Source organism: Miscanthus floridulus, chromosome 7 (genome assembly GCF_019320115.1).
Source record: "Miscanthus floridulus cultivar M001 chromosome 7, ASM1932011v1, whole genome shotgun sequence".
Classification (NCBI taxonomy): domain Eukaryota; kingdom Viridiplantae; phylum Streptophyta; class Magnoliopsida; order Poales; family Poaceae; genus Miscanthus; species Miscanthus floridulus.
Genome location: NC_089586.1, coordinates 127,206,783 through 127,277,045, shown reverse-complemented (window position 1 = coordinate 127,277,045; position 70,263 = coordinate 127,206,783). Strand labels below are relative to the sequence as shown.

The 70,263-nt window shown below is 49.6% G+C and overlaps 4 protein-coding genes and 2 pseudogenes across 4 annotated transcripts; 3 read left to right on the top strand and 3 right to left on the bottom strand.

Annotated features, from left to right (window-relative positions):
- Nucleotides 1–10,858: 10,858 nt before the first annotated feature.
- LOC136466238 (RNA polymerase II C-terminal domain phosphatase-like 4) lies at nucleotides 10,859–12,017 on the top strand (annotated as a pseudogene).
- Nucleotides 12,018–13,145: 1,128 nt separating this feature from the next.
- On the bottom strand, nucleotides 13,146–14,183 carry LOC136464696 (protein STRICTOSIDINE SYNTHASE-LIKE 10-like). The gene has a single exon (XM_066463653.1). It carries the CDS (start codon nucleotides 14,181–14,183, stop codon nucleotides 13,146–13,148), a length of 1,038 nt encoding a protein of 345 aa, XP_066319750.1.
- A 375-nt stretch (nucleotides 14,184–14,558) lies between these two features.
- Nucleotides 14,559–16,221, bottom strand: LOC136464694 (protein POLAR LOCALIZATION DURING ASYMMETRIC DIVISION AND REDISTRIBUTION-like). Its single transcript, XM_066463652.1, has 3 exons — nucleotides 15,773–16,221; nucleotides 15,256–15,668; nucleotides 14,559–15,164 (listed from the first exon to the last, which is right to left on the bottom strand). The coding sequence occupies exons 1-3, from the start codon at nucleotides 16,164–16,166 to the stop codon at nucleotides 14,763–14,765; spliced, it is 1,209 nt and encodes a 402-aa protein (XP_066319749.1). The 5' UTR covers nucleotides 16,167–16,221; the 3' UTR covers nucleotides 14,559–14,762.
- A 1,252-nt stretch (nucleotides 16,222–17,473) lies between these two features.
- On the bottom strand, nucleotides 17,474–23,611 carry LOC136466236 (ubiquitin carboxyl-terminal hydrolase 23-like; annotated as a pseudogene).
- Nucleotides 23,612–35,760: 12,149 nt separating this feature from the next.
- Nucleotides 35,761–43,979, top strand: LOC136466235 (formin-like protein 7). Its single transcript, XM_066464649.1, is given in 15 exon segments — nucleotides 35,761–36,920; nucleotides 37,029–37,149; nucleotides 37,252–37,323; nucleotides 37,617–37,715; nucleotides 37,851–37,892; nucleotides 38,490–38,570; nucleotides 38,688–38,738; nucleotides 38,822–38,903; nucleotides 39,461–39,555; nucleotides 40,542–40,613; nucleotides 40,684–40,800; nucleotides 41,089–41,157; nucleotides 41,260–41,326; nucleotides 43,224–43,570; nucleotides 43,673–43,979. Coding segments are annotated over 14 exon segments (2,361 nt in total). The 3' UTR covers nucleotides 43,457–43,570; nucleotides 43,673–43,979.
- Nucleotides 43,980–49,700: 5,721 nt separating this feature from the next.
- On the top strand, nucleotides 49,701–53,450 carry LOC136467905 (leucine aminopeptidase 2, chloroplastic). Its single transcript, XM_066466718.1, has 10 exons — nucleotides 49,701–50,006; nucleotides 50,329–50,746; nucleotides 50,841–51,035; nucleotides 51,127–51,352; nucleotides 51,449–51,575; nucleotides 51,672–51,767; nucleotides 51,905–51,982; nucleotides 52,550–52,610; nucleotides 52,712–52,899; nucleotides 53,107–53,450. The coding sequence occupies exons 1-10, from the start codon at nucleotides 49,746–49,748 to the stop codon at nucleotides 53,236–53,238; spliced, it is 1,782 nt and encodes a 593-aa protein (XP_066322815.1). The 5' UTR covers nucleotides 49,701–49,745; the 3' UTR covers nucleotides 53,239–53,450.
- The last annotated feature ends 16,813 nt before the right edge of the window (nucleotides 53,451–70,263 follow it).

Below are 70,263 nucleotides of genomic sequence, written 5' to 3'. Positions count from 1 at the left end.
CATTAAGATCTACAATTGTTGTTTTGGTCAACTTTCCATTTGAGATAGTTTGGATGGTTCAAATTTGTGATTTTTAAATTTTAACGTTTACAAACTAGTTTTCGGAACCCTAGATTGTCTCAAATTGAAAAGTTTTGAATACCAAATTTGTTCATCTCATCAAGATCTACAATCCTTATATAGGCCATTTTTTTCATTTGAGAAAGTTTGAACAAAATATAGTTCAAATTTCACAAGTGTGTGACATAGTTTCAGAAAGTCTATATGAGATTTAAGAATTTGTGACTAGTGTTTGATAAAACTTTCTCAAATGGGAAAATGAGCTATGTAACAATTGTAGATCTTGCTGAGATGATCAAACTTGGTATTCAGAGTTTTTTTCATCTGAGGTCATTTAGTGTCTCATTTGAGCAAGTTTGACCAAGTCAAATTTGGTCAAATGAAAAAATAACATTTTGACTCTAGTATTATGAACTCTAAATGACTTCAAATTGAAAAGTTTTGAATACCAAGTTTGTTCAACTCATCAAGATCTACAATTGTTGTTTTGGTCAACTTTCCATTTGAGATAGTTTGGATGGTTCAAATTTGTGATTTTTAAAGAGTAAAATACACCGGAGGTCCATTAACTTTTGGTGAAGTGTCATCTAGGTCCATCAACTTTGAAACTGCATTTTTTGGTCCATTAACTTTCGTTTTGTGTCATCTAGGTCCATCAACTTTGACTCTTGCATTTTTGGTCCATGAACTTTTAAAATTGTTCACTGTAGGTCCACGCATGCATGCACGCACGTTGACTTTTTGCGTCGGTGGAGACATGCCTGCACTCGCTGCCATCGCTCGTCTGCCGAGCATGCATGTGTGTTTTTCCACGCATGCATGATAGGGTTAGTGCATTTCGGCCCGGCCATTTTCAAGAGGATTAGGTTACATATACAAGTGTCAACAATCCATGATTTGGACCTGGGTCGCGTGAAATGTTTGCTCAGATCTCACCGCGTCGGAACAACCCAAAGCCCAGCCCAACCAAAAACACGCACACAGTACTAGTATAAAAGCAGGCAATCAGCTGCAGGCAAGATGCCAGATGCGGTAGTGGCCGAAGATTCGAACAAGCTGGGCCAGCCACCCGTTCGCGCGCTATCGCCCGTCCCAGGCCCTCCCTTCCCAGTTTTCCCACCATGCCGCACCACCAAGGCAGAGGCAGCCACCGCCCGAGCGCGCCGGTGCAGGACGGCCCCGTTTCCCGCGCGCCACGTCCACGGTGGTGCCGGACCCGTCCCACTTCTTCGCGCCAGCGCTCCTGGCCGCGCCGCTGCCCACCAACTCCTTCTTCCAGAACTTCGTGCTCAAGGACGGGGACATGCCGGAGTACATCCACCCGTACGCCGTCCGATCCCTCGGCGGCGGCGCGCTCGACGTCTGCTACCCGTCGCGGACCCACTCGACGTCGTCCGTCACCCAGACGTTCGTCGCCGACCTCACCCAGCGCCACGTCGTGTCGGCCTTCGACGACCTCTCCGTCACGCTCGACGTGTCCCCATCCCTCCGCGCGCACCTCGTCCGCGGCTGCCCCTACGTCACCCTCACCACCACCGCCACCGGCCCGATCGACATCTCAGTCGCGTCCGTCCAAGCCTTCGTCGACGTCGGCTCAAGCTCCTGCCACTGCCACCACGGCTCGGGTGTGGGAGTTCCTAGCGGCCACCGTCACGCCGTGGCTGGACGGCAGCTTCCAGGGGAACGGCTTCCTGTACGACGCCACGTGGGGCGGGCTGGTGACGCTGCAGGGGCTCACCGACTCCGGCGCCGACTTCGGGTTCGGCGTCTACAACGACCACCACTACCACCTAGGCTACTTCCTGTACGCCATCGCGGTGCTGGCGAGGCTGGACCCGACCTGGGGCCACAAGTACGCGCCGCAGGCCTACGCCATGGTGGCCGACTTCATGACGGTGTCGCCGCCGTCGCGCGACAACGACAGCTTCTTCACATGGCTGCGGATGTTCGACCTCTGGACGCTGCACTCGTGGGCGGGGGGACCGGTAGCGATCCCCGACGGGCGCAACCAGGAGAGCACCAGCGCTGGAGATGCTGTGGGCGAACAAGCGCGACAGCGTGCTGTGGTTCGCCCCGGCGGAGTGGAGGGAGTGCCGGCTCGGGATCCAGCTGCTGCCCATCAGCGAGGCGCTGTTCCCGGACGTGGCGTCATCAGGGAACTGCTCGAATCTGCCGGGCATGCATGTATTTTTGGTTTTATTTTCAAGAGGCAGCAATCAGCCGAAATACACTAACCCTGTCATGCATGCGTGGAAAACACACATGCATGCCCGGCAGACGAGCGACGGCGGCGAGGCATGTCTCCACCGACGCAAAAAGTCAACGTGCGTGCATGCATGCGTGGACCTGCAGTGAACCATTTTAAAAGTTCATGGACCAAAAATGCAAGAGTCAAAGTTGATGGATCTAGATGACACAAAACGAAAGTTAATGGACCAAAAAATGCAGTTTCAAAGTTGATGGACCTAGATGACACTTCACCAAAAGTTAATGGACCTCCGGTGTATTTTACTCATTTTTAAATTTTGACGCCTATAAACTAGTTTTCCATTTGAGAAAGTTTGGACGGTTTAAATTTTGAAGCACTAAATGATTTCAAACGAAAAAGTTGTAAACAACAAAGTTTCATAACTTTTTGAGATCTACAATTTTTATTTTGATCATTTCTCCATCCAAGGTCGTTTGAATAATATCCGGATAATATCCGTTTTTAAATATCCGGATATATCCGATACTTAACCGGATTATCCGATATCCGCCGGATATCGATGATATTACATCCGTATTTGATATCCGCCTAAGATATCCGTTTTAGTATCCGTATCCGAAAAAAATTACGGATATCCGAGTAACTATCCAGATAAGTATTCATATTTGTTCGGTCGAACGGACGGTCGAATAAATATCCGTACCGTTTTCATCCATAGGTATCTAGTTATTGTGAATCTGAACTATCCGGATAGCGGAAAACTAGGCTAAGTTTCCTTTCTTGTACTGTTAAGCTCATTCACAAGTGAATGTGAAGACTGGAATGCTTTGTTCCGTAATTAAAAAAAATATTGAAATAACCGTCGTCCATGTCCCCAAATAGTGCATAACTAAAGTTGTACTAGTAGCAATATTAGATATGGGATATCTATTGCTCTATCGACTGATTTCAGCGTTGAGCGTAAACTTTGATCCAATTGTGGCAATGTCAGTCAGTCACATTAATCTTAATCAGTAATTTTCAATAAAGGATCTAACAGCCTGCAATTCCGATTGAAACAAGAAAAAAATTGTCCAAAAATACTGTATACCAAGACTACAAAATTACAAAAAAAAACAAAGCACTTTTACTACTACTAGTTTATTTTAGAAGAGTTTATTTTTGAAGTCACTAGTATTCCCTAACCACGGCGACACAAAAAAAAAAAAAAACCACGGCGACATACGGTAGCTCTACCGAGCCCATGTACTTCCCTTTCCACCACCTCCGTTGGCCTCACACCCCAGCTCCACGATCCGCGCCTCGTGCCGCAGCTGGTGCAGCCTCCGCTCCAGCTCGAGGGCCGACATGCCGCCATGGGGCGGCCTCTTGATCCTGTTCCCCCATCAGCGTGCGGTCGTAGTCCTCCTCCTCCTCCTCGTGGTCTTGGCTCCCGCCGCCGCTGTCTGTCTCTCCAGCAAGGAGGGCGCCCTGTTGTCAAGCGGGACAGCTCCGAAAATTCAAGCTCAGCTTCCATCCGGTCCATGTCATGGTGGGCGCCCACCGTCTTCGCTCGCCCCACGGCTCACCGGGGGCGTCGAGCCCGCGTGCTAACCTAACCGTCGGACTGGGACCTTGACGACGCTGGCGCAGTCTGTGCAATTGCCATTGCTACGCACGTTCCCTGGCGTCGAGAAGCAGGCGCTCCATCTGGGCCCTCAGCTCCACCATCCTGCTCAGCCGTCCTCAGCTCCGTCGCGCTCTTGGACAGCAGCATCACCAGGCTGGCGCCCAGGCGCAGGCTCGCAGGCAGCGCGTCCTGCTTCTTCCCTGCACGCCATACATACAGTGGCGGACACATAATTTCAAGTTTTCAACATTGGGTGTACACGTAGAAATGAAAAAGGACTAGAAGAGCAAATTATAAAGCACCAATAATCTTTTAATGCATACAACACCTAGATGTCTTGACTAGTTGACTAATTAAGAAACAGTTACAAATTAAATCGACAAGGAGGCCTATAGAGGAGAGATAATGTCTTCATCTGTAAATGTAGCTAAGCAATCATTCAAGTATTTGAGGGTGGAGAGATATTTTTTTCTAGAGGCATGTGTATCTTCTTTTTATTAAGACAGGAGAAAAAGTTCATACACAACGCGTCGTGCCATAGCACTCACTAACCCTGGGATAAATGATTTACAAACAAGGATAACAACTAAGGATCCAAGAAAACAACTAGCTCCATCTAGCGGTAAGATCCAGCATGTCTAGCTTTGTCGCTCCCGCTTGGATCCAAAGGTGAGCAATCGAGTCAATTTCGTTAAGCAGGGACGGAGGTAACGTCGTGATTGAATAGCCTCGCGTTCTGCTCACTCCAAATGCACCAAGTGATCAATGCAAAAAGCGAGTCAAACCCTTTTCTGAGAGGCCCTGACCAATTGCTTCTCAGAAGACACCATCAGCGTGGAAGCGACTTGTGCTTACCATCAGTTTACCAGGAGCAGAGAGTGCTGCAAACCAAACTTGGGAAGTGAAGGAACAGGAGATGAAAATGTGTTCACTGGTTTCCAGCTCTTGGTCACAGATTAGGCAATTCTGGTGTGATTCCAAGCCATGGCGCATCCTCCTATCGGCGGTCCAGTGACGGCGTTTGAAAGCAAGCCACGGGAAAAGTTTCACCCGCAGAGGGCTCTAGGAGCTCCAGATCAGCTCTTGAACAATGGATTGTAACGAACCTAAGTGCAGGGCCTTGTTTGAGTAAATGGCATTGGATGCCCAGCGCTAGACCATGTGATCAGACTCCCTCTTGCAAGTGAATTTGTTCCAGGGTTTTCAAGAGTCGAAGGTAATCTACGAGTGCATCAACCAAAAGGCCTCCAGTACTGATCCTGACCCACCATCTGTTAAGCAAGGCTACCTCCACTGTCATCATTTTCTTGATCCCTGCAGATTCTTGAACAGGGAAAAACGATTCAATTCCCATTACCTGCAAAGCCTCTGCCAGTCTAATACATTATACATCCCCAAAATGAAGTGGAAAGTTTCCTAGCTTGATAGATTAACTGCGCTGAAAATACATTTGAAGATTTATAGCGAACGAACCAAAATACTGGGGTCACAAGCCACTGAGCTGAATAGATGACTTATGCTAACGGCTCTCCCTTCCGTTGGTCGTGGGCTGACGAGGCCGACGGGGAGCTTCCATCGCCGCGGTCCCTTGGTGCGGGGTCGCCGGGTGCGTTCGTAGGGAGCCCATCCGCTTCCGTCCTTGGTTCTGACCTTGGGGAGCATGTGTCATTCACCGACTCGGAGAGCTATTCCGACTCCGAGCCCCCCTCGCCGCCGCCGCAGGGGAAGGGCAAGGCGGTTGCGGAGTCCAAGGGCCTACGCTGGCGTGCGCGTTGCCGACGCCGTCGTCCGTGGGCTGTGGAGGGATTCCTGGCTGCTGCGCGGCGTTCCCACCCACAGCCCGTCCCGGCTACCTACTCGCCGCGTCGTCGTACCTCCCCGGCCGCGCACCCTGCCCGCACCCTCGCCGGGCCGGATGCGGACGGGTTCTTTGAGGTTCACAGTCGTCGTCGCTGGCGTCGTCGTTTGCCACCGAAGCTGTCGCGGCCAGTGCCCCCGGCTCTGCATGGCCTCTGCTTCAATTGTTTGGCCAACGACCATGTGAAGGCGGTTTGCGTCTACCCGGCGAGATGCTTCAACTGTCGTCGCGAGGGCCACCGTTCCTTTGAGTGCCCGCTCCCTCCGGGGCTCGGCAAGCGCCGTCGCTCGCCGCCGCGAGCTGGGGATGGTCGCCCACGACCAGCTGGTCGACGGCGTGCCGCTTCGGATGATACGGCCACCGCACGGTCAGCTTCCACAGGACGCTCGACGTCAGTCCCAAGGTGCTGTGCTCCCCCGACCCCGCCACCTCTGGATACGGCGGATTCTCCGTTGGCTACGCATGCGACGGCTGCTGAGGGGGCTCCGGAGGACCGCCCGATGCGCCCGTGTCGCTCTGGGTTCGTCGTCGTTCCTCGCTCCGCGAGGTTGTTGTCAGCCGAGGATGCGCTCAGTCTTGCTCTGGTCGCCACCGTGGGTGGCACTAGGCCCGCGGTGTCACCCGCCATGGTCAGCTGCTACCTCTTTGAGCGGTTTGGCTTCAATGTGGACGACGCGGCGGTCAGCCGGCATGATCCGGAAGATTTTGTGGTGCGCTTCGGACGTCGCGAAGACAGGGACCGGGTTCTTGCCGCCCCGGCGATGGGAGCTCGGCTTCCTCTGGTCTGGCGCCCGTGGAGGAGAACCTCCATGGCCGGCGGAGGTTCATTCAGGTACACTGTGCTGGTTGGGATGACGCGTGTGCCCCTACACGTGCGGAGTGCCGAAACGGCGCAGACCATCCTCGGCTCGTCGTGCGCAGAGGTCGAGGTCGTGTGGCCGAGGGGGGTGCCGGCCGACGACGACCGTGAGTTCTTCGTTTCAGCTTGGTGCCTGCACCCTCAGTTCATCCCGGACGAGAAGGTCATCTTCGTTCCGGAACCGCGCATTCCTAATCCCGTGGACGGCGCGCTTGTGGAGCTGCCCGGCTTGCGCTACTTGGTGAGGATCAGGCTGGTCGCTTTCCAGGACTGGAACCTGCCGTCGCCGTCCCTGGCCGCTGTTGATCCGGGTCTCGGTGATGATGACAACAGGTATCACCCGGGCTTCGATGATGGACCGCCACGAAGGTCCCCTACAGATTTCGGCGTTCCAACTGATGACGATGACGGCTCCGGCGACAGTAACTGCAATCGCTTTCACCCAGGCTTGGACTGCTGCCGTGGCGGTACGCCGCCGGGGTACGGCCGAGTCGTCTTCCCCGGTGTGGTCGGCCCATCCGAGTCGCTGGTCGATGGGCCCACGGGAGCCTCTCTGAGGTCGTTGCTGGTGGGCTCGGTACCCTGCCCACTGTGGGGTGGCTGCCTCATGGGTGCTGGGCCCGGGAGCTATGGACGTGGCGCGTCTTCGGTGGGCTCACGCCGCGGGATCCCGGACGTCCCATCGGGGCGTGACACTGCCCCACCTGTAAACGCCGAAAGCTGCGAGACAGGCTTTTCAGACCGCTGCCTGCCGCGCGCTGCACAGGACTTCGCCGCCCCGATGATTGAGGATGGGTTGGGGGCCTTGCCAATCCGTGTGGACCCGATGGAGTGGGAGGCGGAGTTGGGGACCCCTTGCCAGGCGAACCGCCGTTGCCTCGACCTGCGCTCTCCTGATCTAGACCCGCACCGCTCGGCACAGGGGAGCGGCCCGCATGCTTTGAAAACCTGCATCGATGCTAGTCCACGCCTGAGGGGGGAAACGGTCCTTCTGTGGCCCATCCGGGACCTTGGACCGGTGTTCTGCAGTCAGGATACCGGGACGGAAGGTGCGGAACCGACGATTCGGGAGCCCATGAATCTGGAGCTCGGCAGTCTGGGGTCGCCGTTGGGTTCGCCGGTCGCCGCAACAATGGCCGCAGCGCTGGGTACGCCCAACGTCACGGCGCGGGCGGACGCTACGCAAGGAACGACCGCTGCGGCGCGACTGGACGAAATTGTGGCTAGGGTCTGCATCCCCCTTGACTCGCCCATCATCAAGGCGGGGCCGAGGCTGCGGAAGTCACGGACGCCGGCAACTGTGCTATCTATCAGGAGGAGCAGTCGTATTGCGGCCAAGCCGCGGGCGGCCAACGCCACGCTGCAAGCGCAGTCCGTCCTAATGCGGAAGCTCGGACTGGCGGTCAATGTCACGCCGGCGGATAAGGAGGCCTACGAGAAATATTTGGCGATCTTCGCAGAACCGCTGACACCGTCGAAGCTGGAGGCATTACAGATGCTTTTCGCGCCTGATTTTGATCCCGTGGCCATGAATCTCAACTTGGCCGAGTTGGAGGGGGACGCGCTGTAGAGGAGCCTGGGACCTTTGTCAGTCGCGCCCTTTGTTTCTCAATGATATCATACGACTGCGTTGTTTGGAATGTGGGCGGGTTGAATGGCCATGCCCGTCGCAATGTCGTTAGGGACCTAGCAAACACCAAGTTCTTTCACCACATGGGCGAGGGAGATGTGCTCGTCAATGAGGAGGATGTCATGGAATGCTGGATGCGCAGAAGAAAGCTCGTTGTCAAACCGGCGATGGCTGGAGACTGTGGAAGGAGAGGAACTCGTGCACTTTTGATGGAGTTTCTACTGACGCGGCTGGTCTGGCTTGCTCGATCTTGGGTGAGGTCGAGGAGTGGTGTTTGGCAGGATACAAGCTGCTCTTATCCTTCCCGTCGCAAGCATAGTAGTATGTAAATCAAAATCGCTTGCTGCCTGTGGGCCGTTGTGCTTTGGTAATCGTTGGATTACCAGGGCATTTATTTGTAATTTCGAGTAAACTATCTTCTCCTGCTTAATGAAAACCGTGCCTGAGGCACGTTCGAAAAAAAAAAAGCCACTGAGCTGAGTGCCACCAAATGCTAATGCAACCTATAGTTGAAAGAATACCTCAGACCTAACAAATTACAGACGCAATAGCCACCATCCGGGCATCCGGCACTACAGTTTCTGAGAATGAACTAAAAACAATCCGCACTGTAATTCCCCACACGCTTACGAACAGCAAAACAGATATAAAAAAGGCCAGTCACTTCTGAGCAGCAACCAAAACTAGCGACTGGCCAGTTCAAGCGATCACAAGGGCAACGCTGGAGCATGAGGAGCGCACCTCGGGTCGAGGCGGGGGAGCAGTGTGACGGGGCAGCCGGAGAAGGTGTCGATGTCGACGGGGTACCGCATCCACGGCAGGTGAGGCACGCGGTCCACGGGCCCCTCTTCCTCGTCCTTCCTCACCATGGCCACCATCAGCTACTGAACCCACCTCAGGCAACTATGACAAATTCGAGGAGTCGTCGAAGCCGGAGAGGACAGGTGAGAGGCGGGGCAGGGAGGTGGCTGCGAGTCTGCGACGGCGACGAGTCGTTTGCTGGAGCTGCGAACTGGTGGCGGCGTTGCGGCAAACTAGGGCGCCGAACGGATAGTAGTGGGCCGCTGGGCTGCTTTGAATTGGGTCTCAACCGTTCCAACGCCTCCACGCGCGATGGCATGGAAGATTGGCAGTTACAAAACCAGGCACGGCCGGCCTCAAGTTCCCCCAACCCTGCACCCATTTCATTTGCCGCCGCCCAGCGCTGACCGACCACCGAGCTCACGATCGCTGGCCTGCAGGCGGTCCGGCTCGTTATCTACCGCAGGTTTCATGTCCAACGAAGCTACAATATATAAGCTTATGGGCCTTTCTAACCCAAAACATTCGTCTTGTTTGTTTGGCTGATAAGATATGACTGAAAGTACTGTTGACTGATTTATTATAAAAAAAATATTGTTCGTTGGCCGAAAAATACGACTTATAAGTTAAGCGAACAGGACGACTAGCATGATAGGTGAGGGTTCTCCCGTTTTATATATTGTGCTCCTCCACCATCGCTACACGATGTAGGACTAAACACCAATAATCTCTCCCGATAGGTGGGGGTTCTCACGTCTTATATGTTATGCTCCTCCACCATTACTACACGATATAGGACTAAACCCCAACAATCTCTCCCGATAGTCCCAACAATCTTCCCCGTAGTCACACATCGGGGTACCCCTATATGTGACGTTCGAGATCTTTTATCGGGTTTAGCTTTTTCTTTCGACCATGGGCTTTTGATATAACTTGTTGGAACCGGTGGTGACCACTGAGTTCACGATCTTGGGGCTGGCTTGCAGCCGGCCCGGCTCGTTACCGCGAGCCTGCGCTTCCACAAGTCACAGGTCCAGTGGAGCTACAATATATAAGGCTATGGGCATTTTTAATCCAAAAGACTAGCTTGATAGGTAGGGGTTCTCCCGCCTTATATGTTGTGCTCTCCTAACATCGCTACACGATGTGGGACTAAACCTCAATAATCTCTCCCGTAGTCACACATCAGGGTACCCCGCCATATATGTGACGTTCGAGATCTTTTATCGGGTATCGCTTTTTCTTTCGACCATGGGCTTTTGATACCACTTTGTTGGAACCGTTGATGATCACCGAGTTCACGATTTTAAAGCTGGCTTGCAGCCGACCCGGCTTACCATGAGCCTGTGCTCCCACAGGTCACAGGTCCAGCGAAGCTACAACACATAAGGTCATGGGCCTTCCCAACCCAAAAGATTAATCTGATAGGTGGAGGCTTCTCCCGTCGAGTGGTAACGAGCCGGACCGGCCGCAAACTAGCTTCAAAATCGTGAACTCAGTGGTCACCACCACTTCCAACGAGTGATATCAGAACCCAAGGTCAGAAAAAGCTAAAAATCCAATAAAAAATCTCGAGCGTCATATCATGACGAGGGCATCCCGATGTATGACTAAGGGAAAAAATTGTTAGAGTTTAGTCCCACATCGTGTAGTGATGGTAGGAGAGCACAAAAAATATAAAGCGGAAGAAGCCCCCACCTATCAGGCTAGTCTTTTGAGTTAGGAAGGCCCATGGCCGTATATGTTACAGCTCCGCTGGACCTAAAGCTTATGAAAACGCAGGCTCGTGGTAACGAACCGGACCGATTGCAAGCCAGCTCTAAAATCACGAACCGGACCTGGCGACCCTCTTCCGCGAGAGGAAGCTGATCCTCGTCCTGGACCTGGACGGCACGCTGCTCAACTCGACGAGGCTCGACAGCTTCTCCGCGGGCGAACGATGGTTCGGGTTCACGCCCGACACCGGCGACAAGGTCCACATGGACCTCTTCCGGCTGGACTCCGACAACGAGGCTTGACGGCTTCTCCGCGGGCGAACTATGGTTCGGGTTCACGCCCGACACCGGCGACAAGGTCCACATGAACATGGGCGTCTTCCGGCTGGACTCCGACAACCTTGGCATGCTCACCAAGCTGCGGCCGTTCGTTCGAGACTTCCTGGAGCAGGCGAGCTCCATGTTCAAAATGCACGTGTACACCCTGGGGAATCAGGTCTGCGCGAAGGCGGCCATCGACCTGCTGGACCCGAACGGCGTCTTCTTCGGCGGCAGAGTCGTGTCAAGGGACGAGTCGACCCAGGGGGGCACGAAGAGCCTCGACGTCATCCCAGGCGCCGACCCCGTCGCGGCGGTGACCCTGGACGCGCTCGACGACACGGACGTTCCCTGGCCGGGGCACCAGGACAACCTCATCCTCACGAACAGCTACCGCTACTTCGCCTCCACCTGCCGCAAGTCCCGCCTCGACATCCCCTCCCTGGCGGAGCTGGGCCGCGACGAGAAGGGGGAGCACGGCTGCTCGCTGGCCGTGGCGCTGGGCGTCCTTGAGCGCGTCCACCATGCCTTCTTCGACGGCCCCCGCGCGGACTTGATCACGGAGTTGCGGGGCCAGGTGCTGCGCGGGTGCACGGTTGCGTTCAGCTATCTGGAGCAACGTGTGGAGGACTCCCCCGACGACACCCGCTTGTGGACGTTGGCCGAGCGGCTCGGCGCCATGTGCAGGAAAGACGTCGACCAGACGGTCACCCATGTCGTTGCGGAGGATCCGGGGACCCAGAAGGCGCAGTGGGCGCGGTAGCACGGCAAGTTTCTCGTCAACCCGGAGTGGATCAAGGCGGCGAGTTTCCGGTGGTGCCGGCAAGACGCGCAAGAGTTCCCAGTGACCGCCCGGCGCGTCGTGCGCGAGCCGATCGAACTGGCAGCGGCAGTGGGATTGTGTTACTTGAGGAAGAGGTTCCTCCAGGAGCGGCTGGAACGAAACCACGAGCAGTGAATGCCTCAAACCGTTGGGGTTTGCCTACGTACTAACCTGATTGCTGAGAATTGTTGCAGGGGCTAATCTTTGTTGATTCACTCCTGCCAATCTTTGTTGTTGGAAAAATTCATAGTAGCGACTGTCTCGGTTCAGTACCTTCAGCTGAACGTCATTCTGTTCATTTACTGTCAGGTGTTCGATTGCAACATCGAGTTTGAACTATGAAATCATCTTGAAGCTGTTAACGATGCAGTGCACTTTCTATCTCTGTTAGAATACATATATTTTGATGATGTTTTAGTACATGTACAGCACACGTGTGGCAATAGTGACTGTCTGGGTTTCAGCTTTCTCAGCGGAACTTCTGTTCAGTTACTTTCAGTTTCAGGTGTTCGATAGAAACATGAAACTACGTACGAAATCATCGTTACTAATGATATCTCTCTACTAGAATGCATGCATTTGGAGGACGTTAGTACATCACATGAGACATGCCTACGTATTAGTACACTGTTAACCCCTGCGTTAATATGGCTTGATGTACTGCAGTTAAATTCTGAGAGGACGATTGTGTGTATTCGTAGGCTTTGGACACTCATATGATACAGAGAGCCGCCGTCCAGGGTTCAAATATTGCTCTATCGACTGAGAGAGAGAGAGAGAGAGAGAGATTTGGTATATACTCCATCTTGTTCCCTTCTTCCATCTTCTCACTCAGATTACTCATTTGTTTCCTTCTTCCATTTGTTGCATAGACACATCTTGATATATACTCCATCTTGTTCCCTTAGATTACAAATGAGTATAAAGACAAACCAAAATCAAGTGATGGTTGCCCTTAGATTACTCATTTGTTGCAGACACTTCTCTTCAAATAACCATCGCGTATGCTCCAAATAACGCATATTAAGGTTGTACTAGTAATATAAATCTGGGATATCTATTACTCCATCAACTGATTTTACACTTAAGCATACATTTTTTTTATCCAACTCTGAAAATGCCAGTAACATTTCATCTTAATTCATAATTGTCAACAAAAAGGGCACATATAACAGCCTGACTAAAACTAAAAAAAAAACGGTGCCCTTAAAACATAGCAAGACATAAAATTCCAAATAAAAACGTAACTGCAAATCGAAGTTACTATTCCCTAACAACGGCAACATAGGGTAGTTCTACGGAGCCCATGTACAGCTTGCCGCCTTCTCTCTCCACCACCTCCGTCGGCCTCACGCTCTTGGGCCCTCTCATCACCTGGAGCACCTGCCCGTCGGCCCCGACCCTGACCGCGAGCAGGTGGCTGTCCGGACCAAAGGGCAGCTCCATCTTCTCCCGGTGCAGCGCCACCCAAAACCCTCCTCTGCCATCGGCCCTCACATTGTCAGGGTAGCCCGGCAAGTCGGCGAGGTTCTCAGACGTGCCCGCCTTGGGACCCTGGATCCAGTACCTGAGCAGCTTGCAAGGCCCTGTGAGCGCGACCACGAGGTGTGTCCTGTCAGCGCTAATGGCGAGGCCATTGGGGTACGTGATGCCGGCCTGCAGCACGGTGACATGGCCCGTCTTGGCGTCGTACTTCATAAGGCGGCCGGACGAGTCTCCGGTGGCCGTCACCCTCTCGTGCTGCGACCGCGGGTAGTTCATGCTGCTGTCCGTGAAGAACACGTCCCCGGTGACCTGGTCGACGTCGACCCCATTGGTGAAGCGGAGCGGCACGCCGTCGACCTCCGCGGCCAGCACCGTCGCCTCGCCACCGCCCGGGCCCACGCGCATCAGCCCCTTGTACGCGTCGGCGATGTAAAGGTTGCCAGAATCGTGGTGGAACCGCAGGCCCAGCGGGCGGCCGCACCTGCTCTCCGTGAGCTCCGCCGGCCGAGCTCTGGACGCGGTGCAGGCCTCGGCGTCGTAGCCCGGGCTGTACGCGTACGTCGACCAGCCGCGCGCGAACCCGTTCCACTTGAGGACGCGCCCGTCGGAAACGCCGCTGTAAGGGCCGGCGCCCGCGCCGTCGAAGGCCACGCTCTCCGGGCCGCGCAGCATCGATCCACGAAGTGGCAGGTGCTTGCTCCGGCTGCCATCGATGGTGCTCGTTTCGGAAATGGGGCGAGCCGCGCACGGCAGGAGCAGCAGCAGGACGGCGAGGCACAAGATCGCCAATGTCCAAGCAAGCTTGTGGATCGCCATGATTTCTTCTGTTTACACGGGCGCAGCGGCAGACCTTGCGTTGGTTCGCTGAAGGCTTTGCGAACGATGGCTCTGGTTTTGTGGACAGAAGCGCAGGGTGCCGCCTCCTTTTATGTGGCCTGGGCTGGAGTAGCTTCTTTACGAATCGAATCGTGCAATGGACTCGGACGCGGTGGTCTTGTACGTTCGGATTATCGGACTCGGCTTGATGGCCGCAGTGCTGTGTTCCGTAATTCCGTTTGCCTTGGGCTGTGTACATGTTCCAGACGGAAGAACGGAGGGTGACCTCCAACTATCGGACTCGGTTTATAAACCTGGCCAGTATTCAACAAGAAATTCATGTGCCCTTGCGGTCATTATTTTGTCTTTGTACCAATTCGTGGCCTCCAGTCACTGGAAATTGATCGGTCGATCCGTACAGTTTGAAACTAACCAAACATTCATGAAGAAAGTTTCATCTCGATCCGTGTGCATGCGTTGTGATCAGCAGGATGAGCAGCAGCAGATCGATCGATCCGTGGGCACGGGCACGGGCGTGCGGAGGTGGTGGGTTCTCTTCTCCTTGGTCTTGTTGGACTCCTACCTGAGCCTCGACTCGTCGGCGAAGCGGGTGGCGAGCTTGGCGGTGTCGCGCCACCGGCACGCCTCGCGCTCCGTCTCCCGCAGCTTCTGCCGCGCGCGCTCCAGCGCCGACTCCAGCTCCGCGATCCGCGCCTCGTGCCGCGACTGCAGCAGCTGGTGCAGTCTCCGCTCCAGCTCGCGTGCCGACACGCCGCCGTGGGGCGGGCTCTTGATACCGTTCCCCTCATCTGCGTCGCGCTCGTCGTCCTCGTCCTCGTCCACCTCTTCTTCGTCGTCGTCGCGGTCTTGGCTCTCGTCGCCACCGCCGCCGTTGTCTGTCTCCCCGTCGTCGTTGTCGGAGTCGGAGCAGATCGTCGAGCGGCTCCCCGAGGAGGCGCTGCTCTTCGGGGCCTCCTGCAGCTGCGAGGATCATCAGTCACTCAATCAGAACAGAGCACAAGGTCATGAGCGATCGAAGCACAGTTTTAACTTTTAACCGCGCGCTACCAACCTCGAGCTGATCATCACGCCGTCGGAGACGAGGACTGTCGTCCTCGACGTCCGAAGCTCGCTGCAACTGCAAGAGCGACAGCTCCGCCTCAAGCTCAGCTTTCATCCGGTCCATGTCACGGCGCCCACCGTCTTCGCTCGCCCGACGGCTCGCCGGGGCGGCCGTGCCCGCGCGCGAACCATCGCCTCCAGAGCGGGCGACGGGGCCCTTGACGACGCTGGCGCAGTCGGTGGTGCGGTCAACGGAGGCGCTGGGTCGGCCGTTGCAGCTCCGCACGTCCGCCCTGGCGTCGAGGAGCAGGCGCTCCATCTGGGCGCGCAGCTCCGCCATCCTGCCCAGCTCCGCCGCGCTCTTGGACAGCAGTAGCACCAGGCTGGCGCCCAGGCCCAGGCTCGCCGGCAGCGCGTCCTTCCCTGCACGCCATACATACACACACAAGCGTCGTCATCGTCACCACTTGGCCATGCAATGCACGGGGGTACACCGTGGACACAGGCGCCCACGCGCGCGCACGTACCAAGAGAACTCCGAGGGGACCCGGGCTCGCGACGCGCCGGCTGGGCTGGCACCACCGCCGTGGGCGCGGCCACTTCCGCCGGCTTGTCCTCCTCCTCATGCTTTGCTGCTTCGGCGGTTCCAGCGGTGGTGACGGCGACGGCGTCCTCCTTGGCCGCCGCGGCGCTGGCGCTGGCGCAGTAGCGCGGGAGGAGGCGGAGCCGGCATCCAAACCCGCCGCCGCCGCGGCCCCTGTGGAGGATGCGCGACAGCAGAGACCGCGGCGAGGAGCACCCACGGTGGCGATCGCCGGCCGCGGAGGCCCTGGTGAGGAGCGTCCCGACGGTGGGAGGCGACGAGGCCGACTGGCGCGGTGGCACCGGCTCCGGCGCCGTGGTGATCCCATCCGCTGCCATCGGGTATGGAGTGGCTTGCTCGAGCAGCAGCTGAGGCGGCTCAACGTCGATCAGGATCTATCTGTGGAGGATTCGATGCGTTCGGGAATGGAATGGATCGAGGCGTGCGGCGGGTGTGTGTTTATAGAGGGCGGCAATCATGGGGAATGGGGGGAGGGGGGGATTATTCGCGCGTGGAATTCGAACAGTCGGAGAGGCATTTGCGGTCGTGTAAATGGGGCGATGGATGGTAGGTTCTCCGTATAATTGCGCGCGTAGACTAGAGCAGTGGGACTGTGGGAGCATCGGTATTTATTTACGGCGCTACCACGGGGCATTTACATATTTACTATTATTACGAATGACATCTTATACTGTTTCACTGATACACGAGTCACTAACATGATGCTTTTTATATCACTCACATCATAATGATGATAATATATGTAAATAATCCCCCTACCAACCGATGTCGCCGGCTCGCCGCCGGGGTCCTTCGAATTCCTGATCCCGTTGGCTCCGACAGTGTGGTCTGACTGTCTGAGGGACCGGCGTCGCCGTGCATGCGTGCTGGACGATGGCGTTCAGGGGTTCGAATTGCCGGTTTGGCATACACTATATGCTGTAAAACGGGTAGACTGTATAAAATTTTCTCTCTCCCCTTGTCTAAAATCTAAATAGCACAGTTCAACGCTGCAAAAGCCAGACTGGAGTCTGGAGTGAAGGTGCGAGTCAGAGGATGGGATCAGGGAGGGAATGATGGCGGGGACGGAGGCCCCAGACCAAGCAGGAGTGGTGGTGGTTGGGTGCGCGCGCTCTCGCTCCAACGGTCAGAGGGAACGCGTGAGCCACCTTAAATTGGTCGTCCCTCCCCTCTGGGAGTCCAATCGATCCCGCTTGGCGGGAGTGCTCATCTCAACCGGATCTTGCTGGTCGTTGCGTTGTGTAATTGTCACTCAAAATGTGACCATTTTCAACTGCACAGCACGTCCCCCATCACTTCAAGGCTTCAACATATGTAAGGATACACCCAGCAGTGGTTTAATAAAAAGTTCAACTAACCTCGCCCATCCAAATGTATACTGTTTTAAAATTTTCCAATTCATTTGCCTTGTATCTGAATGCTATATATAGCTGTTTGCCTGCGGGCCAAATCGATGCGAATGTATCAACACAAGAGCGAAAAAGCTCTCGGTAGCATATACTATAGATGATTAGAGGAACCGGAACATAACAAACAAGTTTTCACTGCGTTTCTCCACTACAAAAGGCAGGAAATAATCAACGTCCATTGATCTGCCTAAGCTCTTCGATGGCACACACAAGAAAATAGAAGAAACAAAGAAAGAGGAAACCTCATTGCAAAAATGATGGATACAACAACGATCCGCTTCTTTGGTCATATCCTGAGAGGCTGGTGTCCAGACCTTGGCGACGCCGTGGTGGCGTGGCCGGCCGAGGCTTGGTTGGGTGTGCTCCAGCGGCGCTGGCTGGCGGCGGCCTGGCGATGGCACGCCCGCGGTGCCATGGTGGTGCGGCTGGTGGTGCCAGGTCGGGATGGAGGCTGCAGATCCTCTGCCTCCAAGGACGGATCCGGCGGTCCTTGGGCCGGATAAGCTCCGCTGGAGATCGTCGGTGGTGGCGATGCGCGGCGGGAGGTCATCGTCGGCGCGGCAGCGGCGGGAGACCATGGGCGACATGGCGGAGACGGTGTGGGTGACACCGATGGTTGCGTGGAGGCCGGCGCGGGTGGCAGTAGCAGACAGCGTGCACGGCATGGAGGCTCGCGGATGGCGAGTGCCGCACGGAAGCGGCGAGGAGGCGGAAGCGGTGGACAGCTGGCGACGGCGGAGATGTTGTGCTGGAAGAAGCCGGTGGTGGCCAAGTCATGGATTCGAGGTGCAAGTGTTAGCTATGGCGGAAGGCGGCAGAGGGCATTCACGCAGTGATTCGGGGCTTGGCTTCTATGTGGGCGTTGTTGGACGACGGTTTCGGGACCGGGTGCCATGAGTGTCCGCGAAGTTGGCGAGGAGGCCGGCGCGGGAGTTGGGCCAGTAGATGTGCAATGTCTGATGATCTGTGTGATGTCTGATGGCAGCTAGAGGCCCTGCTTGACTGTTCTGCCATCTTGATGAAGCGGCTTGGTTGCTAAATGCTACAATGAGGGCAAATCTTGGGGGTGGCGGTCGGCTGGGCGACGACCAGAGGTAGTTGCTCGTGCTTTCGTCTTGGCGGCTTGCAGCGGACCGCAGTGGCTAGCCTTGCATGGCAAGGGTTAGTACGGTGTGGGACAGCGTCGACAGACGGCGCAAGCGGAGACGATGGCATGACGGCTACATGGCTTGCAGCGGATCATGGCGGTTAGCATTGCATGGCAGCGGCTGACTCGATGTGGTACATCGTCGGTAACGACGGCGCAGGCGGTGACAATGGTGTGTCTTCATGTCGCGTGTCATCCTTTGTTGCTGTTGCATCGTGGCAGCCAGTTTGGTTTGGCGATGTTGCACGGCGCGTGTTGAGGTCTCAATCCAACCGGCCATTGTCGATAGTTGAGCTAGTTGCTTTTTGTTGAGTTTTGTTGTTGTTGTCGTTAGTTGTTGTTTTCGTAGCTCTGTTGTACTGCCCAGTCTGGGTTATTCTTCTTTTTAATATAATCGGCAGCTCTCCTGCCTGATTCGTTTCAAAAAAAAAGACCTGGCCTGGTCAGCTTGTAATCTTCTCCGCTGCCGGGATCTGATGTTTTCCACCTCTTGGAAAGGGTTCGGCCCACTGAAGCCTCGCATGGATTTCCTCACCTTCTTCCTCTTTCCGCGGTCATACTCCTCATCCCTAGGAATGAGATGACATGAGTGTCTCAACAAAAAAAGTTGTACAATTCAAAAACCAGAAACTCAGAAGTCGTAATCTCAAAACATTTGAACATCAAACAACGACAGAACCATTACTGGGAAACATATAATAAATACCCAAGAAAATACGTGGTCTATCATCATTCGGGTTTTTTTAACAAAGTCTATCATCATTCGTCTTCAACGACTAAGGCCGTGTTTGGCCGGGCTCCGGCTCTGGCTCTACGGCAGCTTCGGCAGAGGAGCCGCACCAAACGCGCTGGCCGGAGGAGCCACTTCTGCTCGTCCGCCAGAGGAGCCGAAGCCCTTTTGCACGTACAGAGGAGGAGCCCGGATTTGTGGCTTCGCCGCTCCAGCTCCCGTGACGGAGCACCGCGGGCGGAGCCCCGGCCAAACACGGCAAAAGCCACTTTGAAAGGCAGAACAATGCTACATCAGCATATTCTGTAAGATTTTTAAACCTATACTGAATTTAGAGCAAGGAGCCAGCCTCTGCTCCACAGTCGATGGTTGAGATAAAAGCATCCAGAGCCAGTACCATGAATGTTAGCAAGAGGCAAGAGAACTCATGCTGTCATGCATGACCATCAAGATGAAATGAATCATAAGACTTATTAGCACCAGGTACTGAATTTATTCAACTTACCATTTATCTAAAACATAACCAATGCGGGTGGAATTGGAACATTGCAGCTCTGTTGCCATGTTATTTGCCATGTCGTCATCATCCCACCGTGGAACTGGAAATGATAAGATATATTGTTGAATAAATTTAGTACATTTCTGTGAGGCTGCTCATATGCATGGAGTCAGGGAAGTGTTACAAACTAACATCTTAAACCCCTTGTGAGGAGATTAAAATGCCAGGAGCCTTTCTCATCTCTACCCCCACATTTTCCTGAATCAGGATTTGACATAGATCTGGGGCATAAGCTTGCTATTTCAGCACCAGCAAGTGTTGCATCCTCGCTGCCCTTCTTGTCCATGGTAAGTTCAACAGCACAGGAGTGTCCAAGGTTTTGTTTCTTGCCATAGATCTGAACAGAATCTTCAGAGCGTGCACTGTTACGACAGCGTTTCCGTCTATGGGATTTATGCGATATACCACTAGTAAGAACAATTTCTGATGTTGAGTATGTTGATCATCAGCAATACCTTCAGTATCCACAGAAGATTTGTGTTTCCTTTTCTTACGCGGTTTCAGGGACGCCAACAACAGTTGTTTGGACCCAAAACACAAGTTGACAACTGGATGTTTCACATGCTTCTTTGACTTGATTTTCATGTTTTTATGTAGACTGCCATGACATGGATCTTGCCTACCACCTGCACAGAGTTTTCAGAGCACATCACCTGCACACAATCTTCGAAGCTGGCCACATGTGTAGCGTCTTCAGAACAAATTTTCTTCTCAAGGTTAACATGTCCAGTGTCCAGTGAGTTATTCTGCAAGGAAGTTTGTCAAATTTATTTAATAAAATAAGCACATAGATATATCAATGATAAACTCTCTTTTTTACCATGAATAGAACATCAATGAATGCATGACACACCACTTGCTAGATGGGCGACGGCATGCACCCTGCTCCATATAAACAACCCAAAATAGAAGGGACAAAGCCAATGGCTCAATACCTGGCCAACTGCATCTGTTGTGTGGTCCATTTCCATAACAGAGACTTCGTTCACCATAGCCAGCCCATCCCCTAGTGTATTGTTCCCCATAGTAGTCTGCAGCAGCAAGAGATAAAAGGAGGAAACATTGTCTTCAGCAGGTTGACTTACATGTGCATGCATGGAATATTGGTCCATAGCATTGCAAGGAAAATATGTAATGGCAGGGCGTGTAACAATTACCTGCTCCTCTGCTTTTACTTTATCATCAATGTTTTTCACAGAAAGCTCCTTCACAACTAGTCCTTTAGCTTCATCATTACTACTTGAATCTTTGTTGCCGGACATTGTTCCATTAGAAACATCAGTAACCTTACCATATTTGCAAGAGCTAGAATAAATATAAAGTAATGAAAACCTAAAATGTATGGAAAGGATCAAGAAGCAACAACGGAAACATCACAAGGTTACCTCAGTTGGGATGGCTTGTGCAATAGTTGTTGCATCACTATCAGGAGTGGGTTTGCAAAATGCATATGTTCGAGGTTCATTAGCCTGCTCGTTTGCCCCCAATAATCCATCAACACCATTGCATAAGTGCAAAGCAGAATTAAGGATGTCTTTGCCTGAATTAACGAGTGCACCATCAGATTCTAGTGGCACGTCCTGCAATGGCTTCTCATATGCTTTCTGATCAGAGCTTGCATCATAGAGAATACAATGTTCTCTCCATTTGATTAAAAAAGGGGCGTACCCAGTGCAGAGAGCTCCCACTCTGTGCGGGGTCTGGGGAAGGGTGTTAGTGGCAAGCCTTACCCTCGCCTATGCAATGCGAGGAGACCACGACTCGAACCCGGGACCTTCCGGTCACAGACGGTAAGACTCTACCGCTTGCACTAGGCCCGCCCTTCATTTGATTAGCTGGTGTTATTTGCTCTGGTTTGGAGTACAATGTAGTAGTACCATCTGGATCTATGCATCTGGCTTTCTGTACTAGCTCGTTGTTTTGGGATGTTAAATCTTTAGTAACCTCAGTGCTTCCATGTTCATTTGAACACTGGTCCTATGAGATGGTGGTGTTCATATTGCTGGGCTGATCATTATCTGGATTCAGCTTCTGTGTCTTCATATCAGGAATACAAACCTCAGGTTGTCCTGGAGAAATTATCTCCCCCTAAACACACTATGTTATTTGCTCTTCTTTGGTGGACAAGGCATCAGCACCATCTGGGAGTGTGCATGGGACTTTCTGTACAGGTGCATTGTTTTGAGACGTTGAAGCTTTAACATCTTCAATGTTGCTATGTTCATTTGAACACTGGTCTTGAGAAACTGCACTAATATGACTGGGCTGACCCTTGTCTGGGTTCTGCATCTGCAACTTTGTATCTACTTTGGTAATTAGGGAGAAATCCAATGTTTTCTCCACTAAAGCATTTCGAATTATACCATTCATACATGCCATCTTCTCAGAAAACATTTCCTTTTCTAACAAACTGGAAGCACCATTATCTTTATGAATTACAGAGCTCCTCACTCTTTCACGCACATAAAATAGTATGTATGCTTTCTGCTTTAGTACATCTTGCTCACGGACTTGGCAATCCTGGAAGTATCCACAAATAATCAACAAAAGGAGCAAAGAGCATAATTCAAATAAAGCATGCCCCTGATGCACATAAGGTACTGCAATAACTTAATCACACCAATAATAATCATTGGGAGCAACCACAGTACCAAACAGAGCAAAAATCTCATTTCCCTCTTTTGGCCATACAAACACCCCTTTCAAAGCCACCCACAACCCAAACCACTTCAAAAAGCAGGCCCTTGTACAAAACAGTGATACAAAACGAGGTCTCTGACATGTGTACGACAAAAACAAGAGGTACATTACATTAAGCAATGATGCAAAATCATTGGCACAAGCACAACATGGAACTACTAACTACTATATCGACAATAGAAATTATACTGAGGCAAGTTCTAGTGAGTAGGGACCACCGAAGCATATAAATTCCATGAGACGCATTTTGACCTTTTATTTAACTGACAGGACAAAATATTTTTGACGGAGGTATGCAGAAGATGAATAAAGATGAGATTTTAGGGAAGAGAAAGAACAAAAATGCATGAGGTGCCACTGGTTAGAATAAAAAACCCACAGCATGGATCAACACCAAGTCAAATAGGATAAATCTATAGAAGGATTGGAATTGCAACCTGGTTATCATCAAGATTGTGCCACAACCCACTAGACGTCCGAATGAAATAATGATAGTGACCTGATTGTGTATTACGACCAGCATGAACCAAAACACCATAGAGATTATATTTCAAATCCATACCCTACACACAAAAAAAACAATGGGTGTGGGCAATACATAAACAAACTAACACAAATATAAAACTATACTATGAAAAGCTACTACACATGTACTTCTAGAAAAGTAATAACTCACTTCTGAATTGCTGACAAATGGCTTCAATTGTTCGAAAATCAACCTTTTGTCAATCTTTTGAAGAGGGTTGAAAGGACTAAAGCGTTTCAAATGAATTGCCAACACGAAAGGAGCCTTATCAATAAGGAACCTTTTCTTTGCCACAACTTTCTCCTTACTCTACAGGCAGTTGTAGTGCTTTTCCCCACCATCTAATAGCTCCTCCTCGGTAAAATTGTTAAGTGTTTTCATCAATGTGGCGACATTGCCAATTTCGACACTGAGATCTAGGAAAGGATCAAATGTGTTTGAATAGTGCGAGCACCTTGTACATCTCACCTGCAATGTGTATATAAACATTGATTAGTATTTATGATAGTATTTATGGCGAATATAGCTTCCTTTTATATCACTCGTACGAATGTAATTATGCAATTAACAATACCTGACTTTTTAAGCGGCCGCCAAATATTCTGTGAACTAGACTCTTCTCATAAGCGCTTGGTGGCTCACTTGCTATACCAGATGGTAAGCAGCATTTGTGCATTGACTCAAGCAAGCTAACCATTAGCTCATGTGCATCTTCCTGCCTATAGTAACGGAAATTACGAGAAATGCATGCCTTGCAGTTAAGGATTGCACTATAACGATTAGCTCATTCAGAGATTTCGTTATTTAGGACTCAACGTGCGCCTCATGAATTTGATACCATATTCGCATGCCTTTCAGAAATTGACACCCAGCATGTGAATTGTTTCAGTTCAAGTGCTTCTCTATTTTCATCTTTTCTTCTCCTTCTCATTTTCTAGCCAACATCAATTCTGAGTCTGCCCCTGCCTTACCCACAAGCCGCTCACTCTCGCCCGTCTCTCTCGATGCCATTCCTGCTCCTCTTGGCCACTGCCGCTATCGAAGCTCCCTGACGGCAACTAGGCTCGGAGGCTCTTCCGCAGCCACCAGCACCGAGTAGACCACCGCCAAAGCTCCCTTACGCTGCAGCCTTCAACTTGACTCTACTCATGTCTCTATGTTGCAGGCGCCGTTAGAGTTAGGCAAGTGCGCGTGCCACTAGCGCTAGGAATGGGATCATGCCATTTATACATGACGTTCCGGCTGCTCACATCGGCCGATGGCCCTCCTAGTCACGAATGCTAGCGGCTGCACTGCTGCAGCGACACTTCTGTTCAAGAGACCGGATGCAAGAGAGATAGAACGAACGAGGGGGAAAGAATGCATGGCCAGGAATGGAAAGCAAAAAGGGAAAGGATGAAAACTGAGAAAAAGGGAGGAAAACACCCAAACTGAAACAATTCGCGTGTCGGGTCAATTTTTGAAAGTCATGCAAATTGGGTGTTAAATTCGGCAAGTGTGTATTGAGTCCCAAATAACAAAATCACCCATCTATGTTTGAATGAATGTAGGTAGATTTTCATATTTTAAAATTTAAAAGAACAGGAACTGCAGAATTATGTTATAGCACATGAAAGTATACATTTTAAGTTGTTGACAAATAGCCGTGGTGTCAGAATTTTCCCAGAGGACCGCAGAGCAAACTGAACATGGTGCTGAAGAGCACATAATGCACAGAATCCAGCAATATGACCTATAAAAAGTTACAAACTGAATTAAAAATAATCACAGAAACAAAATTTGTGTCCTAAAGGAAGTGTAGCCCTTGCCAAAAGAAAGGCCTATGGAGGCGAATTTCCTATATAACACTGGTCCACTGGTATATATATCTTTGGTAGATAAGAAGGTAGTATAGAATAGATATTCTATTGATCATCAGGACTCAAGAGATCATCAAGTATCGGTAACAACCAAATTATATATGTAGCTCAAAACCTTGTGTAAATAAGTGGTATACTCAACTAAATATTATCCGAAAATAAAGAGTGCTCAAGGGCTAAGTCAGCAGGCAACACCATGTGTCGGTGCAGAATGTGACCAACTAGTGAATATTTATAGTTTTGCTGTACGTTGCGATCGAAGGTGACCTAGCACTCAATGACACGGGATTTATACTGGTTCGGGCAACGTGCCCTACGTCCAGTCGGGGTCAGTCGGTGACTTTTATTCCCGAGCCCGGGTGCTCGAAGTCTGCAGTGGGGTTACAAATAAGAGAGAGAAAGAGGGGGTGTACAAGAGGTCCGGTCGGCTCTGACCGGAAGGGTCGAGAGTGACAGGAACTTCGCTATGAGCTAAGTGTTCAAGCGGGGGCTTGAGGTCTGAACCTCATGGTTCTGTGGTTGTGAGCTATCAATCTAAGGAACTCTGATCTACTTGAATTCGTCCGTCTGCTGGAGGGAGCGCATCCCCTTTTATAGATGAAGGGGATGGCTTTACAGGTGAGAGGGTATGGATGTTTTTAAGCCTTGTTGCCCACGGTGATGAGGATTGGATAATGGTAGGTGTCCACAACACTGTTGATGTCGCTGTAGAATGTTAGACGCACATGGGAGGTCGTGCTATCTTCTTTAGGAAGGATGAACGTCGGTACCTGTAAATACTGTTCGATGCCTAGAGGCATGTGAGGAGTCCTACTATGTTTACCCGGTACAGTAAATCATGGTGCCCATACCGCTATCGATTGTCCAGAGACACGCGGAGGGTCTTACCGTATGGGAGTTTTAGCGGCCCCTACAAAACTGTGGAGGGAGATGTCGGCGCCTACAATACTGTTTGTGTCAAGGTGGCTGTAGAGTACTATTTCATGCTGGGTATGGTCCCTGTTGCAGTGATTTTGACTTGCGAGCCTTGCCTTGCCTTGCCTTTCTCCGCACGTCTTCTGGTTCCTACCGAACGGGGCATCCCTGGTCGGAGGGCTCTAGTCGGCTCTGAGTGCGCTGATCGGAGAAGAGCGGTGAGCAGGGTTCCTATGAGCCCCGGTCGGAGGGACGCGGGGTCGGAGTCGAAAGTAGGGCTTGGGGCAAGCCTTTCGATCGGAGGTCGCCCGAAGATGGATGTAGCCCGAATCGAGCGCTCCGGTCGGATAGGTGGGCCAAAGCAGTCAAAGAGCGGGCGTTGCTCTTCTTGGGCCTGGCCTCCCGGTTGGTTGCTGGACCGCCCCCTTTCCCTGTTGTTTTTAGACTCTTGGGCCGAGCCTTGGTGCAGAAGCCGGTCTCCGAGGGACCCTGGGTTTATGAACCCGACAGGAGCCCCCGAGCCCCTAGGTGATTCGGGTAGAATCATTTGGGGGATTTTTGTCTTGTTGATGGGTGCGCGCGAGCGCACCCGCGGGTGTAGCCCCTGAGCCCCTAGGTGGTTTGGGCGGAACCGTCTGGGGGGTTTTGTTTTAGCGGGCGTGTGTGCGTGTTTTTAGTCTGAGACGGAATTTTGTCAACCAAGGTGACATTTGTGCAACTGATGCGTTTTTGGGCGCGAAGATTGGATTGAAACAGAACTTACTGACCCCGATGCCGATGCACGCCATGGATCGGGTGAGGAAGTTAGTTTTGGATGTGAGAGCTCACTGATCCTGGCGTGGGTGCGCGGCATGGTTCCTTGGTCTTGGTGCAGCCTGAGGTAGTTAGTTTAGTTAGTTTTCACACGAGTTCGGAGTCATGGTCCCTGGTGTCGGTGCGGCCTGGGCAGCCGAGGTAGTTAGTTTAGTTAGTTTTCACGCGAGTTTGGAGTTGTGGTCCCTGGCCAGGGTTTTTTTGGAGTGTAGTTGAAAGTGAAGCTGTTACGTGAGTTCAGAGTCGCGGTCCCTAGATTTTTTATGTAGCACAGTCGGAAGTGAAGCTGTTACGCGAGTTCGGAGTTGCGGTCCCCAGAATTTTTTGTAGTACAGTCAGAAGCGTAGCTGTTACGCGAGTTCGGAGTCACGGTCCCAAGCCGTAGCTGGATGTCGTAGATCCTGTCGACGCGAGTTCGGAGTCATGGTCCCAAGCCGTAGCCGGATGTCATAGATCCTATCGATGCGAGTTCGGAGTCGCGGTCCCAAGGTTTTTGGCATTTGAGCCCCCGAGCCTTGTTGGGCCTTCATGGGGGTCGATGTGAGTTATTTTGCGTTACCCCATCCAGTTCCTCACAACTAGAGGGGTTGAGTTTCATCACTTGTCCCAATCGCTCGGGCTCGAAGACTAGCTCGGTGAGCTCGCTAACGGGTGTGATCGAGTGGAATCCGGGTCTGTCGTTCGTGACGGGGTCGGCATAGCCCTCTTGTGACATTCCACTACTCCTTTACCTGTAACCCGGTAGATGCCTAGGTCGTTCCGGAGACCGACCCAGGTGGCCTAATGGCCTCCCCTCAATGGAGATTCTGTGGGCTTGGCGAGAGGTTCATGATCGAATGAGAAGGTTGAGATGACTTGGTTTGCCAGACCGGGCAAAGGCCGCATGGTGCTCATCTACGGTTTTCTCCCCTAGTTCTATTGTTTGCTCATGTCGAATGAGGCAACGGCTGCTTCATGACGCAACACGGAGCGTTCTAGTGCATTTCGTTGCATGTGCGATGCTTAGTTCCTAAGCCCTCGGGTGATTCATGGCCCAAATCGTCTAGGAGGTATGGGCGTATGGAATGAAATGCGCGTATGGATGTATGAAATGATTATAATGAAATAGAGGGGGTTTGATAGTATTTACCTTGACGACTAGAGTGACAGGGCTCGCAGAGCCTCAGTCAGAAATGTCTGACCGGGACCTATGCTTGTTAATCGTGGGTGAGTCCTTGTGTGAACAGTTTTTGTATTTAATGAACACGTGCTCACCTTGATGGCCTGAGTGATGGGGTTTTGGAAAGCTTTGGTCGGAAATGTCCGACCGGAACCTTGATGACCTGAGTGATAGGGTTCAGAGAGCTTCAGTCGGAAATGTCCGACCAAGACCCATGCTCATCGTTCGTGACAGAGTCGACATGGCCTACATGGGGCGCCCCTTCGCTTCCTTACCTGTCATTTGGTGTCTATCCTTACCTGTCATTTAGGTTCTTTTAGGTCTGGCCTGGGGAAGCGGTGAGCCATCTGCGTGCAGTGGCACTTTCGTTCCTGTGCCCATCGTGTGGTAGTGGTTGATCATGCGGTAGTGGTAGGCCATGGCTAGGCCACGTCCCTTCTGATCAGGAGCCGTTCCATCGGGCAGAGCATGTCCCATCGGTCAGGGTACGTCTTATCTGCATTAAATGGAAAAGAGAGAAAATCTCACCCCATCGTTCTGACTTCCCCGATCGGCGCATCCATTCCTAACCGTTGTTCCCTTTTCCTTAAGTATGAGAAGGGAGAGGGTTTTTGTTCCGCACTTTTGCCTGTTCTTCATTTGCCACCGCCTTCTCTCTTCCTCTTTTGCCGTGGGCATTCCTGAGAGCCACGGAGGTTTCTAGGGAAGGAAGGGGAGAGAGCGAGGGAGAAGAGAGGAACTCACCAAAATGTCAGACTAGAGGTCGTCCACCGTGAGGGCATCGGTGCTGGAGGCATTCGTTAGGAAGGGGTTTCTGCCACCACAGGAGGTGGCGCACTGGAGGGTCCCTGGGAAGGAGGGGTTTCTACAACCTCGTCCGAACGAGGTGGTTTCTTTCCTTACCTTCCATGAGCACGGATTAGGGTACCTCGCGCACTGGTTCCTGCGCGGGCTCCTCAACAAGTGGGTCTAGAGCTGCAGCACCTCAATTTGATGAGGGTGCTGCACATTGTTGGTTTCATCACCGTCTACGAGGCTTTTCTTAGGATGAAGCCGCACGTGGATCTCTTCCGACTCTTCTTCTCCGGGAGGGCTATGACTATGGGGAATTCGGCTGAAACCGCACTGGTGGGAGGGTTTGCCCTACAGAGGAAGCCGAGCGCGGGAGGTGTGTATCCCACATACTCCCCATGTGACTCCAACCGGGGATGGCATGGGGAGTGGTTTTATATCCAGAATCCGGTGGAGGCGCCATTTCTGGCGTTCACCGGTGGGAGGCCGGCGAAGCAGAAAAGCTGGTCATGGGGTTGTGCCCGCTCAGAGAGGCACAAGGTGGAGGTCATCGAGGAGGAGCTATGGAAGCTTGTGTAGCTTGGCCTTGATGGGGTGTGGGTGTTCCACACCCTCTTCTGCCGCCGGTTGCGCCATTGGCGGAGCGGTCGCGGCCAATGTGGATGTACGGTGGTCGGTCGGACCTAGACCATGTGTCGCTGGAGGACCTGTCGGATGACGAGTTGTGGAGTCGCCTTGGCCGGGTGCTGTAGCTGAAGCCCAGGGATACAGTTGTGGGGAAACCCATACCGTTTAACACCTCGGTCGTGTCTAACCTGGTATGATCCTTTATTTTGTTCGTGTTTCTTCCTCTGTTTTTCCTGTTTCCTGATCCCGTGCCATCCGTTTCATAGGGGCTCGAAAGGTACAAGTCCCGGCCACACCTTCCTAAGGGACCGGAGGGCAGGGCCCATTAGGCCACCCAGAAAGAGGCGGTAGATGCCTGGAAGAAGAAGAAAACCAGGGAGGTTCAGCAAAAGGAACAGAAGAAGGAGGTCGCCTGGCGCATGAAGGCCGGGGAACATAGGAGTGACGTCGAGTTGGAACTCACGTCAGATGATCCAATGGACTTGGATGACATGGTCTTCTCCGATGAGGAGGAGAGTCAGGAGATTGCCGTGACCTTAGCGGAGCACCGTGACCCCATGGCGGCGTCCGCTGGTGAGGAGCAGGAGGCCGTGCGGAGGTTCCTACGTCGAGGAAGCGCGCAGCGAGTGCGGACGTCGTCGGTGAGTGGGCGGCGAAGCAGACGCAGTCACCGTGCCCCTTGGTGGCATCGTTGGTTCTGTCATCGCCCGTGGCGGACGTGGCTGAGCGAGCCGGGTGGTCTGAGGAGCGAACTGGTACTTGTGCACCGATAGGACCGATGCCAATGCTTGGCTCGCAGCCGGAGGAGGCCCTGCCTGCCGTGAGCGAGGTCTAGCAGTTCGGGCGGTCTAAGGAATAGACTGGCGCCCGGGCAGCGTGCGACTTGCAGTCAGAGGACGCTCCACCCGTTGCTCCGGTCAGAGAGTCCCGAGCCAGAGGTCGTAGTGACCCGTAGGCCGGGCAGGAGCTGGTCAGGACGACTCCGCCCCTGTCTGAATTGAGGGGACGCGGGTCGCAGTCTAGGAGCGGTCCTTGTGCTGCAGGTCTGTCGACATCGAGCCCTGCTTTTAGAGTCATGCCGCTCACCTTCCGGTATGTTTCCCTTTGTTGCTCTTTGACTTTTTGCCGGTGGAGTCTTTTTGGAGTGTGTCTCACTTGTATTTTCCGTTAGCGGTCGAGGGATGCTGGGGTTGAGCGTCACTCCGACCCCCCATGCAGGAGACTTGGAGGCCTACCCTGCAGCGTTCCCTCCTAGGGGTGGTGCCCTCTAGGGCGGCTGCTGATAAGGCGGCAGTGGCGGCGTCGGCGTTGGTGGCAATCCCGGTGCCGATGGTGGGGGTAACTCTCATGGCCCCTCCTCCACCGGTCGCGGTGGACGAGACGAGGGAGGGTGAGCTTCCTATCTCGTCGGGTGGAGGACCGCACGGCTTACCCTTGCCGTCAGAGCTGAAGGCGCCGGAGAGAAGGGCGGCTGGGACGGAGTTGGGACGCTTGGCGGTGTTCCACGCAGATGAGGTGGTGGAGATACCATCTGACGACGAGGCGGACGTCGCGGCAGAGCCGCCGGTGTTACCGCTGGAGCTGGTGGTGTCGCCGCGGGAGCTGGCGGTGGTCCAGTTGGAGGCTAGGCCTTCTGGTGGTTCGCTGGAGGGTGGCCTAGAGTGGCCCTACCCTGAGTACCCATCGAAGGTGCGGTTCATCCTCCGAGACTCCCGAGAACGTCAGCTCTGGGACATTTTTGGGGGGCAAGGGCATGCCACGGTGTCCGAGCTGACCAAGCTATCCGTGAAGCTTGAAAGTGCCCGGAAGCAGGCTCAGTTCGCCTGGCAGTTGGTTGAGGGTGACCTGCAGCTCACCGTAGAGGTGAGTTTTTGGTACTTGTCCTCGCCCTTTGGATCTTTCATTGGTTATCTTTTAGCGTGTTTGTTTTTCGTAGGAAAGAAGGAAGATGTCGTCCCGCAAGTCCTACTTCCTCCGGGCGGAACATGCCCGGATGGCTGAGCTCGAGCGTCGGGTTGAGTATGCTCGCCATGAGTCTCAGGATCGGGCGGCTGAGGCGGCCGCGGCGCAGGCCGAGGGGCAGCGTGCAGCGGAGCGGGCGACTGCCACCGAGCAAGGGCTCGAGGTGACGAAAGCTCGTCAGGTGGAGATTGAGGTGGGGTTGTGGACATCCCTGGCGAACACCGAGGCGGTGCTTCAAGAGGCCTTGGCGACCCTTGAGCCAGAGTGGAGTGCTCTGGCATCGGAGCAGGCTGCCCTAGAGTTGGTAAGGAAGGCCCTGGAGGCGAAGCAGAGGGCCCGGTCGAAGGCGAACCAGGAGGTGCTCGTGCTCCGAGGCCGGGTGATGGGGATGGAGGAGGCGAACACCCATCTATGCGCGTAGGTGACTCGACAGGCAGAGGAATTCTCCGCCCTTGAGAACTCTCACGCTGGTACGTCCCCTTTCTCTCTTTTTTGTTGTGTTGGTTTCTTTCTTCAGCCTATTCCGGAGCTTGTCGTCCCTCCTTCAGAGCTAGACGGAAAGGTGAAGATGCTAGAGCAGGACCTGGAGACAACCAAGGCGACCCTCAGCCAGAATGCGGAGGAGCTGACCAAGTCCCATGAAGAGCGACGTGCTCTTGAGGGAGACCTTGACTAGATCCACAACGTTGCCTAGCTCATCGTCTCGGAAGTCTTCGGGTCGGTGCCAAGCACTAGCGCACCTGCTGTCCAGCTGGTGGAGGTCCTAGATGCGGTCAAGGACCTTGTCAGGAGCGGGCTATTTTACAGAGCGTCGGGGGTGCTGACCTCGGTGGCGATGTACCACCTGAATCTAGACTTCGCCACTATCTACGACGGGTATGCTGAAGGCCTGAGCATGGAGGACATACATTCAATTAGGGAGAGCTTGCTGCCGCACGCACGGTCGGTGGCGGAGCAAGTCTCCGCCGAGTGGGTGATGGATGTTCGCTGTGAAGACATGGCCCGAAGCATGTGTGGGGAGGATGCCTCCGAGCCTGCAGATAGCATGGAGCCTAGTTCAGAGGGGAACGTTGCCTCGGCCCCGATCGAGCCGAACGTCATGCTGTCGGGGAGTGAGCAGCCAGCGTCTTCGTCGGTCGCGCCATCAGCAGATGCTGCCGGGCTGGTTTCATAGCTTGCAGAATGTAAGTAGTTAGTAAACGTAGAAAGTTTAAATTCGTGGGGGAGCCCCTGTGTAAAACATTTGTGTGTGTTTTAATTACTACAATTGGTTTTTGTTTTTGTGATGGAGTAGCTCCATTCGGGGAAGCTTGTTCCCTTTCGCTCCTTAGTTTTCCCTTAGCATAATTTTGTTTTTTTGTTTCTTTCTCTCTCGTACCTGCCCGTTCGTTCCGTAGGCTGCAACTTTGCGAGCCCAGAGTGTGGCCCGCGAGGCTCGACCGGTCGTAACCGTAGGGAAAGGCGGGGTGCGATCATTCAGAATGTTTCAAAGCAAAGCTACGTAAGGTAAAACAAAGGAACAAACTGCCCTTTTGTTCAGGTAGGAAGGAGTTTCTCCATACAAAAGTAAAAGAGTACTTAAGGTAAAACAAAAATAGAGGGGTAGCTGAGCCCCCTAGTGGAGCCCCCGAGCGCCCCAAGGCAAAAAGTGTTCAGGTCGGGGTGCTCTTATAGGAGCGTTCGCTAAGTAAACAAAGGTAAGATTGAAACTTAGGAAAAGAAAGAACAACATAGTTGTTCCAATGTGCTCGGAGAGAACGTCGTTGTTGTTGTCCTTCAGTCGATAGGTGTCCGGTCGGATCACTTCAGTCATCTAGATCCTTGCTCGCTGCGCCCACTTCTTCGGTTGCTGCTTCCTCGCCTTCTCCTTCCTTTGGCCTGCTAGCCTACCTCTGCAAGCGCTTGAGGAGCTGGAAGTCCTTGTAGAGATGTTTGATGGGGTAGTCGTGGTTGGTGCACGGGCTCTCCATGAGATCATGGAAGTGGCCCGGAGGGTCTTGCTGGGGCTGCATGCCCGCGTGATCAGCCGCGGCGACCGATGCGAAGTTGGCCGGTTGGCAGCGATCTTTTCTATTCTTTTTTCCCTCTGCATGGAGGGGCCCTCGTCTTGCTCCTGGCGCTTGGCCTTACCTTTGCCGCAGCCTTTGTTGAAGCATGGTGGGAACAGCGCTTGCTGGAGGTGTTGGACAAAGGTCCGTGGTCCCGGGCTGTCAGGGCTGGGACTCCGGTCGACACTGTGTGTATCTCGGTTTAGCCTGAGCTGCATGTGGACAGGCGGTCAGCACGGAGCGATCGTCAGGCCGAGGTGAGGTGCCATTGCGGCTGCCTATGCCGCACTCTGTGGTTGTTGCAGTGATAGGGTGTAGTGCCCCATCTACTGCGTCCCTATTCCCTAGACGGGGAGCGAGGTCGCGAATCGATGTTGCGATACGGAGCACTTCGCTTGTTGAACGGCGGTGGTCTCCAGCAGTGCTCGGAGGTTCTGGTGGATCGCCCGTTCGTGAGGGTCGTTTGGCTCGGACAGGTCGCGCAGGAGCATTGCTGCGGCGGCAATGTTCTGACTGGCCCGAGCGAACTGCGGGGGATTGGTCCCCTAAACTGGGGCGTTGTGCTGGGGCTAACGGGCACGACCCCGAGCGCCATTCGTCGGTCTATGCGCATTGGGCGTAGTGTTGTGCGCTGAGCGCGCTGGTGCAGTCGGTGGCTGATGCGGCCACTATCATCGTAGATCCTCCCCATGCTCACGTGTTAGCTCAGGGGTCTTTGCATGAGGGCTCAGCGGGGCATGGGTCCGGAAGGACTCCGTTACCCTAGGCAGCTATTCCAGAGCGTCTGCCACAGCGTACTCCCGGGACCGACAGTGGCTAGAAGCCACGTCGCCGATGCTGGATCCGTCACTCCCGACATCGTCATCCATGATGTCGAGGAAACAGGTGGGAGCATAGCTCGCTATCCCCACGAACTCAGACGTGAGAGGGTGCGGCGCCAGCACCTTTTGGAGTCCTCGGGCATATGCGTCCATGGAAGACGTGAGGCCGTAGGGGAACCAGTCGTACGATGATTGTGTTGGGGATAACGGGGTTTCACCGGGTATTTGGTGGAGGATAGAACGCAGTAAGTGAATAACAACATGTATATTACTCACAGCGGGGTTTGAGCAGAGAGTTTGCTCGGAATGAAGCTCAGACGCCGCACCGTCGAAGTCGCGTGTCTCGGAGTCGATGGAGGACGTCTCCCCGACGGGTGCTGGGTCGCGAGTCTTCTCGTGGAGGTGGAGTACGCCGAGTCGGTCGGCGACGAAGTCCAGGCTTTCGAAGAGGAAGGCCTAGGATGGCTTGAAGACGGGTGGAACCCACATCCCGATAGGCAAGAGTGCGGGGAATTCCAATGAGCCGAAGCGAATCGTATCGCCCGAGCCCGCCACGGCGGGGGTGGCGGAAGAATGGGCCATCCGATGACCAAAAAAGTGTTGAACGTACAGCGTCCTCCCCATGGACGACGCCAACTGTCGGTGCATAATATGATAACTAGTGAATATTTGTAGTTTTGTTGTACATTGCGATCGGAGATGGCCTAGCACTCAATGACATGGGATTTGTACTGGTTCGGGCAACGTGCCCTACGTCCAGTTGGGGTCGGTCGGTGACTTTTATTCCTGAGCCCGGGTGCTCGAAGTCTGCAGTGGGGTTACAAACAAGAGAGAGAAAGAGAGGGTGTACAAGAGGTCCAGTCGGCTCCGACCGAAAGGGCCGAGAGTGACAAGAACTTCGCTATGAGCTAAGTGTTCAAGCGGGGACTTGAGGTCTGAACCTCGCGGTTCTGTGGTTGTGAGCTATCGATCTAAGGAACTCTGATCTACTTGAATCCGTCCGTCTGCTGGAGGGAGCGCATCCCCTTTTATAGATGAAGGGGATGGCTTTACAGGTGAGAGGGTACGGATGTTTTTAAGCCTTGTTGCCCACGCTGATGAGGATTGGATAATGGTAGGTGTCCACAACACTGTTGATGTCGCTATAGAATGTCAGACGCACACGGGAGGTCATGCTATCTTCTTCAGGAAGGATGGACGTCGGTACCTGTAAATATTGTTCGATGCCTAGAGGCATGTGAGGAGTCCTGCTATGTTTACCCGGTACGGTAAATCCTGGTGCCCATACCGCTATCGATTGTCCAGAGACACGCGGAGGGTCTTACCGTATGGGAGTTTTAGCGGCCCCTACAAAACTGTGGAGGGAGATGTCGACGCCTACAATACTATTTGTGTCAGGGTGGCTGCAGAGTACTATTTCATGCAGGGTATGGTCCCTGGTGTAGTGATTTTGACTTGCGAGCCTTGCCTTGCCTTTCTCTGCACGTCTTCTGGTTCCTACCGAACGGGGCATCCCCGATCGGAGGGCTCTAGTCGGCTCTGAGTGCACCGATCGGAGAAGAGCGGTGAACAGGGTTCCTACGAGCCCCGGTTGGAGGGACGCGGGGTCGGAGTCGGAAGTAGGGCTTGGGGCAAGCCTTCTGATCGGAGGTCGCCCGGAGACGGCTGTAGCCCGAATCGAGTGCTCCGATCGGACAGGTGGGCCGAAGTAGCCAAAGAGCGGGCGTTTCTCTTCTTGGGCCTGGCCTCCCGGTTGGTTGCTGGACCGCCCCCTTTCCCTATTGTTTTTAGACTCTTGGGCCGAGCCTTGGCACAGAAGCCAGTTTCCGAGGGACCCCGGGTTTATGAACCCGACACATGGTGAAGAGGTAAAAATCATTATAGAAAAAGTTGTACCACATCAGCCTCCACATCCACCACCCCCACCACCATCAACGCCATTTTCAAGCTCAAATCCATATGCTGTATCTGTAATTCCAGATCCACAAAAGAGAGCTTGGTCTCCACCGCCCCCGCCCCTACCCCCAGCTTTGGCAAAATCACCATTTTCCTCTCCACGGCCACAATCACCACCTCCGCCTTCTCCACTACTTAATAAACCTGAAGTCTCATTGTCTCAACCGTAGTTTCTAGATAACAAGCACAGTGCAACGATGGAATATCCAGACACCCCGTCTTTGACACCTACATTTTCAGACAGTGTTACGCGGGTGCAAACACCGCCTGTTCCACCTCCTCCACCTCCTCGATCATTGCCAGTTCCACCTCCTCCACCTCCTCGATCACTGCCAGTGCCACCTCCACCACCTCCTCCATCTAGAACACCACCTGTTCCACCTCCACCACCACCTTCATCTCAAACACCGCCTGTTCCACCTCCACCTCCTTCTCGAACGCCACCTGTTCCACATCCTCCACCACCTTCATCTCGAACACCACCTGTTCCACCTCCACCTCCACCTCCACCTCCACCTCCTCGAACACCACCTGTTCCACCTCCACCACCACATTCTTCTCAAACACCTCCTGCTCCACCTCCACCACCTCCCCCTTCACAAAGTTTTCCATCCTTAAGTAAAAGAAATCGCGTGGCAGCCCCTCATCCACCTCCGCCTTCACCACCACAGTCATCCCGTGTTACTTCTGCACCATCAGTACCACCTTCACCCCCATTACCTCCTCCTAAGCTAGCTGTGGCCAACAATGCTTCACAGAAGTCACCAACAATCCAACCACCTCCACCTCCACCAGGCCCCCATCATAAGCTTTCGTCACATTCTTTACCTACGAAGGGAAGTGCTGCCAATTCTAACCCTCCCCCACCTCCAGCATTTTCATTTGGTGCAAAGGATCGTAGCACAGCCCGCTCAAAAAGTCCTAGAAGTTTACGTGCCAACCAGGCATCTAAAAGGACCCCGCTGAAGCCATTGCACTGGGTGAAAGTGTCAAGAGCAATACAGGGAAGTTTGTGGGCTGAAACACAGAAGTCTGATGAAGTATCTAGGTATAAGAACATTCTTTTATGGAATTCTTTAAAGTTTTTTTTTTGGGGGGGGGGGGGGGGGGGGGGGGGGGGGGGGGGGATATACTTATCCATGCTTATCTTTATTAGGACTCCAGAGATTGATATTTCTGAGCTCGAAAGTCTTTTCTCTGTAACGATGCCAAATATGGAGGCAAAACGGCAACGACAACACCCTTCTGTTGCAACAAAGCAAGAAAAAGTTCATCTGGTACTTCTATCCATTCCGATTTGTGCAACTATTCTCATCTAAGTAGTTAAATGATAACTTAAGTGTAAATAAAACAATTAACGTTGCACTTCTCCTATGCAGATTGACCTTCATCGCTCAAAGAATTGTGAAATTATGCTGAGAAACATTAAGATGCCACTGCCTGATCTAATGGTAACTTTGTAGTGACATTATCTTAAGATAGCAATATCTTTGTAGGGTTATTAGGATTAGTATCTTGATAAGTAGAATTCAAGCATAATTGATGCACAGCCTTGTTGGAAGGTTAAAGAATAGATTAGCTCAAGCTCATGTTAAGAATAAGTTATTTGACAGAACGGATCTTTCCCGGTACCTTAATAAATCCATCACATCTGTTGCCGAAAATAAAGTCTCTTGGTGTTCCTTCCGACAATATTTGTTGATTGTATTGATTACGTGGATGGTTATTTTTTTTTCTCTTTCAGGGTTCAGTGCTTGCGCTTGATGATTCCATAGTTGATGGTGATCAAGTAGATTACCTCATAAAGTTCTGTCCAACTAAGGAAGAAATGGAACTACTCAAAGTACATTTTTCTTCCTGCTCTATTCCGCTTTGAAATTTTATTAGTTTTCTCGTGAATTGTATTTTGGTATACCAGCAGTATTTGTTTCCATCAGCTTCCTATCTATATTGACATGGTAATTTTCAATTTTTTCAGGGTTATACAGGCAAAAAGGAGAACCTAGGGAACTGTGAACAGGTCTTCTTTTTTTCCCCTGTGATATTCTATTCTCCTTGGACGACGAATTATGTTTGGTAAATGATTGGGAAAAAGTGCATATGCCACCATTAAGGGACAGGAAAGAGCTTGTTCCTTACATTAGACCTTAATGGAGGGGCGAGCTACTTCCTCCATTTCTAAATACTAACACTTAGGATCAAATCACACACACCAAGAAGGTCATAAATTGAAGAAAAAAAATTCTGTCTAAAACAAGCATGGCAAACAAATTGCAAAGTGGATGATGGTAAATGATGGTTATAGTTATAGTTATTAGTGTTGTTCTAGAAATCCTACCGAGGGCTAAGAAAGTGTCAACTATTTAGAATTGAGGATTAGTTTACACTGATCATAAGCAGGAAGATTGCAAGATGGACACAATTTAAATATTCATGTCTTATCTTTGGCTGTTTCTTGTGAGTTGGTATGGTGAGATGGCCATTTTCTACAATCGGTATACCTAGTGTACCTCTGGGATATATGGCCCTCATTTGTTAACCCATTCCATGCATCTTAAAATGTGCAGTTAATCCCTGAATCAATAACTCCATTGCTGATTTTCTCTTGTGTTTGTAGTTTTTCTTGGAGATGATGAAAGTACCAAGGGTGGAGTCAAAACTGAGAATTTTGTCATTTAAGATAACGTTTGTTACACAGGTCAGAAGTACATTGCATCTTTGTGAAATGCTTCCCCCCATGGGGTTGTATTACTGTTCTTGTATATAAATATATAAACATTAAACTATTGCTGCATCATTCTTTATATTCTTTCAGGTTGCGGACCTAAAAAGTAATTTGAATATCATCAATTCGGTTGCTGAAGAGGTATGCTGTAAATCATTTAATCAAGTAATCTCCACACTTCACTGACATGTAACGAATGTTCATGTACAATGTTGCATGACCAGGTTAGGAGCTCTTTGAAACTTAAGCGAGTGATGCAGACGATTCTTTCTTTGGGGAACGCATTAAACCAAGGAACTGCAAGGGGTGAGTCAGCGAACCAAGTGCAATACCAGTATTCACCCTACAAATAAATGACACAACATTGAGGAACACAATGCTCAGTGTTTCACGCTATCAGTTGGTTCTTATTTAATTTCATTACATAGTTGGCTTATGCTTTTATACAAAAATATTGATTAAAGGAAATTAAGAGTTGGAGCAAAACTTTGCAACTGCAAACAATATTCCAGTTTCCAATAGCACGGCCAATTTCACTGCAATTCTATGACTAGCGTATATCTTGCATTCATGTTCTCTGCGAGGCTCACCTTTTTTGCTATACTTTAATCAACTTGGAAAATAATCCGGAAATATTACACAAGACAAAATTTCCAGTTGATATTTGTGTTATTTCCTTTGGACAGTATTTTTTAGTTGCTTGCAGTAACTAACTGGATAACCAGCAACAGCCAAAAACCATATATGTATTCTAATTTACTTGCAAAAGGCATACTTTTAAGATTTAGCCTCATGAAATTTGACAGCAGAATGTTGACTCTTTCACCTAATTTTTTAGTTTTTTACACGTGTCCATTTTTCAGGTGCAGCTGTTGGATTTAGATTGGACAGTCTTCTTAAGCTCAGTGATATACGGGCACGTAATAATAGGATGACTCTGATGCATTATCTATGCAAGGTGTGACTACCTCCCTCCCCCTCCTCTGCCTTAGACATCCGGTCTAACAAGGTTATGTCTAAGCATATCGCTGACATAGTGCCATCATGTTATGACATAGGTGATAGGTCATTATTGAAGGTTTACAAAATCTAGTGTTCCGATTACAGTTAGAGTTCTTCTAGTAGACATTGATCCGCTTCATTCATCGCAAACTTCACGCGACGCGTCGCTCGGAAGCACGAGCGCGCGACCTGCCGCGTTGTCTTCTTCCTCCGTTCGGGACTCTATGCCCGGTGGCCTTAGAAGGGGGAGGGGCCTCGGGAGGCGGCCAGACCGGCAGTGATGGCGAGTTCAGGGGCAGCGAGCGAGGCGGCGGGAGACAACCAGATGGGCAGAGCCAGCGGCGGGTGCGAGATGCTCGAGCTCGTCTCTTCCGGTTAGGGTAGGGGTGGGCGGGATGGAGCGGCGGGGGTGGGCAGTGAGGGGCGCGGCTGGCGGCAGGAAGCCTTTGGCCGGGGGCGGCGGTGGAGGCCGGAGGTGGGAGTGCGCTGGTGCGGTTCAAGAACAGTCTCGCTCTTCACAAAATGCCCGACCGGTCGCGGCATAACGCGCTCCTTCATTCATTAGTGCGCTGAAGAGTTGATTGGTGTTCAGGATTTTTTTCCTTTTTTCTATTTCTTTACATCTGTGACTTCCAATGCCCAGTTTGTGGTTCCCCTTTCTTCCTTTGTTGTAGTGACCATATTAGAAGATTAAACGTACCGTTTTGGCAAAATAACACCCCTGCAATGAGTACCTCCTGCTGTGAGCTGGAGCTCCTTTCCATGAAAAAGGTTGTCATCAATCAATCTGTGTGACTTTGAACTAGTGTCCTTACTTCCATTGTATTAGCATTGAGTTTCCCCACGAATTGTATCTTTGTACCAATACATGCAGGCATGTTTGCATTGTTCATTATGTTGATGAACTCTGTTGCTCTTTCTCAAAGTTCTTTGTTTGAACAGATTCTTTCGGACAAGCTTCCTGAAGTTCTTGACTTCAGCAGGGATATTGCAAATTTAGAACCTGCCTCAAAGGTAGTTTAGATCTAATGCTAGATAGATCCATGTGGTTTTGTTCTTCTACTGACAGCTGGAGTAAAAACAGATACAACTAAAGGAGTTAGCAGAAGAAATGCAAGCAATAACTAAAGGACTGGAAAAAGTGGAGCAGGAACTGGCAACATCTGAAAAGGATCCCCCAGAGACAGAGATATTTTACAGGGTTAGTTTCCCAGTATTTTAGTTTAACTGGTGCTATTAGAGTAGATAGTGATAGAGCTTGTGGCTTAGTTGTGGAAGAAAAGCTCACCAAAGACACTTTATGAGGCCTAACACGTGGGATCCCACATTCCACATTCATTCTGTTTCTAGTCATGTCTCTTGTTCTTTCATTTGTATCTCTAGTATGCACAATAGACTGATGGGGAAAAGATGAAGATGCCATCATCACACTATTAGCATATTGATTATAATGCTCTGAAGATTTTTCTTTCTTTCTTTTTTATTTCAGAAATTGAAATTATTCCTTGCTGATGCCCAAGCTGAAGGAAGGTCATTAGCTTTGCTTTACAGCACTGCGGTATGTCAAGACTCGACAGTATCACTATCCTGATGCATTATGCATGCCTTCTGCTTGCAGGCAGCACATGCTTTGTGCTAAAGAATATTATTTTACTTGCAGGGGAAAAGTGCCGATTCTCTAGCACATTATTTTGGTGAAGATCCTGTGCGGTGTCCTTTTGAGCAAGGTATTTTCTTTTGAGCTGAAAAGCTTAGTTATCCTACTATCGTGCAAAAGCTAAGATTAACAAGACATGTTTAAACTAAAAGAAAAGGCAATTTTGGATATTAAAACCTAATCAACTTGTTTTTGAGGAGTTACAGATTGCTTCTTGCGGCTTTAAGCGTTCCTGTTCCAAATCAGAGCACACCAAATCTTCACATCGATAGCAATCTACTTTTGGATTTTCTAAACAGTTATGATTGCTGTTAGCATAGGCGCCTGATAGGGCTGTTATGGGCCTGGTGTTAAGGCCCATGCGGCTAGTGCCTTAGGGGTTAAGTTAGATTGATAAGGCAAGGATCACCGTTGATTGGGTGTTTCTATAAACCCTCCGGATCCTTGCCTATATATATATATATTGTACCCTGTACTCTTGACAATCAATCTATCAATCCCGAGACATATTGGACCTGAACTCCGTGAACACTGAGGTAGGCAGCCCCTTGGTGAAGATGTCTGCATATTGCGAAGAGGTGGGAACATGCAGAACACGAAGGTCACCAATGACGACTCGCTCCCGGACGAAGTGAAGATCAATCTCGATGTGCTTGGTACAGTTGAATGGCTACTTTCTTGCTGTCTATTGGGTTTGTTGAAGCCAAGTCAGACACCTCACTCTTCGTCTACCAGCGTGGTTCCGACACAGCCTACTTGTTGCTATATGTTGACGACATTGTCCTCACAGCTTCATCATCAGACCTTCTTCGGCGGATCATCTCAGCACTTCAGCGAGAATTCGCCATGAAAGATCTTGGTGAACTACATCACTTCCTCGGCATGCATGTTCAGCGAAGTGGTGATGGACTCCTGCTCTCACAGCGACAGTACATGCTGGATATCCTTGATCGTGCCGGAATGGCTGAGTGCAAGCCATGCTCTACTCCAGTGGACACCAATCCTAAGGTTGCTGCCGCTGAGGGGGCCCCTGTGTCTGATGCTACCGACTTCCGCAGTCTTGCTGGAGCCCTTCAGTACTTGACATTCACCCGCCCAGACATTGCATATGCCGTTCAGCAGGTCTGTCTTCACATGCACGACCCTCGGGAGCCTCACCTCGCTGCTCTGAAGCGGATTCTTCGCTATGTTCGGGGCACACTCCACCTCGGTCTCCTGCTGCGACCTTCCACTTCGACTGATCTTGTCGTCTACACCGACGCTGATTGGGCTGGTTGTCCGGACACTCGTAAGTCCACCTCGGGCTATGCAGTGTTCCTTAGTGACAATCTTGTTTCTTGGTCCTCCAAGCGCCAGAACACAGTATCAAGATCAAGTGCTGAAGCTGAATATCGCGCGGTGGCTAACGGAGTTGCAGAGGCAACTTGGCTACGCCAGCTTCTCCTAGAGTTGCATGCCCCTCTTCGGCGCGCCACACTGGTGTACTGCGACAACATCAGTGCCGTCTACATGACCTCCAACCCGGTGCAACATCAGCGTACCAAGCACATCGAGATTGATCTTCACTTCGTCCGGGAGCGAGTCGCCATTGGTGACCTTCGTGTTCTGCATGTTCCCACCTCTTCGCAATATGCAGACATCTTCACCAAGGGGCTGCCTACCTCAGTGTTCACGGAGTTCAGGTCCAGTCTAAACGTGCAGAGTGGCTGACGATTCGACTGTGGGGGCGTGTTAGCATAGGCGCCTGATAGGGCTGTTATGGGCCTGGTGTTAAGGCCCATGCGGCTAGTGCCTTAGGGGTTAAGTTAGATTGATAAGGCAAGGATCACCGTTGATTGGGTGTTTCTATAAACCCTCCGGATCCTTGCCTATATATATATATATATATTGTACCCTGTACTCTTGACAATCAATCTATCAATCCCGAGACATATTTGCTCTCAATTGCTTCTCATTTGTATGTACAGTTGTCTCAACATTGCTAAGCTTCACGAAGACGTTTGAGCGGGCCCATGCTGAGAATGTTAAGCAGTTGGAGCTGGAAAAGAAAAGAGCCCAAGCAGAAGCAGAGCAAGAGAAGCCCAAACTAACTGCCCACAAGAAGGGGGAATCACTGGAGCTTGGAATTTTGAAAGAGAAGGCCAAACTAACTGCCCACAAGAAGGGGGAATCGATGGAGTTCGGAATTTCAGGACGGTGACGGTGACTCACCGTCTTGCATCTACATAGCATGCACTTCACTAATTTCGTGCCACTTGATCACCTAGACCAGTGGCACAAAGTTTTGTAGCACTCCTTCAGGCAGTATGACAAGGTAAACCGCTACTGATACTGGAGCTGTCATGTCAATATAACAGTAGTATCATTTGTCTAAGATCCATTTGCGCTGGCATTGTCTTACAAATTTTGCTTTCAGGAAGCTAGGGAGAAGTAATGCTGTGCAGTCCTAATATAACAGTTCACTTGATGTACATAGCAGTTTTCACATCTGTTGCTGTTGTAAAGAAAGGTTCCACAAACGCGTTTAGCTCACGAAGGGAGCTGCTGTCTCTTGTTATCTTGGGGAATTCCCCTGTTATAGCAAATCTGTAATCGCGTGTTGTAAAGTGTATGCATTCTCCATGGTCCAAGAAAATCTGTTGGCACTTTTATTGTCTTACAGTTTTTGTTGTCAAGTAGCTAGGGAGAAGTAATTAGTCCTAATATAACAGTTCACTTAATAATTAGCAGATAAACTGAAGCTTACCGCTGGTTCTTGATGTACATAGCAGTTTCAGATCTATTGTTGTTGTAACAAAGGTTCCACAATTTCATCAAAAGCAAAGGTTCCACAAACGGAGCTGCAGTCTCTCTTGGGTTATCTTGGGGGATTCCCCTGTTAGAACAAATCTGTAATCTTGTGTCCATACATGTAAAGTGTATACATTCTCAAATCTCCATGTACCGATGCTTTTGTACAGAGCGATGTGAAACGATCACTTGATCCAAACCCTTGTCCCTTGATGCCTGGCTAGTGTTTTTTTTAACCCTGTCCTTTCTTCTTGTCCCAAATCTGATAGAAAACTGTGACAGCATTGCTGCCGCAAGGTTACGATGGACGTTTGGATTCGGAGAATGATGGTAGGAGCTGATCTGACTGGAACTAAGGCACTATAGACTGTAGCCCTGTAGCGCTGCCGGTGTTCCTCGCCGTGACGCCATACTCCGTCCGCTGCCGTTGCCACCATTGGCGATCCAACGGTGGAGCCGGAGCGGTAGTTGGGGCGTGTTTGGTAGGTAGCCTGAAGGCAGCCAGGCCCGCAGGCCAGGCCCAGACCAGCCACAGCCTGGCTGACCCGGTGCAAGGCCCCTTGTTTAGTGACCTGTATGGCTGTATCAAACTGACCAGACCCAAAAAAGATTGTGTTTGATTCCACAGCTGGGAGCCAAGCCCAAGACCAACTACCACCGACTGTCATTCCCAGATCTTGTTTGATCCCCGGCCAAGCCAGCAACCATGGAGAGCAGCCAACAAAAATCAACAGATGGGAGATAGATAAGAGTAATGCAACATCACATAACCAACAGGCCTCAGACTAATTAGGTAAATAAGCATAGAGTCATAGCTGCTCTAACTTTATAAAAGTACAAATGAAGCAAGGCAAAATAACAAAATCAGCAGCCTAATCAGTAATCAGCAGTCTAATCAGTAATCAGTAGTCCTTGAATAACACAAAGGAGATAGTTAACAGAAATGAAAGACAGAAACCATTAAGACATAGCAGCAACTCATCCATCATGTAGTTGTCGTCATCACAAGCCTAAGTAGGGCAGTTGTAGCTGCCAGTTTTGCTCGTCTTCATCCATAGTCCAACTACCAAGATAACAAGTGAGGTGATTAACACCTTCTTTCACCAGCCAGCCTTACTATTACAATCAGAAGGAGGAATGATTGGAGCAAAAGCATCACGAGGGACAAGATCATAGGGGAGGGGAGGTGCTGCTCCATGAGATGGATGGACACCTCTCATGGCTGCCTGATAATCTCTAACAGCCTGGTCATAGTTGCTATACTTCTTGTATATAGCATTTCTCACCCCAAGAACATGCTTATTGCACTCCTGCCAACTCAGGTAAATCCTAGGAGCCTTTTCGTTGAAAACAACATAGTATGCTGCCATTTCTGCGAAATAAAACATTGGTTTAGCTTTCGTCAAATGTAAAGCATGAAACTAGCCATGAGTGTGGAACTTGAAGATCTACGATTTACAATCGTTGATCTTAAGTCCCCCACTGATGAACAACATCATCAAGTTCATATGTAAGAGAATTGACATCACAGGCATTGTAATAAAAGGTTAGCCTCAACTTTAGAATGTGGTGGTGTTCTTTCAGTTTAAATCATCGGTGGATTCCATAGAAAATAAAAACTAGTAGCGCAGCAAATCTAAGCTCATGGCTACCATGGAATCCATGTGCACATCCATACACTGTCATCAGCACAAGAAAGGAGCTGTTGCTAGGGTATGTATATGTCACATGGATTTGTTGACATACATGACAAATCAGAATAATCAAGTAAACAGGGCAGGCACCAAACAAGTGCAAATCCAGGGTTATGACTGCCATCGAACCCTATTGTGCACATCCATTCACTGTCATCAGCATAAGATACAAGTTGCTGTTGATAAGTGAATGGATGAGCACACATAGGGTTCCATGGCAGTGATGAAAAATATGAAGAACCAATTAAACAAGGCAGCCACCTCATGAATATATTATTTGCATCATAGGCCTTATAGATTTCCCATAGTTACTACCAATCAAAAGAAACAAAACCAACGTGTTATAAATAACAGACATAAGCTTTTACCATGGGACACATCCATGCAACGACATCATCATCGTTCATCTATGCTACTACCACTGTATGGCTAAGTTTCATGACCAAAGACAAGGTAACAATGACAGATGATGTAGTAAATGGAACCAAAAGAACTGAATCCAACAAAAATAAAAGAAACCATGAACAATACCAAATAGAGTAGCCAACAGAGGCCACTAATAGTGCATTACAGATACCAGTACAACCTCACACATGTAGGCTCAAATAAGGTCCATCTTGCTTAATGTTACCTATAGTCAGCCACCCTCCAACTACACTAACCCAAAAGGACAGGTGTGAATCAGCCAACTAAGCTGCATAAAAGCTACACCTAGGTGTGTACAAAAGGTAAGAGAGTGGGTGAGGGAGGTGCACAGTTAACTCTCTCTTTGCCTTGCTGTCCTAATTGGACAGAACTACATATAGTAGTTCTTGGCAAGATAGTTCCTCAACCAAATGTCCCTATGACTGATTGCCATCTTCACAAAGCCTGTGGCAATGGCCTTGTTTTCCAGCAGGTAGGTGTAGGCAACAATGAGGGCTTTAGTGGTGAAGCCCTGCATCTCCATGACTGCAAGATATAAGTTAGGATCCACATGTGCAGCACCTCTCTCTAAGTGCATTGGCAACATTATTGACAACATTAGACATGTTGTCAACAAGAGCATCTCATTCTCAGTGAAGTTCCCTCTCTTCCTCTTCCCACCCACAGTAGAATGTAACTGCTCTATGGCCTTGCTGCCCTCACCAACTTTAGTGTTGGTCTTCTCCTCAAGGACATGGTGGAAGGTAGAGCCCTCAACCTTAGCAACTGCACTATCAGCCTGGTTGACCCCAAGGGCCTCACCAGAACCAAGTGCACCAAATATGCTCTTGTTAAATGTTTATGACATGGTAAGGACATAAGCTCAGTAGACAGTTGGTTTTAGTTACCTTCAGGCACAATGAACCCATCATTTCTCTTAATGGCATCAGCAAGGATGAGGGCATCATGTGCTGAGCCCTCCTAGCCGGCCAATACATAAGTGAACTTCAGGTCAAAGTCCACAACAGCCATCACATTTTGTGTGGGGTTTGATTTCCTACCCCTGAAAGTCTGCTGCATGTGTCTAGGCACCCTAGCCAACACATGGGTGCCATCAATGGCACCAATACAGTCCTAAAAAGGTGTAAGTGGGATAAGCGCATTGGTTCACACCTACAGTGAGTTGTGGCTTAACAGTTAAATTTACAGTTACCTGCATGTAAGAGTTTTATCTATGGCTCCTAAGGATCTTTGGATGTATGCCAGCTGTAGGAGGCTTAATCATTTCACTTCTAAGCTCACCAACATCATATAAAACCTGGTGGAAGTGCCTATGGACAGTCTCAATTGACCACCTAAAGGATTGGTGAACCACCCTAAATCTTTGATTGTGTCCAACTACATGGAGGAACATAGCAACCTGCTCCTCAACTGTGCACCCAGCCTTTTCTAGTACAAGCCCCCTATTTCTAAACAGGTTACATAAAGCGTAAAAAGGAGCTCTGGTCATCCTTAACATGGACAGACACTTTGCATCTATGGAGTTGTAAATGGCTTGCAGGGTCTGCTTCTTATGTTGCTCAGCATCACTCCTAAGATGATACAACAATGGGTCTGGTTCAGGCCTAGACCTCCTAAGCCAAGTGACAACATAAGACACTGTAACAACTACCAAGGTAGCAGTTTGATTGGCCATTAGCTCACGGTTTTGGGTCGGATCCATCTACATGCATGAACATTCAAGACAAACATAGTTCAATTGACCCTGATTGGCCTCAACATGGATGTGTAATCATTCAACAACAAAAATAGGCACGACTGCATGATAGAACATGCCTCCCAGTACAATGGACATCATCATCAACCATAATAACAGGTAAACAAACAACATGAAACCATAATGAAGTAAGAACTGTAACAACAGTTCAAGGCAAACCCTAAATTCAACATCGCATAACAAAAGCAGCCGACACCAAAAGCTCAGATAAGCCGCAAAGACAACACCTTGTATAAGTACAATGATACCCTATCATCATCCAAATCAAAGAGTAGGTCCATTGGGGGTGGATTTCACCTTGAGGTGGTCGACGGAGCAAATGCGAAGCGAACAACAGAGAAGAAGAAGATGAGGCGACGACAAAGAAGCAGATCCCGACGGAGAGGAAGCAGACCGGTACACAGCACCACCACGCGCACCACCGACACCGAGGAAGACGAAGGAAGAAGATGACTGCCTCCTGGAGTCCTAGCTAGGAACAAGGTGCGGCGCCACGTCCGACCAGATCCGGGCCAGGGGAACGGAGAGGAAGCCCACCGGGGAAGAACGCTGCCTCGCCGGACACCACACCTCAATGCACCGTCGGTCTCTCACGGGATTTGGTGGACAAGCAATGGAGACGAAGGAGGGGAGCTCGCCAAGGGTAGCCCTGGGCATTCGGTACTACCGAACCAAACTGAATCGAATCCTCGGTTCCCAGGAAAGTCGGTACCGATCGGTTCTTCTAAAAAATCGGTACCGACGAAGTTCGGCTTCGGTTAGTTCGGTTCGGTTCCGGTTCTGAACCGAACTAACCGACCAACTTTGGCTTCTAAAAAAACAGCGACTCGGGAGGGCGCGCTGGACTCTGGACGGGGATGCGGCGCCGCGGGAGGTCAGCCGTCGCAGGGGGGCGCCGGGACTCTGGGTCTCTGAGAGGCGGGAGTTCGGTTCCTCGGTTAGTTTGGTTAACCGAGGGGAGGAACCGAATTAACCGAACAAATTTCGGTTCTTAGGAAATGGGAACCGAACAGGGAACCGAGATTTCGGTTCTCGGTAAATTTGGTTCGGTTCTCGGTTTTTTCGGTTCGGTTCTCGGTTCTTGGTAAAATTTGCTCAGGGCTATCCGAGGGAGGGGCCGCTTATAAAGGTAGCGGATTTCACCAGTAGCGAAAGCGCGCGCGGAGCTTTCACACTCCCGCGCGAACTAGCCGTCACCGCCACAAATCATTCCAAAATCGCTCGAGAGGAGCCGTGCGTGGCCATGCCCCCTAGAAAAACGAAGGGGGAATGCATGGGGAGCCAGCTGGAAGACAGCCCATAGACATCAAATACGCGTATTGTAGCTGGGGACGCAGCCAGGCCGACGGCCAACGAGCTCCAAACACGCCCTGGGTGTCTCCATGGTTTCCATCATTGCAGCCTCGCGCTTCTCCGTAAAACAAACCCAATAAAAACCTGATCCTGATCTGATCCTGGAACTCTGAAAAATGTAAAGCCTGGTCCACTTTTTTTTTTTTTTTTTCTGAGCAGGACTCCTCGAGGTGCACGCTATGCTCCGACGAGCACACGCCTCCGGCCTCCGCACCCCGACGCCCAATACGAACGGACTCTCCCGGCCTCTCCAACGACAAGCTCGTAGGCAAAGAAACCCATCACTGACATGTGGGCCGACCTGCCATCGGTCCCACCAGGCAGAGAGACGAGGTAAGAGACACCGACGTGGGGAGCGGAGGGCAGCCGTACCGTATCCGCAGTGGCTGACGCATACAAGGGGGCCATCCCGATCGGACGGCTGGGGACGCAACCGCGGCCGATATATACCTCGCCTCCGCGCTGTCTCCATGGCCACCGCCGCATCCACCACCTCCGCCGCCGTGCTCGCCTCCAGGCTCCTCCGCCGCTCGCCGCGCCTGCTGCGCCGCCTCAGCGTGTCCCGCGCACCGCCCGCGGCGCTCGCGTCGTCGTCGGGCCGCCCCCTCCCGCCCCACGCCCGCCACTCGCTCGGTCACCGCGCTCGGATGGGGCACACCGCCGCCGCTGCGGCCGCGGCCACCGAACCCGCTCTCGGCCTCACCAAGCCCAACGCCATCGAGCCGCCTCAGGTGTGTGTAACCTCGCGCGTGTTCCTGCCACTGGTTCCCGTCTACTAGTGCTTCGAATCGTCGTGGATTCGCCTGCTTTGTCAGTGCCCACAATCCATCTCCAACAAAAGTTGCTGCTACTGTCGTAGGTTGACTTGATCATGACTTATCGTTCGCGCGCTAAAACAAGTGCTAGATCGAGATCAGAACTAGCTTTTTCTTTCCCTCTCCAAAACTGTCCATCTTCGTTTAAGATTTACCGATTTGATCCGTGGGAAGTCAGTCGCTTCTTTCCTCCTGCAGTGAGTGAGCTTCAACCTATGCTCTCCTCTCGTTCTTCCAGGTCACCTTTTCCGCCAAAGACGTCGAATTCTCCGGGTGGAAGGGCGATATTCTCGCCGTCGCGGTCACGGAGAAGGATCTGTCCAAGGACGCCGACTCCAAGTTCGAGAATGCCGTCTTGAAGAAGCTGGACGGCCAGCTCGGTGGCCTCCTGTTGGAGGCTGCGGCGGAGGAAGATTTCACCGGGAAGACGGGGCAGTCGGTGGTTCTCCGCCTCGCGGGGCAGGGTTTCAAGAGGGTGGGCCTGATCGGTCTTGGCCAGAACGCCCCGTCCACCGCCGCCGCTAGCCGAGGCCTCGGCGAGTCCGTCGCGTCGGTAGCCAAGGCCGCTCAAGCTAGCACCGCTGCTATTGTTCTTGCCTCCCCTAGTGGGATCCAGGAAGAGTTCAAGCTGACTGCTGCAGCTGCAATTGCTTCCGGTACTTCATTCCCCTGCACACGCTTCGTTTCCTTTTGAGATGGTTATGGAGTGCAAAGGATTGATGCTAAATTTTCTGCTGGTCTGAATCGCAGGAACTGTGCTGGGGTTGTACGAGGACAGCAGATACAAGTCTGAATCAAAAAAGGTGCACCTGAAACAGGTTGATATTATTGGACTGGGTTCTGGTGCTGAGGTGGATCAGAAACTTAAGTATGCTAATGACCTTTCGTCTGGTGTGATATTTGGAAGAGAGCTTGTGAACTCTCCTGCAAATGTCCTTACCCCTGGTCAGTAGATCTTTCATCAAACTTTGATTGTTCTTCATAGATTTATTGTCAGTATAGTAATACTTATTGCAGTAATCCTTTGTCCTTCCAGCTGTGCTTGCGGAGGAGGCGTCAAAGATTGCTTCTACTTACAGTGATGTGTTCACTGCCACAATACTGGATGTAGAGAAATGCAAAGAGTTAAAGATGGGTTCCTACTTGGGAGTTGCTGCAGCTTCTGCTAACCCTCCTCACTTCATCCATTTGTGTTACAAACCTACTGATGGGAACGTTAAGAGAAAGCTAGCTATTGTTGGGAAGGGTTTAACTTTTGACAGGTTTGTAGTTCTTGCAACAGAAAAACTAGAAGTTAGTAGACATGAAGGTGGAACGGTTTGTTATTTTTCTTATGCTTGATTTGCCTATGAATCCAGTGGTGGCTACAACATTAAGACCGGGCCAGGCTGCAGCATCGAACTGATGAAATTTGACATGGGAGGCTCTGCAGCCGTGTTTGGTGCAGCTAAAGCTTTGGGACAAATCAAGCCTCCTGGAGTAGAGGTACTTCATTTTTGACAGCCTCCTAGTATGAGACGTAGAGGTTTTTATCCATATTAGTGTATTTGTTAAATTTCTACAATTTTCCCCTTTTCATAGGTTCACTTTATAGTCGCTGCCTGTGAAAATATGATTAGTGGCACAGGCATGAGGCCCGGTGACATTGTAACTGCTTCCAATGGGAAGACCATTGAGGTATATTTTCTCCAACACTATTATTATTATTATCCTGCTTGCGGGAAATGTAGTCTTAACAGTCATAGGCCATAGTTTTTCTGTTCCATGTCTGCTGGTTTTTACTAAACTTTACCTTTGTGAATGGATTTTATCAGGTAAATAACACTGACGCGGAGGGAAGGCTAACACTTGCTGATGCTTTGGTCTATGCTTGCAACCAAGGTGTTGAAAAGGTAATAAAGTTTCATTTTAAAGTTCTCTGTACATGTTGTCAGTGTGTATTTCTAATGTAGTCGTACTCATTTGGGGAAATGATTAATTCAATACCCCCTCTGATTTCATAAGTCATTTAGGACATTGACACGATCTCCAATATAACAGTTTGGCTTAAAATTTTGTAAAAGTATAGTATTTTAACTAGAGACATTTATAAATTATGAAAGTAATTTCTACGATGAATCTAGTAACATCAACCATTGTTGATGAGCCAAGCTAAAGAATTTGAACAACGAGAATCCTAAAACGGCCTACATTTTTAAGTGGAGGGAGTATGCACTACAATTAATTCATTATTTAACAAGGCAGTTGCGCTTGTCACTTTGCCAGTGTACAGTCATAAAATGTTTGGCTACGTTCGATTTAGAGTTGCAGTGGATTGGTTATGCAGGGTTCGATTTAGATCTGCTTTAATTAAGCTCTTAAGATGCTTTGTTATCTTTTGGAAGGCTATGCAAGTAGGACACATGTTGCTAGTGTTGAGTAAGTTGACTACTTGACTCATGTGTAATTATCAATTGCAGATTATTGATTTGGCAACACTAACTGGCGCTTGTGTTATCGCACTTGGGCCTAGCATTGCCGGTAAGCTCACACATCCACCTGCACCCTCCGCCTTTTTGTGCTCTGAACATGGAGTATTAGATTATTTTATTTCTGCATACTGAAAGAGAGATTTTCAATAGGGGTTTTCACACCAAGCGATGAGCTAGCCAAGGAGGTTACCGCTGCTTCTGAGGTATCAGGCGAGAAGTTTTGGAGACTGCCGCTGGAAGAGAGCTATTGGGAATCTATGAAGTCTGGTGTGGCTGATATGGTCAACACTGGCGGTAGGCAAGGAGGTTCTATTACCGCCGCACTGTTTCTGAAACAGGTACATTTTTGTTTTTGACACCTAATCATAGCGATAGGATCATTGGAGTGGTGTTAACTACTTTGTTCATAGTAGCTCTATAACAGACGCACATTCCTTTCCGTCTGCTTTGACTGAACGAACCATTTTTGTTGATGAGATAAGAATGCTTTGGCGAAAAATTCCAGAGCAGGGTACTAACAGCACACCGTCTCTCCCTTGTTGCAGTTCGTTGACGAGAAGGTTCAGTGGATGCACATCGACATGGCCGGGCCAGTGTGGAACGACAAGAAGCGGGCTGCCACCGGGTTCGGCGTTTCCACCCTGGTGGAGTGGGTCCTCAAGAACTCCTCGTCATGAACAAAACCCCTTCCCCACATACCACATGCTTTTCCAAGCTGCCACCGGTGAAGAAAGGTGGAGAGGGTCTACCATGCTTTTTTCCCCCTTTTGTGCTACCATTCCATTCCAGAGTTGCAAGCTGCAAACTGCAGACCGCCTCTTGGCATGCCAGGTGGGCGTGTGATACCATTGTGATAGAATAATCAGAAGGGTTTGGACTTTGGAACGCTTCTCTTGTGTCATCACGAGTTGTGTTGGTTCCTGTCCCTGAAAGAAAGTGGCGTGCTGGTAGCGGTCAAGCCGCGCTGCCGGCTGCCGGCTGCCGGTGCTGTGGTGTAACGTGTCTCTGTCGAGTGAAATAACGTTTGTTCCTTCTGTTTGTGCCCTTGGGGTACGCCAAAGAACTCTGCGTCGGAACGGAACTTCCCGTGATTCCTCCGGAGACGTTGCTTTGCCTTGGGAAAGTCAAAAGATTTTGCTTCTTCCACAGGGCACGAGTTGGACATCTGGGCATCGTATTCGTGCAGCGTCCTTCTCGGTGTGCCACTGCCAGATGAGGCACGTGGCTCATGCGTATTCGACTTGTCTTCTCGTGCCACCGCACAAGTGTGTGTGTGAGTCAGTGAGCGTGACGGACTGACGAGTGGCGGCGTGGCGCGAAAAAGGCCACCGGGGAAGAGGGACGTTCCTGTGAGGAAAAACGTCACAGGTGACGTTGCCACTGACATCTGGGCTCCATGTTAAGCGGGCCAATGCCGCCTAGCAACGTCCGTGGGTTTCGCCTCTCGCGGCCACAGCCCAGCAACGTCCGTGGGTTTCGCCTTTCGCGGACACAGCCCATCAACGTCCGTGGGCCGCGGAGGCCATTTTGCCGGCCTCTTTGTTTTTTTTTTCTTTCTTGTGCAGCAAGAAGGGAGGGGGGAGAGAAGAGGACGACGCGCACGGCCGCCGCGCCGCAAGCACAGAGAGAAGCCGCGGCACGCCTGCACGAGACAGGCCATTCGCAGCCGGCAGCCCCCTGCCCCACGGTTCGCCGGCGCGGCAACGAAAAAGGCAAGCTTCCTCCCCTTTCTGGCTTTCTCACCCTGCCCCACATGACAATCTCGTTGCCTGTATGATTTTAGAATTTATTATTATAATAGGTGTTTGCTTGTGTGCGTGATTTTGAATCGATTGATGCAAGGTTTATAATCTTGATTGATAAACCTAGTTCCGCTAGAAGATTAAAGTCCGCTGCTCAATTGTTGCTTGTTTGGTGCATCGAGTAAGGCAGTGGTGTGCATGCTATGTTAGGTTGAGCGAAGGAGCAAATTTAGCAGACAGGTTTGGCTTGTTATTTCATTGTTCGATGGAGTGCAAATTCACCGTTGCGTTATGTTGTAGTCATGAAATTTCACAAATAATCAAACTAATGATATGCTGTTTAGTCTCGTCTTAGTTTTTTCGTTGTCTGGCTGTGATATGCCAACTTCAGTTCAGACTTCAGACTACCTGGGTCGACGGAGTGCAAATTCACCGTTGCGTTATGTTGTAGTCATGAAATTTCACAAATAATCAAACTAATGATATGCTGTTTAGCCTCGTCTTAGTTTTTTCGTTTTCTGGTTGTGATATGCCAACTTCAGTTCAGACTTCAGACTACCTGGGTCGACGGAGTGCAAATTCACCGTTGCGTGATGTTGTAGTCATGAAATTTCACAAATAATCAAACTAATGATATGCTGTTTAGCCTCGTCTTAGTTTTTTCGTTTTCTGGTTGTGATATGCCAACTTCAGCTCAGACTTCAGACTACCTGGGTTTGGTGATACTTCAGAGTGTGGGAGTGAGAAGTTGAGAACTGCTAAAAAAACTGCCTTTTTTTTAATCCCATGTTTATCTGAATAAGCGAACGAGGGGATAAGAGTATCTAATTCTTGAGAACTGGTTAGTACTGCTGAAATTTTACTGGAAGCAGTTGATCCAATTGTTGCTGTACACTCGAGAGATGAGATTATGAAATATTTGCCCTGGCGATGCGCAGAATGACGTCCTTTTGCCCTCATTTTGCAGAACACTGCTGCTGAAAATGGGCAGCGCTGAAGTACCACTGCACTGTGGGCCCGTGCCGTCGTCACCTAAAATCCCCATCTGTGAACGGTACGGGCCTATCTGCTGCCCACCGCAGCTCCTGCTGCCGAATCGAAGCCGAAAAAGAAGATATGCTGCGCGTACGTGCCCTGATACAAAGAGGCTGAGAGATGAGTGCATCGTTGAGCATGGAGAGATCTAGCTTGCACCAAGTGGATCGAAGCTCACAAGCGATGCCTCCGTGCTGAGGGGTTTAATGTCTGAATCAGTCTGTTGTGTCCGCTTTCGTAGATTAATAGAGCAGGTGAGATGTCAGCCGGGAGCTCGGTACCCGGGGACTTGTAGATTAGCTGCCATGTTTTTGTTCCCAGAGAATAAAATGAATGGTGAGTGTTCCCCTAAATGGAGAGAATGGCGTCGGCGTGTGTCCATGTTGAGGGGATTATGAATTTTAGAGGCTTTCCGTGTGTACCATTAAAAAAGATGACCCTTTTCCTACAGGTCATTAAAAAGTTGGACTTACCTAGGTACCATGACACTTTATTTCTTTGCCCTCCAAGTCATTCCGTTCATTTTCGCTGCGTAACGGTGTGTAACGGCGAGGAGAAAAGCCGAAGTGCCCTCAGTCTAGGGAGGATGAGTTGAAATTGCTGTTTGCCCCGTACTGACACTCCCTGACCGAGCGTTTGAGCGCCAAGACAGCTGACGGGGGCAAGTTTGTTTTGGCGGTCGCTAGCGGTCCAGTATGCGGTGTCGCGGGAGGTGCTGCCACGACGGCGAACCCGAACCCGGTGCGCGTACGTGCGCAGTGCAGGGTAATAATCCCAACGACCAGCTCGATCAGTCTCTGAGTCTCACGTACAGGCACGCACAAGGACGCAATTGAATCGTTCCTGTTGTCTCTCTCCATTTCACCATCACACGCTCGCTTTCTCGCCCACTTTTCCCCGTGTCTCTGGCTTCGTTTTTTTTTCTTTATAACCCGGCTGATGATGTTTTGTCGTGAGAGGAAAACACTATATCATGTCTAATAAGTATGGCTGATACGATAAGCGAACAGGGTGAAGAATGACTGGCACTCGCAGACGCGCGTACTCATGGAGTCATGGTGGCCGCCTGTCGACACTGGCGCTGGCGCTCGTCCAGGGGCCTCCTGAGGGCCATCATTTGCAGCGAGAGGTTGCCAAGGCCAACAGTTAACACTAACACACACAGTGTCGCAGCGAGTGCTGCGGGGCCTGGTCACTAAACCTACCCGGCCCGGCCCAATGGATCCCGACGACAAAGAGAGGAGATACGTCGCGATCGATCCCATGGCCACCGAGCGACCTGGCTGTTTAAAAAAAGTAGTTCACATTTAACTAAATTTTTAGTGAATAATATTCATATTTATGGCTTTAAATTAATTTTTTATAAAAATATATTCTGTAATTAATCTAATAATACTTATTTGATATCATTAATATTAATTTTTTTATCTATTATTGGTCAAAGTAAACATACTCAAACGTGACATTGTGTTATAATTGCATGTTTTCCTGAGCATAGCAGACTACCACTCGCTGTACCCTCCACCCTCAGCGAGGAGGTTAACGAGCAAGTGGGTGGTGGCCATTGACCTCTTTGGCTCTCTATGTCTCCAGCTAGATCTCCGCACTGGATGCTTGTACTGTTGTTAGGCTTGTTCCTGTTACGTCGGCCGGGCGGCCGAGTGCAACGGTCAGGGCCGGCCAGAGCGTACACACAGACAGACCGACCGCCAGGCAGGACCCACCAGGATCCATGCACGCTTTTGTCGTGCGCGGGAGCCGGAGCGCGGAGCACGGGATCGGACATGGGAGAGGTGACGACATCCGTCGCCTCGACGGATTCCTTCTTCTCCTCCGCCCCAGTCCCCACCGAAACGCGTTCCCTGGACTGGAGGAAGCGACGATCCGAATCACGAGTCCACGGAACGGAAGCACAAGCAACAGACTAGTGACATCATTGCTTTGCTTGTTGTACGTCGATCGCATCCTCAACGCGTACCGTGTACTGCAGCTGGAGCTAGTTAGGATGAGCGCCGTGTATGATGACAAGATTGAAAACCCATCATCATCCCCAGTCCCAGCTAAATGATCTCGTCATCCGTTCGTGTAGAGACTGGCCCAACGCCGAGATTTTATTGATATAAAAAACACTAAATAAATATAGGATTAGCTAGAGTAAATAAATAAATAAATAGAAACGAAGAAGCATGAGCCGCATGAGCATTCTGCCACCGTATACTTCTATATATGTGGTATGTATACCTGCGTGGCATGATCTCACTTGTACAGTAATCAAGTCTTGTTCTTGATCCGATGACCGATCTCTCGCCAAGAAAGTCAGTGTGGCTGTCGAAGGCAAAGGCAAAGGTATAACCTATGGCATTTCATTTCATCGGTCATAGGTGTGTAGAGAAGTTGATGGACCGGGTTTAGGATAGATGGTTGTACTATCAAGAGGGGCAAACTTGTTTGCATATCGGTCATCTAGTGCCACTTGAGTGATCTAACTTTGCATCGTCGCTAGGATCGAGTAGCGTGGCAGTTGAGTGGCTAATCCTTTGGAAAATGTCTGTGAAAGCTAACACACATACACATGGTGATGTACACTTAGTGGTGTTGGCACATTTGCAAGGAGAAGAAGTTGGTGAAGAAAAGGAGTAGTCCCGCTGGTCACAGTGTGACCGAACGCGTCTGGTGTGGCTACCGAACATGTCTGGTATTCTATCTAGACTTCGGTGTTGTCAGACGGAAGTGACCGGACGCGTCCGGTATGGCGACCAACACGTCCAATATTTGGACCTGAGGTGAGTGACTAAGTGAAAGCAACTGAACGCATTTAGTCCCACACCGGACACATCCGGTGTGAATCACGAGTGTCGGTGTTCAGCGTAACAGTGATCGGACGCTGGAGCGTCTGGTCCGAGTGACCGAACGTGTTTGGTCAGCCCAAAGTGGCTCTAGGAGCTCTCTAGACTCGACCAAACACTATGTCTCCTGCGTCCGGTCCAGAGTGACCGGACGCATCCGGTCAGCCCTAGAGCTTACCGACTCGACCGAACGTTGCGGCTCAGCGTCCAATCGTTTCGAATAGCGTATCCGATGTGACATGTTAGAGAGAGCACATTGGTGGCAATAGCTAGTTTGAATGGGACACATGGCGGGTCAGCTGCGACTGGATGCGGTGACCGAACGCGTCCGGTCACCACCGGACGCGTCCAGTGCAATGATCTGCGCGTCTCCGTCGTCCCGAAATTTGCCCAGTGAAGGGTAACGATAGTTTAGCCCATGGGGGCTATAAATAGAAGGTGGTATCAGCCATGGCTAGGGCCAAGTACCTGGGGGACTTTGTGTCCATGCTTGAGAGTGCTTGGGAGCCCTCTAACTCACTCTAGCTTGATAGTGTTCATCCGATTGAGTGAGTGAGCGATTCTAGTGTGATTGCATCGTGAGGTTGCATCGAGTGGCACTAGGTGGTCGTCTTGCAAGCCGGTGGTGCTTGTTACTCTTGGAGGTTGTCACCTCCTAGATGGCTTGGTGGTGGTCTCCGTCGAAGCCCGCAATAAGCTTGTGCGGTGCTCCGAAGAAGAGCTTTGTGAGGGGCATTGTGCTCGCCCCACGGGAGCCACGAAGAGCAACTCTAGTAAAGCGTGTCATTGAGCTACCCTCACTTTTGGGGTAGGTTCTTGTGGTGCCCGATGTGTGGGCTTGGCGGGTGATGCCAATTAGCCACCGAACCACCAAGTGAGCGGTCGACACAACAGGGACTAGCGTGTTGGCAAGCACGTGAAAATTGGGAGAAAATCATCGTGTCAACTTTGTTCTTCCATTGGTTTGCATCCTCATTACACAAGCTTGTAATTACTTTCATATACATTGTGCTTGTGTAGTTGCTCTTATAATTAGTTTGCTTGTATAGCTCACTAGTTACCTTCTTGCTTGTGTAGCATAGAAGTAGCTCCCTTACGTGACTAATTTGGTTTGTGTAACCTTGTTAGTCATATTGCTTAGTTTGTGTAGCTAAGTATTTGCGCTCTCTAATTTGGCATTGGTTGCCTTGTTATTGAGCATTGCTAGTGTGCTTAGTTGGCTTTGTGCTTTTGCTACTAGCATGTGTAGGAGCTCCCCGTTGCTTAAAGTACTAGTGGCATAGTTTGTTTGACCTTGCTTCTAGAATTAATTAGGTGAGCTCTAGCTACCCCCCGACACCTTAGTTACTTAATTAGGATCTTTGTAAGGTGCTAGAGAACATAGATAGAGGGGTGTTGTCTTGGCTAGACCGATAGATTTAATTCCGCACTTGTTTCGGTTAGCCGACACGATTAATTATAGAAAGGACTATTCACCCTCCTCTAGTCCGCCATCTCGACCCTACAAAGAGTGTGAGAAAAGGCAACATTGAGTTACTTCATGGTGAATTAGAAAGATTTATGTTCTTGCAAAATGAAACAACACAATCCATGTTTGATGGGCTTATGGCATTGGTCAACCGCATAAGAGCTATTGGAAGCACCGGATGGGATGACAACAAGGTTGCTAGAAAGATGTTGAGAACCTATAGAGGCAAAACAATATGCTAGGGTCTGTGATCATAGAAAGGCCCGGTTATGGTGAGATGACACCCAAGAAGTTCTTTCAAAGCTCAAGCATCATGAGTGTCTAGATGAAGATATAACCAATGCTCACAATCAAAATCCTAATGCAATGGGATACACAAGAATGCAGTGCTAAAGGCAACTCAAGCTCATAAAGGCAAATCTTCTAGTCAAGAGAAGAAGAAGAAAGTGAAGGATGATTCATCAAGTGAAGAAGAAGAGTCCGATGAAAAGGTTGCACTCATCATTAGAAACTTTAGAAAGTTCATAAAGAAGAAGAGCAACTGAAAGACTTGTGGTGATGGGAAGGCAAGGAACAAGAAGAGGTTTTGCTATGGTCGTGGTCAAACCGGTCACTTCATAGCCGATTGTCCTAATGAGAAGAAGAATCACAAGTATGACAAGGATGAAGACAAGAAGAACAAAGGCAAGAAAAGAGGTGAAGCTCATCTTGGTGAAGAGTGGGAGTCAATGATAGTGACTCAAGTGATGATGAGAAGAAGAAGAAAAGAGCCACAAACATCGCCATCCACCACTCTTCATCATCGACCATGATTTTCCCCGACTCGACTTCACCATCAAAACTCTTCCCCAACTTATCTTCATCACCAAGGCTCTTCTTCAACCTCATCGACAATGACTACTACACTTCAACTTGCCTCATGGCTAAGGGGGAGAAGGTACATGTCTCATCCGATCCCTCTAGTGATGAGTATGATAGTTGTGATGAGAACATAGAAGAACTTGAAGCAATCATGATAAGGAAATTTGATAAAAAGGCCTACACTAAAATAAAAACGCTAATGAAGAAATTAAGAGAAGAGAGATAGATGCTTGGAGATGCAAGGAGACATAATCACTCAAGAGAGAGACAAGAACCTTGCACTTGAAGCATCTATCGTTGAGGAAAAGATAAGGTTAAAAAATTAACCATTGAATTGTCTTTAGCCAATGACTCAATTGGGAAATTAACCAAGGAATATTCCTCTATTAATGATCTAGTAGCTAGCCTCAAGAATGAGAAGAGTATAGCTCAAGAAAGTGTCACAAGCTTGGAAGAAAATACCAAAATCTTGAGCTAAGCTATAGTACTCTTTGGGCTAGCAGTTCAATTTCTCCTAAGGCAACCGAAGACTCTAATGTCTCCACTAGTAATGGTTGTAAAAGATGCTATAAAGTTGATGTAAATGCATATGCAATTAGCCTCGTTGATCTAGAGAAGAAGACAAGGAGGTTCATAGGTTGAAGATGATCTTGAAGAATGGGTGTAAGTGTCAAGAGCAATCCAACAAGACTATATACAAGTCATCAAGGCACCAATCAATCAAGGAATGTATTGGCTACAATAGGTATGATGGAAAGGCCAATGGAAGGAACATGATCAATGGCGTATCTTGTGTGAAGTTCAACAAGGGTGTTGCTCTTGATGAGCTTATATGCAAGGCCAACAACAAGGTCTACATTTCCAAGATTCAACCTACAAGTAACAAGACAATCAAGACGAAGCAATCCGAGGCCCCCAAGCCACAAGCACCACTTCCACGGTGCTATGCTAGTGACTATATGTGTTGTTGGGGACAAGGATGGCAAGATTGTAGTCAAGTATGTTGGTGCCCAAAAAAGGAAGGAGATTATGAGGAGTGTTTGGGTGCCCAAGTTTTATGTGACTAACCCCCTAGGACCCAAATCCATTTAGGTACCTAAAACAAAAGCTTGATTTGTCTTTGTAGGAATATTCCTCTGGTGGAACAGGTTGGGTGGTAGATAGTGGTTGCACCAATCATATGACCAGAGAGAAGGACATGTTCACATCATTCCAACCTAGTCATGACCAAAGTGGGAACATTATGTTTGGTGACAATGGAAAAGGAGAAGTTCTCGGTTTGGGTAAAATTGCTATCTCAAATGATAATTTTATTTCCAATGTTTTACTTGTGAATTCACTGAGATATAATTTGTTGTCCGTTTCGTAACTTTGTGAGATGGGCTACAATTGTCTCTTTACAGATAAGGGTGTGGAAGTCTATAGAAGGGAAGATTCCTCTATTGTATTTATGGGTCATTTAAAAGGGAAACTCTATCTAGTTGATTTCACATAAAATAGAGTAAATTCTGAGACTTGTTTAATGGCAAAATCTAGTATGGGTTGATTATGGCATCGCCGACTTGCCCACGTTGGGATGAGGAACTTGGCCAAACTTCAAAAAGGTGAACATATCCTTAGACTAACAAATGTTTCTTTTGAGAAAGATAGGATTTGTAGTGCATGCCAAGCAGGAAAGCAAGTTGGAGCTAAACATCTCGTCCAAAATGTTGTGACAACCGAAAGGCCATTGGAATTGCTTCACATAGACATATTTGGACCCGTCGCTTATATAAGCCTTGGTGGTAACAAATATGGTTTCATAATTGTTGATGATTATTCTCGTTTCACTTGTGTATTCTTTTTGCGTGACAAGAGTGAAGTACATGGCACCTTCAAGAAGTTTGCAAAAGAACCCAAAATGAGTTTGATGTCAAGATCAAGAGAGTTAGAAGTGACAATGGGATGGCGTTCAAGAACACCACATTGAAGAGTTCCTTGATGAAGAAGAAATCAAGCATGAGTTTTGGTTCCATACACTCCACAACAAAATGGTGTTGTGGAGAGGAAGAACCGAACGCTCATTGAAGCTACAAGAGCAATGTTGGATGAATACAAGACTTCCAACCAACTATTGGGCAGAAGTGGTTAGCATGGCATGTCATGCTATCAATCGCTTATATCTTCACAAGAAAAAGGGACAAGACCACCTATGAACTTCTAACCGGTAAAAAGCCTAAGGTGCACTACTTTAGAGTTTTTGGATCCAAGTATTTCATACTTAACAAGAAGTCCAAAAGCTCAAAGTTTGCACCAAAGGTTGATGAAGGTTTTATGCTTGGTTATGGTACTAATGAACATGGATACCTGTTTTCAATAAAACCACTGGTCTGATTGAAATCATGGTAGACGTGACTTTTGATGAAACCGATGGCTCTCAAAAGGAGCAAGTCAATGTTGAGATTGTAGGTAATGAAGAAGCTCCACATAAAGCCATCAAGAAGCTGGCAATTGGTGAAGTAAAGCCCATCAAAGATGAAGATGATGACAATATTGTGCATGTTGATCTTGATCCAACCATTCATTATGTTTCATCCAATGAACATGGTGAAGCTTCCGCAACAAGAAATAATCAAGATAGGAGATCAAATGAAGCACAAGGTCATTCTCATGAAGATGGTGTCAACAATGAGCAAGCTCAACCTCAACTCAACAATGAAGAAAGAAGTGAAGTCAACCCTCCACAAGCTCATGGTTGTGATCCTCCAATCGATCATGATCATGATGATAATGATGATGGCCCCATCCAAAGATCAACTCAAGTGCCACATCCTAGAGTGCATCAGTCCATTCAATGGGACCATCCCGTTGATAACATATTAGGGAGCATTTGACGAGGGGTAACTATACGTTCCTATTTAGCAAGTTTTTGTGAACATTACTTGTTTGTTTCTCCTTTGAAACCTCGTAGGGTGGAAGAGGCACTTGATGATCTAGATTGGATGATAGCCATGCAAGAGGAGTTGAACAACTTTACTCAGAATGAAGTCTGGTCCTTAGTGAAAAGGCCCAAGCAAATGTGATTGGAACCAAGCGGGTCTTCCGCAACAAGCAAGATGATCATGGGCGTGGTGATAAGGAACAAGGCAAGGTTGGTGGCTCAAGGATTCACTCACATTGAAGGCTTAGATTTTGGGGAGACCTATGCACCGGTGGCAAGGCTAGAATCAATTCATATTCTACTTGCTTATCCCGCACATCATGATTTCAAGCTATATCAAATGGATGTATGTGGAGCAACCACCGGGCTTTGAAGGACCCCAAGTACCTAACCATGTCTACAAGCTCGACAAGGCGCTCTATGGGCTCAAACAAGCCCCTAGAGCTTGGTATGATTGCTTGAAGAATTTCCTACTCAAATAAGGGTTTGAGATAGGAAAGGCCGATGCCACTCTATTTACTCGCAAAGTCAATAATGATATCTTTGTTTGCCAAATATATGTCGGTGATATAATATTTGGTAGTACTAATATGGCTTTTGTGAGGAATTAGTAGGATTATGAAGAATAGGTTTGAGATATCCATGATGGGAGAGTTGAAGTTCTTTCTTGGATTTTAAATCAAGCAACTCAAGGATGGCATGTTCATAAGTCAAACCAGTACACCAACGACATGTTGAAGAAGTTTGACATGGACAAGGCCAAGCCCATCAAGACACCTATGCCAACCAATGGACATCTTGACCTTGATCAAGGAGGAAAGGACGTCGATTAAAAGGTATATCGTTACATGATTGGATCCCTCCTTTACCTTTGTGCATCTAGGCCCAATATTATGCTTAGTAAGTGTATGTGTGCAAGATTTTAAGCTAATGCAAAAGAATGTCATTTGATGGCTGTTAAGATATTTTTTTAGTATTTAGTGCACACTCTTAATCTTGGCTTGTGGTATCCTAAGGGCTCTAGTTTTGAGTTACTTGGCTATTCCGATTCAGACTACGCTGGTTGCAAAGTAAACCAAAAGAGCACTACCGGGACTTGCCAATTTATTGGTCGGTCCTTGGTGTCCTTAGAGCTCTAAGAAGCAAAACTCCATTGCTTTGTCCACCGCCAAAGTTGAGCATGTGGCGGCCGACGCATGCTGTGCCCTAACTACTTTGGATGAAGCAAACTTTCAAAGACTTTGGTTGTGAGCTAACCAAGATTCCCTTTTTGTGTGACAATGAGAGTGCCATTAAGTTGGCAAACAACCCCGTAAACCACTCTCGAACAAAGCACATAGACATCCGGCATCACTTTTTGAGAGACCACGAAGCCAAAGGAGATATCGCAATTCACCATATGAGCACCAAAAAGCAACTAGCCAATATCTTCACAAAGCTCCTAGATGAGTCAAGATTTTGTGCTTTGAGTGAGCTAAATATCATTGATTCTCGTAACGTGGGTTGATGTCTTGCACATACTTTGATTGATCTAGATAGGAGAAAACATTTGTGAAAATATTTCATGTGTGACTATTACTTTGTGGTGGTTTAATGAAAACTAGTCACACTTGAAAATATTAGTGTCCATCATATTTTTGCCCCACATAGTGTGGTAAACTCAAGTTTGGGAGTTTTTTAGTTTCTCTGCGTCGGAAGTCCCGACATAGGTTGGATTTCCCAACGGCTAGGAGTCCTAGCTCGTGCCAGAACTCCCAATGGTTAGAAGTCCCGGCGCCTATCCTAGAACTTCTGACATGGATCTAGACCATGCTGTTTTGGACTGTCCATTTTGACCGCGCCGCGTCTTTGACCTAGGGTTAAAATCCCGTTTTTCCACCCGGCCCGACCCGTTTTACTACATTCATCCCTCCCTCCCTGCACTCCCGTTGCCCCACAGCCACCCCTCGCACCGCCCTCGCTCCCTCCTCATACCGCGCATCATGCTCCACTGAGAACTCCGGCCCCCATCCCTTCTGGCTGCGCCATCGGGGGTCCCATCGGCACTCCTGGCCTCTCTACCCCCTCTCTACCACCCATGCTCTACTCTTCTTTCTCAGCTTGGTGGTGGGGATTCTGTTCGTGGAGGTGCTCATGCTCGAAGATTTGTTCATGGCCTGCAGATTTTGTTTTCCTCCATCTTCTTCCCCTCTCTCAAGGTACAACCTCCATGGTGCCCTAACCCTAATATCAATGTACCTTGCGATTTGTCTCTATTCTTTTCCCCTCTCTCCTCCTCTATCATCCTTTTGTGAATGCATGTCGATATTTGAAGCCCCATGAATGGGCTAGTCACCATGTGTGTCGGAGGTCCCAACGACCGCCGGAAGTCCCGACTGTTGGAACTCCTAGCTCTGACCAGAACTCCTGACTTCGGTCGAGACTCCCAACCCTATGGTCACCACTCCATTCATGTTTCTTCACTTCTCGATCTTCATTCGCCTCTCATTGTCTTCTTTCTTAGTTCCACTTCATGTCTCTCGTAGCCATGGATGGCGATAGCCCCTCGAGACGCAAGGAGAAGCGGTCCAAGCACAATCAAGACCGTGCTGCTATCCCTAAGCTAGCTAGCCACACCAAGGCAGCCTATCCCCATGATGGCGCTGGTGGTTCCCGTGCCCAAGCCAAGCGTGCACGTGGTCGTGGTGCTCAAGGCTCGGCTGCCGTTCTTCCACCTCCTCCGGCGCATAGGTGGAGATGATCTGATAGTGGATGCTAAAGAAGAAGCTCTTGAGCGAGTAGGCCACACTATCGTCGCTGAGGTTATGAGTACACCATGTTGAGGCCTTGGTTTTTTTCAGTGAGCTTGTTATTTTTTATGGTCCTCTGTTGGTCATATAGGAGCCCCAGCTCGCTCCTAATCCTACTGATGGCTTCACACCTCCTCTACCAGTTGACTACCATCACAGGGTCTAGGACATTAGGTCCACAAGAGGTAGAAATTTGTATGCTAAAGAAGAGAAGGATCTTCGTCTTGAGTACCATTTCTAGCATCCTTTTCACTTTGATTACTATGAATTCATTCTCTACAACAAGTTTCTGAAGAAGAGCGAGCCACCGGTCCTTTAAATGAAGGTTATTGATGCTTATTCCCTTGGTTTGTTCAAGGAGCCTGAGCTGGAGCAGATGGTTTGTGATAATCGCTCAATGGGGCTATCCTACCTAATGGCGTTTCGGAAGCATTATAACAATGAAATCATCTATCAGTTTTATGCTTCCTATCACCATGAGAAAGACCCTAGCGGTGCCATTGACATTATCCATTGGACCACAGAAGGCAAGCACTACAAGGTGGATTTCATTACCTTCTCTTGCCTTCTTGGTTTGGGCCACACTAGCCGTACTACACCTATGCTTACTAAGTATGAGGATGTGGCTTTGGAGGAGGATCAACACATATACCATGATGGATATCTAGCTGATGGATAGACCGTGTATCTGAAGCCCTACTACTATGTTCTAAACAACATCCCATGATAGATTTTGTATTCTAAGCATGGTGACTCCACTTTCCTTCATGATGAATCTCAGAAGATGCTTCAGCACTTTGGTGATAATTTTGAGCAGTTCTCCATCAGCCAATACATTTGGAACATGATACATGATGCTAGTGAGGATCCTGTGAGGCACCTTCCATATGCCCCCTACATTATGCATGTGATTGAGCGAGTATCAGACATCTGGTTCCCCATAGATTCTCAGCACAAGCTCCTCAAGATCTCCAACAAGACTTATATCACCACTGCAAGGGTCCTAAAGAAGAAAGCCGATGCAGCCCGAGACAAAGGCAAAGGTGCTTCGGGTTCTCGCTCTCGCCATGGTGTTTCACCACCCTCTGCTTCTCAGGCTTCTAGTGCTAAGCCGCTCTCCTCCTCCTCTGGTAAGAAGCCTAGCAAGTTCAAGTTTCTCATGACCTACATGTTTGGACAGTGTTGTGCTAGTGCTCAACGCGAGCACGACATGCAAGAAAGGCTCTATCGTTTGGAGTAGCAGGATGGTATTGTGTCTTGACCTCCACCGCCGTTTGTGCCTCCTTGTGACCCTCTGGCGCTTTTTGATGAGGCTTGTGAGGCCTACGAGGATGATGCTACTTCTCACCTTCATGGTAAGAGCAAGGCCACTGCAGAAGATGAGGACTACATCGAGGAAGATGATGATGCCGACGATGATGATGGTGGTGATGATGGTGACCATGATGATGATGAGGACTACGTGGACGAGTAATCGTTTCTTTCATGTGGCCTACCCCTTTTGGCACTTGGTGACAAAGGGAGAGTGTTAGACTTTGATCCATCATGTAATAAGTTAGTTGGTCACTTGGTTTCGAGACTTTAAAACTTTAAGCTTGGATGAACTATGTCGTGTGGTAGCTAGTATGTGATGGACAACTTTATGTGTTTGTGATGGATGATTGTAGGACAAGTAATGGTTATCTATCTGTCTTATTAGCTTGTGCTTGTCTCTACTTGTGATGGTGGATGTTATTTTGGATGGCCATGTGTTGCTTCAAGTTTCTACTTTGAATTCTTGGCCATCACATTCTCTTTTACTTGCTATGTGAATATAACATGTCATATTTCATCTCTTTTCATGGATATGTTTTTGTTCACACACACTTGTTGCATCCCACGGATTACAAAATTTAGGGAGAGTTTTGTCTTGATGTTTGCAAATCATGTATAGATGATTTTAAATGAAATTCAAATTCATGCATACATCAAGGGGGAGCTCTTCATAAATTTTAGGGTTCAAAAGCTTTAAATTCTTTTATTCTTATAAAAGCCTAAGTTGGTTGTCATCAATTACCAAAGAGGGGGAGATTAAAAGTGCATTTGCCCCCTATGTGGGTTTTGGTGTATTGATGACATCTAAATTAGGGACTAATATGATCTTAATGAGATATGTCACGGCTATTAGTCCTATGAAAGACTCAAAGAGTTGATAAAGATGAAATGGTATCCCTTAATTCTTGAAGTTGAAAAAGGCATCGAACTCAAAGCGGATCTTCAAGTTTACATTTTATGCTTTTGAGTTTAGGTATGCCGCACTATAAAGAGGGATGCAAACTTAGTTGGTCTGAGGAAGATAGAGTGCTCAAGCATAAAAACAAAAATAAAAGAGAGACACTCTAGCACTTTACGAGCACGTAGAATAGTTTTCCGTGACTCTTGGTGTTGGAAGTCATGACTCACGCTGGAAGTCCCGATGCCCAGTCACTATCGATGAAATCTGGTCAGCAGTCGATCGAGGGGTATGCCCATAGTAGTAGATGAATCGGTCGAGGTGCGTGTGAGGAAACCAGATGGTGACACAGAACGCAAGAGACAACGATTAGATAGGTTTGCGCTATCAGCTCGACGTAATACCCTACATCCTGTGTGTTTGTGGATTGTATTGTGTGTGTTCAGATGAAAATCAGGGGGGTCCTTACCCACCTTGTATAGGTTGGGGGTAGGGTTATAGATCAGTTATTTCCATTCTGATTGGTTTACAAGATAAAAAGTTACAGATCGTATAAATTCTATCATATCCGAGTAGATTTCATAGATCACCGAGGATCTTCACGTTGCCTTGTGAAGCACATTGTCTTGCGACATACTTCATGTACCAGTGGCATGACCTGTGCATAGTCTTGTGGGCTGGGCCTCCTTTAGTGGCTCAGCCCATGTGGAGCCTTGCGGGTACCGAGGGTCATACCCTCATAGCTAGTCCTTGAGCACCTTGCATCCGCTGAGCAACATCATCTTGCATCCATCCGAGCTATCCAACTTGTAGCAACTCACTAGGATCAATCTTCCGACCAGTTCAAATAGGGGCCAAGCTGTTGAAGCAAGTGTCCGAGTAGTTCGAACAAGCGTCTAAGCTGTCAAAGTGGGTGTCCGAGCAGTTGAGACAGGCATCTTACTAGTTTAACTAGGCATCAAGCTCAGACTCACTCGAAGTCATGGTTTGCCATGAGGATATAAGGAGCTCAAGTAAAAATTTTGAAGTCTTGGTCGGTGAAGTGTACACACTTAAGTGCCAATTGCGATGGTCCTGACGACATGGTCATCAGGGCAGAGCATAGGCGGGGACTTGATGAAGTCGAAACACCATGAAGAAGAAAAAGTACGTGCACCGCAAGATGCATTGTATATAATGTAGTCCCCGAGCCTACTGGAAGATGATGAAGGAATCTTGTAGCAGGGTCAAAGAAAAATATGCAGTCCCTATCATTGCCAAAAGATTGAGTAATCAGGGAACCAGTACATTCATCGCAAGGTGAAGTGTACACACTTAGTCCCTGAGCCTGCTGGAAGATGATAAAGAAATCTTTTAGCAGGGTCAAGGAAAAATATCTTGGCATAGATGCATAATGAATTCCGTTGACCCAGCGCTGAGTCTGGAGATTTGTTTCGTCGTTCCGCATTCAACGCGATTTAACGTCGTGGCCCACCTTATTCATTTGGTGGCCCATCAGCGTGCGGCGATTTTGGGAGGGAATGTAGCGGGTCAGGCGCGGTTTCCTAAAATCACTAGAGGCAAAGGGTCAGGGATCGAACCGTTATAAAGTGTCGTAGCCCTAGTGCACATTCTCCACCTTGCTCTCACCTCTTCATCTTCTTCCTTGCGCCCGCACCACATTGCCCGACAACTGCTCCACCATCTTAGCAACTAGAAGCTCGTAGTCTCCCACCATTCCTTAGATCAACGAGATGGCACCCAAGAGAAGCCACAGTAGCTCAAGTAGGGAATCACACGAGCTCAATTGCACCAAGGAATGGGTGAGCTCCATCAGCAATGAGGCAGCG

Bases quoted from the DNA above. Each gene is read 5' to 3' on its own strand.
- LOC136464696 (XM_066463653.1), bottom strand. From the start codon at position 14,183: ATGGCGATCCACAAGCTTGCTTGGACATTGGCGATCTTGTGCCTCGCC.
- LOC136464694 (XM_066463652.1), bottom strand. From the start codon at position 16,166: ATGGCAGCGGATGGGATCACCACGGCGCCGGAGCCGGTGCCACCGCGC. The intron at 15,669-15,772 runs GTACGTGCGCGC...TATGGCGTGCAG, and splicing joins GTCCCCTCGGAGTTCTCTTG to GGAAGGACGCGCTGCCGGCG. The intron at 15,165-15,255 runs GTTGGTAGCGCG...TGATCCTCGCAG, and splicing joins GGCGTGATGATCAGCTCGAG to CTGCAGGAGGCCCCGAAGAG.
- LOC136467905 (XM_066466718.1), top strand. From the start codon at position 49,746: ATGGCCACCGCCGCATCCACCACCTCCGCCGCCGTGCTCGCCTCCAGG. The intron at 50,007-50,328 runs GTGTGTGTAACC...TCGTTCTTCCAG, and splicing joins ACGCCATCGAGCCGCCTCAG to GTCACCTTTTCCGCCAAAGA. The intron at 52,900-53,106 runs GTACATTTTTGT...CCCTTGTTGCAG, and splicing joins CCGCACTGTTTCTGAAACAG to TTCGTTGACGAGAAGGTTCA.